The sequence below is a fragment of the Bubalus bubalis genome, chromosome 22 (genome assembly GCF_019923935.1).
Source record: "Bubalus bubalis isolate 160015118507 breed Murrah chromosome 22, NDDB_SH_1, whole genome shotgun sequence".
NCBI lineage: Eukaryota > Metazoa > Chordata > Mammalia > Artiodactyla > Bovidae > Bubalus > Bubalus bubalis.
Window position 1 is genome coordinate 14,942,722 of NC_059178.1, and position 72,089 is coordinate 15,014,810.

At 45.6% G+C, this 72,089-nt stretch overlaps 1 long non-coding RNA gene across 1 annotated transcript; it reads left to right on the top strand.

The window, feature by feature from the left end:
• The first annotated feature begins 22,283 nt into the window (after nt 1–22,283).
• On the top strand, nt 22,284–57,512 carry LOC123331159. Its single transcript, XR_006547656.2, has 3 exons — nt 22,284–22,398; nt 50,309–50,477; nt 57,203–57,512. It is a non-coding gene; the product is annotated as an uncharacterized LOC123331159 (long non-coding RNA).
• Nucleotides 57,513–72,089: the final 14,577 nt, after the last annotated feature.

Consider the following 72,089-nt stretch of genomic DNA (forward strand, 5'->3'; position numbering starts at 1 on the left):
GGATCGAACCCAGGTCTCCTGCACTGCAGGTGGATTTACCATCTGAGCTACAGGGATATCTGAACAGGACCTGACAAGTACTACCAAAATCATCTGCTGCTTATAATAAGAGCTCCATTTGTTTAAAGTCAAAAGGAAGAGGTTTAATCACAGTTCACACTTCTTCAGAGGCTCCCACAAGACTTCAGAAACTCTACAAGATTGAAATATGCTCTAAAGTATAACCATTAAATAATTTCTGTTCCTGTCTTTATCATTTGGTCTTTTATCAGATGTTTGTACCTTTTGTCTTTGGTACACAGTAGGATAGCACTTCTTTGCCAACTGAACTTGGGCATGATCATATGCATTTGACCAATGAAATGTAAGAGCAAGTAATATGTGTCACTTCTGGACAGTAGACTTAAATACCAGTATGTGATTCACTGCATTTCCCAGGTGGTGCTAGTGGTAAAGAACTGCCTGCCAATGCAGGAGATGTAAGAGACTGGGATTTGATCCCTGGGTGAAGAAATCCCTTGGAGAAGGATTCTAGCCTGGAGAGTCCCATGGACAGAGGAGCCTGGTAGGCTTTAGTCCATAGGGTTGCAAAGAGCTGGACATGACTGAAGCAACTTAGCCTAGCACATGTGATTCACTAGCTCTCTTTCCCCTGATTCTGCAATCCCACATATGCTGAAATGATGACTTCATAAATCCTGCATGACCAGTAAGCATAGAACCCTCTTATTGATGCCTGATGGACATATAGCCAAGAAATATAACAGGAAATAAACTATGTATTTGAAGTGCTGTTTCTTACTGTAGTATCACCAAGCTTATCCTAATATAGTCCCTGCCTAGAAACAACATGTACAGAGCTCACCTCATGTACAATTTAGGACTAAGATGCTTATAGATAGAGTGGGAATTATTCAGGATAAAAGTACATTTAGAAAAGTCAACCAATTTCAGTAAAATGAAAATCACATTATGCTATGAAAGCTAACTAAGTTATTTGATCTGCTATATGGATCATTTGAGCCACTATTTCCTTCTATTACCTTAAGTGTATCTACCTTCATCCTTACCTTACCCCTAGGGAAGAAATGCCTTGGGAAAGGACATGGCACATTTAAAAAGTTACATGCCAATCTTGCCCCTGAGAAGAAGAGAAGAAAGCTTTGTTACCATTATATTGCATTTTGTTGATATATTTCTCCTTTAGTCCACCTAAGTACCCCTGAAGGCCCTTTGTGCAGATGAGGAAATGCAGGCTTAGAGGTGACAGAGCTTGCCCACAACAACACAGCCAGTTGTCTTTTGTATCACGATGCCTGCATCGCCATATCACCAAGCCCCAGAGTTCTATTTTATTAGAGATCAATGATTTTATTTATTAATTTTTGGATGTGCCACATGGCATGTGGGATCTTAGCTCCTTGACCAGGGATCAAACCCATGCACCCGAAGTAGAAGCATGGAGTCTTAAGCACTGGGCCATCAAGGAACTTCCCAGAGCCCAAATTTTTAATAGTTGTCTAGTTGTTTTTGTTCCTGTTTTATTGATGTACAATTTGCAATATCACATTGTCTAAGTTTAAGGTGTACAGCATGATTTAATACATATATATATCGTGAAATGATTGATAAGTTTAGTTAACACCCATCACCTCACATAGTTACAAATATTTTTTTATCCTTATGATGAGGACTTTTAAGGTCTACTCTCTTAGCAACTTTCAAATGTATAATACCACATTGTTCACTATAATCTGGCTTAGTTTTTCCTCCTTAAAACAAGATGAATATGATACAGACTTGTCTCCTACCACATTAAGTCTAAGCTCCTCAAATCACATGCCCAGCCCTCAGGGCATAGCTCCTCCAGCCAGGACCACCAGGAAGAGTCCTTGACTTGTTTCCACCTCTGTTAACTCTCTCACTGTGCACTCTTCTTTCTCTATCACCTCTATCTGTTCAATACTAACTCATCAATGAAAGCTGCCACGAGCTCAGAGAGCAACAAGCCAGAAATGCAATAGCTAAGACTTTAACCAATTACTGGGATAATATAAGCAAGAAGCTAAAGTTAGAAAAATATCAACTCCCCTGTTCCATTTTCTCCTGTGGAACAGTGGAATGGTCCAGAATCAGGCGGATCAGCACAGACATATCTCTGTTGAGGGGGGCCCAGATAGAGGCTCTGGCCATCTCACGGACCCTGGGGCTCAGGAAGAGGGAGGGAGGAGGGCCTATGGTCAGGCCTGAAAAATCACTCATAAATTTTCCATAACAATCTGGACTCCTACAAAGCTTCTTGAAATGCTTTGCCTGAAGGTCAAACTTCTGGCCTTAGCCAGTGAGTCAAAGCTGGAAAACCATCTGAAACAAGAACTCGAAGCAGAGGTCAAGACTCTTGCTTACCTAGAACCATAGGTAAGACACAAGCTGGTCAATGGAAGGAAACAATGCCAGACAAAGATCCCAAGACCAGGGAGTCACGTGGGCAGCGTCTCACACGTGTGATGACATGGAAAGCCTGATCTTGAGGCCAATCCCAAGATGCAAATTGTCTGGATGAGGGGTGGGTGTGCTGCATGGATGTAATGGGAGCTTTAGAGGCTAGAGCTGACTGAGTAAGAAGAGGACGGTGTGCAAACGAGCTCTCACGGGCCTCGGGAGCTGTAGCAGGACAGAGGGTTGGCGGACGCAGGAGGGAGCTTCCCTAAGAGCAGTCAAGTCAAGGGAATCTGACCTCCGTGATGAAACCCCTTATACATCCATTAAAGACTAAGAGGCCAATGTGGAGTATGGACCCAACGAGACCAGCCAGTCTGTACCTCCCATTCTTCTTTACCACTCAGCATACCTCCCTTTCTAACAAACGCAGGCCCTTGGACACCATCAGCCTCATCATCTCCTTCTTGCGTGCTAGCTTCCAGTTTCTGCACGCCAGAATCTTTCCTCCCCAGATGGCTTTCCCACCAGCTCTGGATGACAGCTTCCCAACCCTGGTCCTTCTGAAGGTAGAGAACCCAACAGCGTGCTGTGTGGTAAGCCCACAGGCTGCTGGCCCTGGGCAGAGCACCACAGCCAAAGGGATCCAAGCCTCCCTCTTCTGCAGTCTCATCTTCCCACCTTCTCCCCATCCCCCCAAAAAGGGGAAAATCAATTTCAATCAACGTGGAATGTAATATTATCAAATGTCAGCTGCTGAGGTCATGCGCTTTGAAAATTATCTTTGACAGCTTCTGGTCGACTTAATTAAGTGCTCCCCAAAAAGGGGGGAGGGAGGCAAAAATCCTCTGATTGCTAGCTGCTATGTCTTTGTGCTTTAGAGCCTCTATTGACAACTCCAAGCAAGATTGCCTTAGGGGGTTTTATTGATAGATTCTCGCCTGATATTGGAATGATTCTTGCACAGATAAATCACATTTAGATTTGTTGGTAATTGAGGAGAATTGATTGGCGCAGGAGGGAAGCCCCCAAGGGGTGGTCTCCTTGTCCTCATTGTAGGAAGCTCAGGGGAAAGTGGGGAGGGTGTCATCAGAGAGCTGAGAGTCTGGGGGGGACCTGAGCCTCATTGTTTACCTGTCACTTCTGCCTCCTCTGAAACTTGCTCCAGCTTGCTCCTTCCCAAAAGGGAGCACCAGACGTGGGGGGAGGCGCAGGTAAGGTTTGTTCCAGTCGCCTCTTGGAGGTGCTGTTTCAGGGTGTCCTGGGTCAGGGGACCACTGTCTCAGCCTGGATCTCTCTTCATTCCGAGTGTGACTCGGCCTCTCTGCTTAGAACACTTCAGAGACTTCTGGGCAGGGTGAGAGTTCAACTCCACAGCCTGGCCCAGGCTGGCCCTGCCTGTCTCAACCTTCTCTGCTGCCCCTCCTCTGACCTCTCCCCTTCTCTAGCAAACTTCTCACCTCCTGGGGCTAAGTTTCCTTGGGGATCAGATTGTGAGGGTTCCTTGGTCAGAACTTTCCCCAAATCCAGAGGGTTAAGCAGATTGGAGCTGAGAGAACCTCCATTAGGGAGGTGTCCAAACCTGTTGTGGATAGTGGAACCCTCCTGCCGAAGTGCCTCTCATGTGGCGCCCGACACACAACAGAGAGACAAGGAGGGCTGTTCTGAGATCAACGGGCCTGTCTCTGCCCATACCTCCCACCTGTGATGGCCCCTGGGGCTGCCAGTGAACGCAGTGTGAAAACCGCTGACCCCGTCCAACTTGATGTTTACATGCAGCTGATTCCAGATCATCCAAGGCCTCACAGCCAAGAGTAAGATTAGAGTTAGGGCTAGTATCTCAGACGCCTGACTTCCAGACTGGCTCACACTAACCATCTGCTTTTGCCTGTGCCCTGATGCCATTCTCTTTGCCCATTCTCTATACTGAAGTGGTCAGCCATTCCCTCCTCCAGTGGATCATGTTTTGCCAGAACTCTCCACCATGACCCGTCCGTCTTGGGTGGCCCTGCATTGAGTGGCTCATAGATTCATTGAGTTACCCAAGCCCCTTTGCCATGACAAGGCTGTGATCCATGAAAGGGCATCATGTACAGATACAAGAACTGGACCATAAAGAAGGCAGCGTGCTGAAGAATTGATGCTTTCAAACTGTGGCGCTGGAGAAGACTCTTGAGAGTCCCATGGACAGCAAGGAGATCAAAGCCGTCAGTCTTAAAGGAAATCAACCCTGAATCCTCATTGGAAAGACTGATGCTGAAGCTGAAGCTCCAATATTTTGACCACCTGATGTGAAGAACTGACTCATTGGAAAAGACCCTGATGCTGGGAAAGATTGAAGGCAGGAGGAGAAGGGGACAACAGAGGATGAGATGGCTGGATGGCGTCACCAGTTCAGTGGTCATGAAGATGGGTGAACTCTGGGAGGTGCTGGGAGCCAGGGAAGCCTGGTGTGCTGCAGTCTATGGGGTTGTAAAGACTCGGACACAACTTGGTGGCTGAACAACAACAACAAGAACAACCTTCTCCTTTTGAAATAAAGAAAACTAAGGTTCAAGGGCATCGTGTGATATGTCCAAGGTCATACAGAAAGATTTGGTATGAAGCAAAAGTCAAACTCTGGTGCTCAAATCCTAGCTGAAGATTCAAAGAAGAGCTAACATTCCAATGAACCCTGTTTCTCTGGTCAGGGGCAGCCCCCACCCTCAGGCTTGTGCTTTCAAAGACAGGAACTTCCTTCTCCCGTAGATTCTGCCCATCACCCCCCCAGTCAGGACTCGCTAGGGGCTTTGGCTCTTCATGCACCCCGGTCCTCATCTTCCCGCTTCCCGTATCTTAGATTCCGCCTGCTCACCAGTTCCTGCCAGGTTTTGACTAGGATTGTAGCAAACAATGAAAGCGCTTAAGAAAACTCGGCCCAGAAACAAAAGCATTTGCCCCTGGGAAAATCTCCTAACTCCCAAGGTCCCAGCAGAGGAAACATGGGGGAAATGCGAGCCCAGGAGGAGATTGGCACTGCCCCCCAGCAGTGGGCACCTGGAGGTGCAGATAGGAGAGGTTCCAGGTCCACGTGGCTCTCCAACACTGAACCGGGGTTGCAGACTCTTTTTAATAAATAAGTAAATAACCTGATGGAGCCAGGCAGTGCCTGTCCAAAACTGGACTTGAGGCCCCCAGTTGATTGGCCACCCTCACACCTCTGAGCTCGGAGACAATGGCCCACTGTCAGTCCCGGACACCAGGATGTATGGACTGGGAGGGGACCGCAATCATCCCTGAAGAAACAGTGACACAGGCGGCCTCAGGAGCTGTCCTCAGGACGACCCCAGAGCCACTGCAGTGATCAGGCAGATGTACAGAGACTTTGTCTGCTTGTGTGTTCTGCATGCTAAGTCGGTTCAGTCATGTCCAACTCTGTGCGACCCCATGGACTGTAGCCCGCCAGGCTCCTCTGTCCATGGGGATTCTCCAGGTAAGAATACTGGAGTGGGTTGCCATGCCCTCCTCCAGGGGATCTTCCCAATCCAGGGATCTATCCACATCTTTTATGTCTCCTGCATTTGCAGGTGGGTTCCGGAGAAGGCAATGGCAACTCACTCCAGTACTCTTGCCTGGAAAATCCCATGGATGGAGGAGCCTGTCAGGCTGCAGTCCATGGGGTCGCTAAGAGTCGGACACGACTGAGCGACTTCACTTTCACTTTCACTTTCTTTATCACCAGGGCCACCTGGGAAGCCCATCTTCCTCTTCTTGCTGCTGCTACTGCTGCTGCTAAGTCACTTCAGATGTGTCCGACTCTGTGCGACCCCATAGACGGCAGCCCACCAGGCTCCCCCGTCCCCGGGGTTCTCCAGGCAAGAATACTGGAGTGGGTTGCCATTTCCTTCTCCAAGGCATGAAAGTGAAAAGTGAAAGTGAAGTTGCTCAGTCGTGTCTGACTCTTAGCAACCCCATGGACTGTAGCCCACCAGGCTCCTCCGTCCATGGGATTTTCCAGGCAAGAGTACTGGAGTGGGGTGCCATTGCCTTCTCTGCTTCCTCTTCTTATGAAAGCGCTAATCCCATCAACAGGGCCCCACTCTCATGACCTCATCTAAAGCCAATTACCTCCCAAAGGTTCCAACTCCAAATACCATCACATCAGAAGTTGGGGCTCTGACAGAGGAATGTGGGGGGAGGATGAAGACATTCATCACATAACCAGTGTCTCAGGGATGTGGCCAAAAGTAGAGGAGATAACAGCTGGAGTTTGATACCAAAGGACCCAGAGCTCAGAAACATTCACTCAAACCAGAGCTCTTGGGCCTTCCTCAGTCTCATCTCCTTCCCTACCCCACCCATTAATCTCAACCCCCGCCCCTGCTCCCCCCGCACCCCATCCCAGGTCCTTTGTTATTCGCAGAGTTTGTTTTCAGAAGAGATAAAGTAAGAGGTGCCAGAGTTGATCCTGCAGGGGGTTTTGTGTTCAGTTTCCCTGCCCTGACTCCAAGCTCTTCCAGGGCAGCTGCTTAGGGCTATGGAGATGATGCCCAGCATCCTACTGGGAGGAGGAAATGCAAATGGGGGCTGAAATCAGCACCAAGCTCCAATCAGCTCCAAGCAAAGGTGCCTTTTCCAGTGGGCAGCTCCAGAGGGTTCTTTTATCACAAAAGCTCCCCACGAGTTAGCCTTGGTCCTGATTTGCCACAAACCTCCTTCACACCCTCTGAAGAAGGCCCCTCCTCCAGTGGGCAGCCCTGGCCTCCTGGATCGTACCCATCCCCTGCCTGCTGGCCCTCCACCTGGAGCTGTTCCCTGCTCTTCACCACTCTGCTCTTGCATGGCTCCCCGAGCTAGACAGTTGGTAAAAATGCACATGTGAAGATGTCTTAATATTAAATATAATTAGATATTATACCACATGCAGGGCTGTATGATTAGTGAAATATATGATCATTAGTTATTAGATTAATGTGTCTACTTGTGTAACTGAAAGCCATTTGCAAGCTGAAATGAAATAGCTCAATTTGCTGTAATTGACTGATCTCCCAGAGAGAGAGTCGTACATTTGCTTATGTACAAGGCGATTTCTTCAGATGTCGCCGCAGATGCAAGACAAAGAGCGAGCTCTCTCTGAGCCCTAAACTTCAAGGCTAGCTCTGCCGCTGACTGGTGGGGCAGCCGTGGCCAGGTCACCCACAGGTACATCGGAGGCTCCCACTGAATAACAGTGCCGAACTCGGTTTCAGTTTCTTTCTGCTGAAGGGTTACCTTAGTCTAACTTCTCCAATTGCCCCCAAGGGAATATTGGCATCCTGCTGGTCAAAGACAAATTGAGCTGCCTGGTAGACACTTTACCCGGGCACCCTTCCCGTTTTTCTTCCTCTTTGCGTGTATACTGGTCTCCAGGACAACCAGGCTGCAACCAACTAATAAAAATGATCACAAAGCACTCTGCAAATAGAAGATACAACTGGAATGCTTATTATTGTGGTTATGGTCTAATAATAACCAGATGCTAACAAGGGCGGCACAAGATTAAATTAAAAGTAGACAAGCTGTTAGGCAGACAGAGCTGGTTCAAGGGCATACCCCTGCTCCCCCAGCGTTGCTTCCCCACCCTGACAGGCAGGAACTTCCTGGCTTTGTAGATGAGGTAAGGCTTTATCTTCCAACAGGAAAGGAGGCAGCTGAGTGTTAGTGAATGTACCATCAGTTGGGGAGTCCGCTGGCAGAAAAGGGAGGAGTAATAAATGGTAAATGAATGATTATATGAACATTAGTCTTTCAAAACTTCCGCCATATCTCATCTGATCCTCAACTTCTTTTTGAATACGTGATTTAGGTGGCAGTTCACCCCATTGTACAGATAAGAAAACTGAGTCAGAGGAAAGCCTAACTGCAGGATCTTGGGCAAACTGTTCTCCTCTCTGGATGACAGTTTTCTCAGGGAGAAGGTGATATATTCAGACTTCTGGTTTTTATCATCACAGCCAGAAGAGCTAGTATCCTAATATCTCGTCTAAAGATGTTTTCCCTTTTGTAAAGTGTTTAGTAATCAGTGCCTTGAAAAACTCCTTAGGAGACTTTAACTGGAGGTTTCACTTGCAATTTTATTTATGAATTGTACAATCAATCAAATTAACAAGTATTTATTGAATATCTAATAGAGCGGAGTACAACACTGCAGAAGAGCAAGAAACGGAAGTTTAGGATGCAGTCCCTGTCTGCAGGGAGCTTCCGCCTCACGAGGGGCTTCATGAAAACTCAAAAGAGAATGTGCCAGCTGCCCAGCAGAGGGTAAGGGCTTTTGATGCCCTGGAGTCTCTTCAAGTGAGAGGAAATCACTACAGGCAAAAGAAGTCAGAAAAAATTCGGAGAAAGCCAGGCAGGTGGGCAGCTTGATAGACTTGAAATATTATGAGCTTAAGACTTGTGCTCTGGGCCGCCCCGCTTCCCTCCTGCCTCATTTTCTCCATGGCACTTCACACCATCTGCCATCCTGTCCATTTTATTTACCCATTGTGTTTTTCTCCCAACAAGAAATGTAAGCTCCCCTAGGCTGAGATTCGGGGCTGTTTTGCTCACTGCAGGATCCTCAGAGCCTGTGGTACGTGGTCGATGCTCCATAAATGGTTGTTGAGTGACTAACTGAATGGAATCTCCCCAGTGCTGTCTTTGCATTCCCACTACCCAGCCCTTCATCCTGTTTCACCCAGACAACTTCAACAGTCTCCTAACAGTTTCTCTTCCCATAAATCCCAAACCATTCACTTGCCCTTGACTTGTATTTTTATTTGGTAATATTTTTTTCATGTTCTGCTCTGCAAGTTCATACCAAGTTCCCTGAGAGTATGGCTTAGTCTTCTCATTCAGGTAATATCCCTTATGCACAATTGGTGATGCCACAGAGAAGTGAGGTGTACAGGGTGGTGCGAATTATGGAAAGAAAGGGCAAGATGATCCAGGCTGAGATATCATCATGGGCAGAGACCATCAAAAGCTGAACCCTCAGGGGACTGCAGAGTGACAGTGGAAGGTGGCACGTGGAGGTGAGAGCTGGGCCTGGCCAGGGAGACAGGTGTGCCAGATTATGAAACACTCACTGGCCTTAGCCAGCCCAAGGCTATGTCTTTGGCTTTTTTCCATTTTTTGCTTTTTCACTGAGAGCAGGGTGCAGTTTGATCAGTTTCACCCAGCCTTTGGAAGGTGAAGGGGAGACATGAAGATGATCTGAGTGCGCAAGGGAGGAGAACGCTCACTGAAGGGTGGAGGAGGGCCACAGGGCTTTTATGGTTTGTTGTTTTGATAGGAAAGGACTGATTCATATCACCCAAGGGGAGGAAACAGTGCTGACAACCGCTACTTTCCCCCTTCCCTACCCCTCTGCAAAACTTGCCCTTGACCCCTAAGTGAAATGAAATGAATGCATCTTAGTCCCTTACTCACTTGGAAGCTTTGGGCCTGTCTGCCTAGATAAGGAGAGACCTTTGTTTTTGGACCTACATTGTTGTTGGACCTAGGTAAGATCCAAACCTTTGTTTTTCTGGTTCAAATGTGCTTTTAGCCTCAGTACTCAAGAATAATCTGAGGGAAAAAAAATCTAGACATGCTCTTCTGCAGGTTATATTTGAAGACTAACTCTATCAATGACGATGTCTGGGATAACAGAGAATCCAATTACTTGTTTTTCAGAGAGGAAAGTTTTTCCCAGAAGTGCCAGTCAGATACCCTACCTTGGCCAAACTCAAGGGCTTAGTCAGACTGGGGGTTGCAGCCATCCTAGCCATATATGTGTGTGTGTGTATATATACATATTATATATATTATAGTGCTATAATATATATATATGTTATATGTAAATTATATATGTAGTGGATACATATATGTTATATATATATATATTTATTCTAGCCAAACATACACATACACACACACATATATATATATGTTAATCATTCTGTAAAGTATCTTCTAGCTAATTATCAAGATTGTAAGCAGCAGCCATTTGAACCATCTTCCCTCACAGGAATTCAGCACTGGAATAGCGGTAGAAGCAGCCCAGTGCCTTAGGTAATGTGTCAGAGCTGAGCTGCCCGATTTCCCACCCGACTGCCCACTGACATGGGGTGGATCTTGGGCAGGTTAATTAACTTCTCTGCACCTCAATTTCCCCATCTGAGAATGGGGATTAAACTGTGTCTTTTCTGAAGGGTTTCTGTGAGAATCAAATGAGTTAAACTGCATAAAGCATTAGAATACAACATGGGTAGATTTGCTTAATTTTACCTAATATTGCCCTTTACTGAATCCCTATAATAAACTAGGAACTTTAGATGATTGTCTCCAATTCTTAAGATAACCCTGCAAAGTAGATATCCTTATGTCCATTTTACAAATGAGAAAGCAGAGGATCAGAGAAATCATGTGATGTATCAAAGACCATGAGGACAGAAAGCAGCAGAGCGGGGGTTTCAGCCTGAGTCCAAAGCCCGCCTCATTCTAAGAAGCTACATTCTCTCTTGTAGCCAAAAATATGGCAAAGTTCAGCCACGGGCTTTACTCTGCAGAACTTCCCTCTGGCTTTCCTGCAGCCCACAGCCTCAGGTGGGGAATGTCAGCAGCCTGAGAAGTCACATCTGCCTCTGATGGACCATGAGAGCCAGGCCTCTGCAGCATGGGACTCGTCACCAGCCCCCTCACAGGAGACCCAGGCACAACCTTCTCTCCAGTTTTTGTCCTGTACCTCGTGGGGTGTGGAACCAAGGATGGCCCCTCACCATCCTCACCAATCTTCCGGTATGCCATAGACAGCATTGCTGCATCTGCCAGCATCCTCTTTTTTGTGAACATGGATTGTGAGTATTACGTTGACCTCCTAGATCTCAGAATCTGAAGTGGTCTCAGGCTGCATGTATCTGGATCTCTATGCACACACAAGAGCCATGCCTACTTCCAAAAGAGATTTCAGGGGAGTGGTCAGATTCTTAGGAACTCTCAGTACACACACACACACACCCACACACACACACCTCATCTCCCAAATTCCAATCATCAAAGTTCAGCTCAAACTCACCTCTTCCAGCAAATGACCTTTTCCCATTCCAGAGAAGGGCCCTGCAAGTGTCCCCCTGTCCCCCCACAAGGGCAGTCAATGCCTGGCTCCTTTGTCACAGACTGACAACCTCTGTCCTCTCCCATGCTCCATCGAGAAGTGAATGTTTGTAAAGCACTACATTTTCCCTAAGTCCTCTCTATTTGCAAAGTAAGTAGAAGGAGATGAGATGTCAAAAACAAAACAAAAACCTTCAATAATAGATACCAATTAAAAAGCAAAATGAAAGCAAGATATAATATGCTTGAGCCCCAGGTTGGAACTTTCACCAAGCAGGCCCAGCAAACGTCTCCAAGTTAAGCCATATGGTGGCACTTCCAGGTGCAGGGACAACCTTTCCTCCTGGTGAAACCAACTACAGCTCCCTGAGAGCAGGGCGCAGTGCCTAGCTGCCCCGGGGTTACAGCTCCCTGAGAGCGGGGCGCAGGGCCTAGCTGCCCCGGGGTTACAGCTCCCTGAGAGCGGGGCGCAGGGCCTAGCTGCCCCGGGGTAGGGGGCCTCCCAGTGTCAACTGCTCCCAACATGTGCTGACAGTTCATACTCTTCTGAAAACTCACACCCAACACTTTGAGCAATTAGTACAACAGCCTTTGGAGGTCAACCCAGCAAATTTATAAGAATAAGTAACATATATGACAGAGGATGGGATGATGGGATGGCATCACCAATTCAATGGACAGGAACTTGGGCAAACTCCGGGACATAGTGAGGGACAGAGGGGCCTGGCATGCTGCAGTCCATGGAATAAGTTACATATATATTTATAAGAGTAAATTATATATATATTTCCTGCACCCTCTATATGCTGAGCATAGCACCAGGCACTTCTTTAATCCTCATGGCTACAGGGATATTATTCCCATGTCACAGATGAAAATTAGGAAACTGAAGCATAAAATGCTGTTGCTGTTTAGTTGCTAAGTCACGTCCAGCTCTTTTGTGACCCCGTGGACTGTGGCCCACCAGGCTTCTCTGTTCATGGGATTTCCCAGGCAAGAATACTGGAGTGGGTTGCCATTTCCTTCTCCAGGTATCTTTCCAACCCAAGGATCAAATCTGCATCTCCTGCTTGGCAGGCCGATTCTTTACCACTGAGCCACCTGGAAAGCCCATAGAATATAAAATGTGTAAGTAATAAGCTCAAGGCTAAACTGCTGTAAGTGGTAGAGCAGGGAATAAACCCAAATAGCCTGACCTGGTTTAAATTGAAGAAAGTAGAGAAAACCACTAGACCATTCAGGTATGACCTAAACCAAACCCCTTACAATTATGCAGTGGAAGTGACAAATAGATTCAAGGGATTAGATCTGATAGACAGAGTGCCTAAAGAATTATGGACGGAGGTTCGTGACATTGTACAGGAAGCAGTGATGAAGACCATCCCCAAGGGAAAAAAAAGCAAAATGGTTGTCTGACAAGGCCTTACAAATAGTTGTGAAAAGAAGAGAAGTGAAAGGCAAAGGAGAAAAGGAAAGATATACCCATTTGAATGCAGAGTTCCAAAGAATAGCAAGGGGAGACAAGAAAGCCTTCCTCAGTGATCAATGCAAAGAAATAGAGGAAAAGAATAGAATGGGAAAGACTAGAGATCTCGTCAAGAAAATTAGAGATACCAAGGGAACATTTCATGAAAAGATGGGCACAATAAAGGACAGAAATGGTATGGACCTAACAGAAGCAGAAGATATTAGGAAGAGGAGGCAAGAATACACAGAGGAACTATACAAAATGCAAAAAAAGATCTTCATGACCTAGATAACCAAGATGGTGTGACCATTCCCCTAGAGCCAGACATCCTGGAATGTGAAGTCAAGTGGGCCTTAGGGAGCATCACTATGAACAAACCTAGAGGAGGTGAAAAAATTCCAGTTGAGCTATTTCAAATCCTAAAAGATGATGCTGTGAAAGTGCTGCATTCAATATGCCAGCAAATTTGGAAAACTCAACAGTGGCCACAGGACTGGAAAAGGTCAGTTTCATTCCAATCCCAAAGAAAAGCAATGTCAAAGAATGTTCAAACTATCACACAATTGCATTCATCTCACACACTAGCAAAGTAATGCTCAAAATTCTCCAAGCCAGGCTTCAACAGTATGTGAACCATGAACTTCCAGATGTTCAAGCTGGATTTAGAAAAGGCAGAGGAACCAGGGATCAAACTGCCAACATCCACTGGATCATCAAAAAAGCAAGAGAGTTCCAGAAAAACATCTATTTCTGCTATATTGACTATGCCAAAGCCTTTGACTGTGTGGATCACAACAAACTCTGGAAAATTCTTCAAGAGATGGGAATACCAGACCACCTGACCTGCCTCTTGAGAAATCTGTATGCAGGTCAGGAAGCAACAGTTAGAACTGGACATGGAACAATAAACTAGTTCCAAATTGGGAAAGGAGTACGTCAAGGCTGTATACTGTCACTGTGCTTGTTTAACTTATATGCAGAGTACATCATGAGAAACGCTGGGCTGGAAGAAGCACAAGCTGGAATCAAGATTGCCAGGAGAAATATCAATAACCTCAGGTATGCAGATGACACCACCCTTATGGCAGAAAGTGAAGAAAAACTAAAGAGCCTCTTGATGAAAGTGAAAGAGGAAAGTGAAAGAGTTGGCTTAAAGCTCAACATTCAGAAAACTAAGATCATAGCATCTGGTCCCATCACTGCATGGCAAATAGATGGGGAAACAGTGACAGACTTTATTTTTCTGGGCTCCAAAATCATTGCAGATGGTGACTGCAGCCATGAAATTAAAAGACACTTACTCCTTGGAAGAAAAGTTATGACCAGCCTAGACAGCATATTAAAAAGCAGAGACATTAGTTTGCCAACAAAGGTCCATCTAGCAAAGCTATGGCTTTTCCAGTAGTCATGTATGGATGTGAGAGTTGGAATATAAAGAAAGCTGAAAGCTGAAGAATTGATGCTTTTGAACTGTGGTGTTGGAGAAGACTCTTGAGAGTCCCTTGGACTGCAAGGAGATCCAACCAGTCCATTCTAAAGGAGATCAGTCCTGAATATTCATTGGAAGGACTGATGCTGAAGCTGAAACTCCAATACTTTGGCCACCTGATGCGAAGAACTGACTCATTTGAAAAGACTCTGATGCTGGGAATGATTGAAGGTGGGAGGAGAAGGGGACGACAGAAGATGAGATGGTTGGATGGCATCACCGACTCAATGGACATGAGTTTGAGTAAGCTCTGGGGGTTGGTGATGGACAGGGAAGCCTGGTGTGCTGCAGTCCATGAGGTCACAAAGAGTCAGGCATGACTGAGCCTGACTGAGCGACTGAACTGAACTAAACTGAGCCTGACCTAGGACCCCAGACAGCTCTAAGGGTGGGAAAGAGATCTCACCCTGGACTCCAGGATCCCTCTGGAGTCTGGTTTACATCGTCTTCTTCTGCAACCAGACGCATTTCAGTGTTTTGAAAAACCTGGATGTGTCCTTGTTCTGCAAAGGTGGCCTTTGATCCTTTCTTACCTCTCTCCCTCGCACGTATCCAGTTGCCTGTCAGTCTGCCTGTTGCCATTGCGCATTCTATGCTCATCCTGCTGACAAGCTCCCCTTGACATCGACGGGAACAAACGCAGCATCCCAATAAACACTGCAGTGCGGCACCCTCCCCCAGTGAAGCGAGGCCCCGGGCCTACACAAGGCTGCCTGGGAAGTTAGAGCTGGGCCAGGCATGGGCTGGTGGTCCCCGCCTGCCCTTAAGTCTTAAAAACTTCACAGAGAGTATAATTTCTGGTGGTTTTTCATTTTGCCAGAGATAAAGATATCTCTGTGAGTCCATGCATCCAACCATTTATATACATGTTGGCCACGGCAACTAAGAAACCCATTCAAATTGCATGGAAATGAACAGAGCTGAACAATAAGCTAAAACATGCCTAGAGCAAGTTGAGCAATAAACAGGTTTTTAATTTTTTCCCCTTCCATCTCTTGAGTGTCTGCCTCTGATGGATGGTGTGACAGAGGAAGGCAGCTCCATAAATTCCGAATTCTGAATACTAAATCAGCGACTAGCAGCCGGGTGCTGGGAGCCAGTCGCCCCTGTTCCTGGGGCGGCAGTTTTATGAGGACTCTGTGACTCAGCCCTGCTCCTCCTGAGATCAGGCTGCTGATGGGATTCACGAACAGGGAGTGGGACCACATACCATCACACTGACCCACAAAGGCAGCATTTGAATCCCTGGGTCTGGGGAAATGGGATTCAGAAAAGCAAGAGGGAACTTCCCTGGTGGTCCAGTGGTTAAGAATCTACCTTCCAAATGCAGGAGATGAGGGTTCAATCTCTGATCAGGGAACTAAGGTGTCACGTGCCATGGGGCAATTAAGCCCACGTGCTACAACTAGAGAGCCCATGGGCTGCAGCTAGAGAAGCCTGCATGCCATAAGTCAGACCTGACACAGTCAAATAAAATAAATAAATATGAAATTAAAAAGCAAGAGATTCTGCTCAAGGTCACACAGGTGCAGAGATGAGTTTGAGGTACCAACGTGATCCTTTGGCGCTCATCCATCCTGAAAGTAGCAGCTGTTTCCCTACTTTGTGAGAAAACTCAGTCTCAGACCCATTAACTAGCTTGGATAAAGTCACACCGCCACACAGCAGAGGTGGGATTGGAACTCTAATTGGTTTGCACCCAGAATTTACATTTTTTGCACCAGAATGGAGCCTCCCAAACTTTTTTACATCATGGCACATACACAAAAATAGTACTGGATGCGATGCAGAACAGAATAAACAGGAGGGGATTCAGAAATTTTTATATATGGCTTAGTGGAAATTTTTTATTACTTTTTGTTTATGTTATATAATTACAATAAGAAAAATAAGTATTGGGAAAGATATTAAGAATTGAATATGCATAAAATTTCAAATAATATATTTTCATATTTGTAATGAGAAACCTGAGCTAGCTTCTGAACATAATGTCTTCATATCAAGTTTTATGTTCGAAATGCCTACACACAACTCCTGATCAATACTTTTTAATGATGGTCTCTTCAAATTCTCAATAACTGCAACTCACCAGAAACTTTGTTCACACAATTAGGTAATAAAATTTTTAAATCATTCTTTTACAGATAGTTAAAACATTTACAACAGTTGAAATTATATTTTTAGAATCTAACAGCTTTTCCTTTTCTTTCATTGACAACTTGTACTGTTGGAATTTCTTGTGATACTACATTTGAACTTCTAAGTGAGCTGAGCTTTGGGGCATCAAAAGTTTCGATAGAAGGTGAACCCTGATTGGAGAGATGCAAATGAAGTCCCCCAGCAGTTGGCTTGGGACCATCCTGAAAGGGCTGCAAATGGAAGAGAGAGCCTCATGAACGTAAAGTTGAGATTCAGGACTCCATTGTCCCTGTCCCTCCAAGAGCCCCACCCAGCATCCCTTGCACCTCTTGAGCTACACTCCCTGCTCCTTGGGTGCCTGGAACACAAATTCCCCAGCAGCTTCCATGCACACTGTGGATAACTATTTGCAGGAGACATGTAGGAAGCAAAGTACCTCTTTGCTGCCCTCAGCAATCCTGGAAGCCAGTGCATGCATGGTGCACAGGTGCTGAGCTTTCTGTAGGTGAGGACCACAGGACGGCCCTAGGGAAACTCTTCCTTTCGGGCTGTACTCAGAGAAGACCCCCTCCAGGCTGCTTGCAGCTAACTGCTGATGGTTCCATGGGCTCTGAGGATCCCAGAAGCCCCCAGGGCTAAAAGCATCACTATCTCTCCCCCTATTTATAAACCTATTCATAGGGCTATTTGGGGTGTTTTGCTCTAAATTACACTCCCTACCATCATTGTTGAATATGATGAACAATAATTTGAAGTAATAACTAGGATTTCTCCTCCCAATATATTTTTACCTCACCTTTCTTTGCCACTTAGACAGCTTTCCAGAAACTTCGTCCAGCAAGAAGAGTGGGGATGGTCAGGAACATGGTGCCATTGCCCAGCTTAGAATTTCAGGGCATCCCTTTGAATGCCTTTAAGCAGAAATAGAGATGTGAAAGCAAAACATTTTGTGAGAGAGCATTTGTGGTAGTTAAAATGGGGCTTAGAGGTCTCAAACAAGATAGAGAAGAATACAAAGTGAGTATGGTATTCTCTTACCCACCTGACCCCCAGCCTGGATTCAAAGGTGGGGATGATCAACCAGCAAGACAGAAGAATCGAAGGAGATAGGGCTGAAGTTTAAATGAGTCCCTGATGTGGTGCCCAGAAGCACTGCTCCTTGGACATGTGGAGTAAAGCAGGGGCAGCAGAATGATCAAAACACTGATGTCACACCTCAGATGGACGCGGGAAGACCTGAGAGCGGGGGAGAACGTTGTTTGCTTCCGGAGTGTAGCCCAGAGATCCGGTGTCCTCATCCACCGTGGTGCCTGAGCAGAAGACCAGCAATGGAGGAGACTGAGTGCTAAGTGATCAGATCAGTCTTGAGAGCCTGCTCATCCCAGTGTACTGTGGGGAAAGCCTCTAGCATTCCCAGGCTTTCCCCAAAGAGATGCAGATGTGGCCAGAGAGCATCTATAAAAGAGGCAAAGAGGCTTTGCAGTTGGGACAGAGAGAAAACCAACAGTGATGCCGTAGAAGGGAACAAGGTCAAGTGCTACAGATGCATTGGGGCAGAGGTCAATATGGCACAGAGTCTACAAGGTACCCCTCCTCATGGTCCCCAGAAACATGCATTACCCCAGGAAGACAAAAGCAAAACAGAGGTTAAATCCCAAACTAATCGTATTTAAATGAGAAGTGACTGGTTATCTTCAACTAGTAAATTTGTTTTTCATCTTTGGAAGGAACGAGAGGTAGAGAACTAAGGCTGAGTTCAGTTATAAAGAAACAGAGAGAGTTACAGTTTCACACATCTAAGATTATGACGGTATAAATAATTCATACCTATTGCAGAATTTATAAATGAATTCATAACCATTCACTTTGGAGTATAACCAAGATGTATAACAGGCAAATCCTCCATTTATGAAAGAAACCTTGACAGAATCTCAATGGGCAAAAGAGGTGGGTATTCACTTTATAAAATGATTCTCCACTTTAAAGGAACTGTTAACCTCTAATGTCCTTTAGTTGGCCAGACATCTTAATGCAGTTAAAATAGAATCTGACTTTGTAAAACTCATTTTCCTAGACAATCATCAGCCTTGTGTTGAAGAAATCCCATGGTATGCTTTAATCCAAACCTCAGCTTGGCATACTCATGCTTGGACTCTGAAGAAGGAAGAAAGGGTTGGCCTCAGTGACAAGATATAACTGAAGGCCATGTGCATGCTGGACTCCAGGTCGAATGACTGGAGCTCTAGTCTCTGCTGTGCCATCAACCAGCTCTGGACCCCTCCACAGGACCCTCTCCTCTCTGGGCGTCTTTAAAAGGTACAAGGATCGGATTCCAATGGCACTGTGGCTTCTCCTAGCACTGACTGTATGGCTTTGTATTTACGAATGCTTTGGGCTGCAGATTGACCTGTGCATGCTCTTGTAAGCAAGAATATAGAGCTTAGAAGCATGATACATACTATGACCGTGTATGAGACTATGATTACATATTGTATATGTGTGTGTTTATTGCTCAATCATGTCTGACTCTGCAAACCATGGACTGTAGCCCACCAAGCTCCTCTGTACATGGGATATCCCAGGCAAGAATACTGGAACGGGTAGTCATTTCCTTCTCCAGAGGATCTTCCCAACCCAGGATCGACCCCAGGGTCAAACCCAGGTTTCCTGCATTGCAGGCAGATTCTTTACCATTTGAGCCACCAGGGAAGCCCATGATTACATATTCAGTTCAGTTCAGTTCAGTCACTCAGTCATGTCCAACTCTGTGATGCCATGAGTCGCAGCACACCACACCTCCCTGTCCATCATCAACTCCCAGAGTTTACTCAAACTCATGTCCATAGAGTTGGTGATGCCATCCAGCCATCTCATCCCCTGTTGTCCCCTTCTCCTCCTGCCCCAATCCCTCCCAGCATCAGGGTCTTTTCCAATGAGTCAACTCTTCACATGAGGTGGCCAAAGTACTGGAGTTTCAGCTTTAGCATCATTCCTTCCAAAGAACACCCAGGGCTGATCTCCTTTAGAATGGACTGGTTGGATCTCCTTGCAGTCCAAGGGACTCTCAAGAGTCTTCTCCAACACCACAGTTCAAAAGCATCAATTCTTCGGTGCTCAGCTTTCTTCACAGTCCAACTCTCACATCCATACATGACCACAGGAAAAACCATAGCCTTGACTAGATGGACCTTTGTGGGCAAAGTAATGTCTCTGCTTTTCAATATGCTATCTAGGTTGGTCATAACTTTCCTTCCAAGGAGCAAGCGTCTTTTAATTTCGTGGCTGCAATCACCATCTGCAGTGATTTTGGAGCCCAGAAAAGTAAAGTCTGACACTGTTTCCACTGTTTACCCATCTATTTCCCATGAAGTGATGGGACCAGATGCCATGATCTTCGTTTTCTGAATGTTGAGCTTTAAGCCACCTTTTTCACTCTCCACTTTCACTTTCACTTTCATCAAGAGGCTTTTGAGTTCCTCTTCACTTTCTGCCATAAGGGTGGTGTCATCTGCATATCTGAGGTTATTGATATTTCTCCCAGCAATCTTGATTCCAGCTTGTGCTTCCTCCAGCCCAGCGTTTCTCATGATGTACTCTGCATATAAGTTAAATAAGCAGGGTGACAATGTACAGCCTTGATGTACTCCTTTCCCAATTTGGAACCAGTCTGTTGTTCCAACTCCAGTTCTAACTGTTGCTTCCTGACCTGCATACAGATTTCTCAGGAGGCAGGTCAGGTGGTCTGGTATTCCCATCTCTTGAAGAATTTTCCACAGTTTGTTGTGATCCATACAGTCAAAGGCTTTGGCATAGTCAATAAAGCAGAAATAGATGTTTTTCTGGGATTACATATTAAGTAGCATCTCATCATGTATGGATTGAGTGCCCACTGTATACCAGCCCCTACTAGATACTGTTAAGGAAAGAAAGGAATGCCCCCTTGCCAACCCTGGGAAAAGTGGACTTCTCAGAGGAATAAAGAAGAAGAACAAAAAGACACAGCAAAGTTGACTGCCCATGGGTCTAAGGGAGGCAGGTCTCCTGTGACCTGCAGTGGTCAGGAGGAGAAAGATGATCTGGGTTTTGCAACTTAGGCAGAATTGCTAGAGAAAAAAGATATTCTAGGTGATGCAGAAGTGGGGACAATGCTTTTCAACCTTTGACACAGCCTATGGAAACCACAGTCGTGTGACAAGCACAGTAAGTGATGCGGTTGAGAAACTAGTGATGAATGATGGGCAGTGACAAATTGGGGAAAGGGAATGGAGTGGGTGGTGGAAATTTTCGATTCTCAAACATATGTAAGGCTTTTGCTCTTTCTTTCTCTGTTTTCTCCTTTCTCATCCAACCATGGTGCGGTGATTATTTCCACAATGCAGCTGAGTGGCAAATTCCTCAAATCATGTTTTCAAAGGACGAAATTCAAGCTTGGGTCTTATCAGTACTCTTCCACTTACTTAGACAAATCATACTCCTCGTGTTTTGGTTTTATGCATAATTTGTACCTCGCTGTTTCCAAAAAAGTATTTGAGGAGCTGAAAAATCACAATTAAGAACATTAAAACAAAATATCAAATCAGGCACCATAGAAGAATAGAGGAAATAAGAAAAGCCAAACCAAAATTAACTTTGGCCACTTAACAACATTTAGCTGTGAGCTTCCTAGAAGCCAAAGAGAAGAGGGAAAGTCATTCTATAGTATAGTTGATAAAAGTAAATATATTAAATACTTAGAATAGACATAATCTGCCTAATGCTCAGAAACTGCGACAGAATTTTGAGGATGTGATGGAAGAATTTCAACAAACTCCCCTCAGTAAGTGGAATATATAGTGAAGTAATTCAAATAATATTTGTCAGGTACTCACTCTTATGTGGGTATTTTACTAAGCACTGGATGGAATGAAGAAAATTAAAACACACTAAGAACTTGTCCACCTCAAGCTTTTAACCTAATAAAGGATCTGCAACATGTAATCAAATAAGTGTTTATTAACAACAAATATTTACTTCAGGTCCTTTTTGTGCTTTTTCATATAAATAGACAGATGCATGCATGCCTGTGAGTTGCTGCAGTTGTGTCCAACTCTTTGTGACCCTATGGACTGTAACACACCAGGCTACTCTGTCCATAGGATTCTCCAGGCAAGAACACTTAAGTGGGCTGCCATTTCCTTCTCCAGGGGCTCTTTCGAACCCATGTCTCCTGAATTGGCAGGCAGATTCTTTACCACTGTGCCACCTGGTGACCCTATAAAACAACATAACAGCCTGTAATTTTACTAGCAAAACAAGTTTATTGCAACAAAAAATTGCAATTTGGGACATGCAACTATGGTGCTGCTGCTGCTGCTAAGTCGCTTCAGTCGTGTCCGACTCTGTGCGACCCCATAGACGGCAGCCTACCAGGTTCCCCCATCCCTGGGATTCTCCAGGCAAGAACACTGGTGAGTAAGGAGCAAATCAGATAAAGCAAAGGAGAGGAAACTTACAGAGGAGAAAAGAAAGTTGGGAGGGACTGTTACAAACAAAAAGTTCATTGGAGGAAACTGGGAGTTCAAAGTGTAGTGGCTTTTCATTGGCTGCGTTGTACCAGTCTCTCATTGGCTGAGCTGTTGCCAGGCAAGAAGAAATCTTTCTTTCTCTTGCTGGGGTAGTGAAGTCACTTCCTGCTAAAGATGCAAGGTAGTCTCTTCCTGTCGGGATCTGTACTGATGTCAAGTGGCATGTGCAGGAGAAGTCCCCCGTCTGGCCTCTTGGCTCCAAATTGGTGAGGTTTCCCTTTATTAATTTTCACAGCATAGAGATACTTGTTTTCCCTATATGCATTTTTTGAGCACCAAATTTGCACCAAGTTCTCCAGGAAGCCCTTTCACAGTGAGACATATTGTCGTGTCTTATTCTATCCGCTTCACAGGTGGGGAAACGAGACTCCGAGGACAGGGATATCTATCTTGGCATCACATGTCTTGTCAGTGGGAGAGTTAGGTGTGGGATTCCTGGATCCTGGCCATTTTGTGAGTGTGTTTATGTATATGAATGTTTAAAAATAAGAGTGTATTTAGTTGAATAAGCTGAGGCCTATGCATCCCCCTTTGGGGAAACTTAAAATGACAGTCACCTCTGAGACAAGCCAAGGTTGCGACACTCAGAGGAACTCTTTGCAAGTGTTGGCAGATAGACTCGCAAGCAGTAAATAGCAGGCGTTGATGTGGTACAAATCACTCTAGACAAATTTAACTGCTTTTTTTGTAATCTATAGAAATGCCAGATGAAGAGATAAAAAGGAAAGCAGTGAATATAATAGCTCTCAATTTTAGGAAAGTGCTTAGGAATAGTGACTCGGGTGAGGTTCTGAGGAAAAAATAAATAATAACAATTCAAATGGGCCTCACAGGCAGTCCTGGGCTCTGCAGTTGGGAAGCCAGGAACCTCACTGGTCTCAGAGGGTGTGGGAGAGGGAGCTGGGGGTCAGGCGCCGGGAGGAGGCTGCACTGACCTGAGCCTGAGTCAAAGTCTGACAAACCCTCACGACCCAAAGTGTGGTCCTGGGAAGAGCAGCCGCTGTGAGCCCAGAGGTGGACAGAAATGCAGACTCTCAGGCCACCCCTGCCAGGCTGCAGGAGCATCCAACACTGCAGATATGCTGCTCTAAACACCGTGAGGTCAGAGGGCACCCCCAAGCGTCTAGTCAGGTGCATCTCCCTCATCACCCCGCTCCTCAGCAATGCCCCCCAAACACTCTGCCCCCAAAATTCACCCTCCTGCCTCCCAACATCAAACTACTGCCTCACTCCCCTGGTGACAGCTTGTTTCCCTGGAGAGTCTCAGCCAGACTAAGGCATAGACCCCATGGGGATGTTTGTCTTTTTAAAATGAGAGAGTTGGACCATAAAGAAAAGCTGAGTGCTGAAGAATTGCTGCTTTCAAACTGTGTTGTTGGAGAAGACTCGACTGCAAGGAGATCAAACCAGTCAATCCTAAAGGAAATCAGTCCTGGATATTCACTGGAAGGACTGATGTTGAAGCTGAAACTCCAATACTTTGGCCACCTGATGAGAAGAACTGACTCATTGGAAAAGACCCTGATGCTGGGGAAGATTGAGGGCAGGAGGAGAAGGGGACGACAGAGGATGAGATGGTTGGATGGCATCACCAACTCAATGGACATGAGTTTGAGCAAGCTCTGGGAGTTGGTGATGGACAGGGAAGCCTGGTGTGCTGCAGTCTGTGGGGTCACAAAGAGTCGGATATGACTGAGCAACTGAACTGACTGACTGACTGGTGCGATTTCAGGCCCCATAATATGAGATGGGGTGAGGTGGACATACTTATAGGCAAAGTCAAGGATAGAAACTTGAAGTGAGTTGCCCCCCAACAGCATGCCAGGTACTTGGGCATACTTTGTCTCATTTATTTCTCACAGTCCTGGAGGTTTAGTTATTCCCCTTTTAGGGTGAGAATGACATTCAGAAAAGTTAACTTGTCTGAGATTACATGACCAGGAGGGACAGAATCAAGCCTGCTTACCTGCTCTCTTACAAAGTCAAGACCTTCCCCCAGCACCCTGCCACCCCACCCACTCTGCCTACCTGTGTGGATCACCTTTCCCAGCCCTTATCACACCCACATCTAAATGCCCACATCTGAATGACTGCAGTTGAGGGTGACAGTGAGGAATTCGTCCATTGAGCCTCAAAACCTTATCTACACCAACTTCTATGATGGCTCAGAGGTTTGAGGAACAGAGTTAGGGATAGAAACACAGAAAAAAAAGTTTATAAAACATCAGGCACCAAATATATTATTTAAAATATATAGTATTCAAAAATACTTGAAGTAAGCATAGCGGAAAACTCATATATATTAGTCCCTTAACAATACTAATTAATAAGAATGTCATATAATAAGAGAAAAAGATAATTTCACAGAGACCCAGGTAAAGACAGTTGCTGCCACCAAACACAAACTCAGCTTTGGGTTCTCTGATAGTTGAGGCAAACAAGCATGATGACATTTTCTAACAAAAGCGAGTGTGATCAGGAAAGATTCACTTTCTTCTTAGCACTTACAGGAAGGCATCTCATGAAACTGACAGAGGCCCCTGCCTGGGAAGAAGTGGGGGAAAAAATTATCTGTGACCTGGACTGTTTGGGTAAGTTGCCTTCAAATGAGATTCAACTTGGAACGGTATAGCATTAACACAGGAAGGAAAAAATAATCATAAAGACAGAGATGGATTCATAAGTGGGGGGGACCTCAAAAGTGGAGACCTGCTGAGAGAGACACAGCCGCAGAGCAGAGCACAAATTGGATGAGTTTGCAATGGAAGTGGCAGTGAAATAAATAGGACAGGCGAGATGATTTGGGCATGTGTGTGTGTGCAGGGCCCACAGCACAAAGCCAGGAAGAAATGGTCTCTGATGGTAAGATGGAGCCGGAGAGATTGCAGCCATCTGTGGGCATCTCATTACCCAGCAGAGGTAGGCAAAGTGGAGAGAGTTCAGGGAAGGGCACCAGGTGTGATTAGATAGCAAGAGAGACTAATTTACGAGGAAAGATTAAAAACTAAAGCAGAATTGCTAGGCTCAGGGAAGGCTGGCTCCTGCGTGGAGGGATGAGGGAGGCACGAGGGAAGGTAGCAGAGGGGGAAGGAGGCCTGACCTGGACCAGGCCCACCAAAGGATGAATGGGCCAGGGGTAAGGGGAACAAGGTGGAAACACCCACCTAAGGAGACCAGAGGTGCTCAAAATTAGAAACTAAGGCAGGGCTACAGAGCCATGAGTTCTATACAAAGAGCAATCAACACATTCTCTCCAGTCTACTCATTGTTGTGATCAACGGGGCTTATTTTTGAGGAATGGATGGGATAGGGGCTTAGTTCATTCATTCAACACTGTTGGGCATCTACTGTGGAAAATGTAGGAATGATACTAGGAATGATACTAAGCATTGAGGAGACACATGTAAGACACAATCCCAGATCTCTGGGTGCTTGACAGTGTAAATCATTCAACTCTTTTTAAGTCAGTGTAATAAGAACTTCTATTCAGAAAAATATAAGCAGAGAACCCTGGAAACCAGATAGAGAAGCCAAAGGAATGCTTCTCAAAAGAGGCTGCAATTGAATTAACTTTGGGAAAATGATAGGTATTAGCTGAGGAAGTGGATAGATGGATGGATGGATGAGTTATCAGGCAGAAGAGACAGTAAGTGCAAAGATGTGGAGGTCTGAAATAGCATAACATGTTCAAGGAACATGAAAGATTCAAATTTGGCTTGAAAAAACGAGGTAGGAATGTAAAGAGAAGGTTAGTGTATTAGGCAAGGGGCAGATCATGAAAGACCTTGTATGCATGAAGCTCATACATTGGAACCTCAAATTGGAAGCTCTGAGGAGTCAGCAATTGGAGGCTTTTTAAGAAGTAGTATGGCAAAATCAAGTGTGATTTTGTAACGATTACTCTGATGGCAGTGGAAACAAGTACCCACTGGGAAGGATAGTCAGGAGACAAAGAAATCAATTCAAGGACTATTTCTATAATCCAGGTAGGAATCTACAAGAGGCTGAACTAAGGCAGTAATGGCAGAGACATAGAGGCTGCTGCTGCTGCTGCTGCTGCTAAGTCGCATCAGTTGTGTCCGACTCTGTGTGACCCCATAGACGGCAGCCCACCAGGCCCCGCCATCCCTGGGATTCTCCAGATAAGAACACTGGAGTAGGTTGTCATTTCCTTCTCCGATGCATGAAAGTGAAAAGTGAAAGTGAAGTCGCTCAGTCGTGTCCAACTCTTAGCGACCCCATGGACTGCAGCCTACCAGGCTCCTCTGTCCATGGGATTCTCCAGGCGAGAGTACTGGAGTGGGGTGCCATCGCCTTCTCCATAGAGGCTGCAGACCTTTCTAAATAAATGCCTGGCAAGGAAGGTGGGCAGGAAGGTAGAAACAAGTAAATAAGGTCCTGGCATGGGCTCCTGACTGGATAGTGGCATTCATCCCTAAGGTTAGACAGTGGTCACCCAGGTTTCAGGGAGAAAGAGTTCTGTTCAGATAAGTTGGGCTTGAGAAATTTGGAGTATATCCTGTAGGCTGGTGGGCAACAGGTTGATACTCAGTCCAGACTCAAGAGATGCAGGAGTTATCAACACATCTGTGATACCCAGGGCCCCAGTGTGAAGGAGAACCCCCAAAAAAAGGTTACACAGAGAGACTGGAGAGCAGAGTACCAAGAACAAGTATTTGGAGGTACAAACAGCTAAGTGGTCAGTGAAGGAAAGAAGGCTGCTGAGAAGGGTGAGAAGGAGGAGCCTGAGAGGCTGTTGAAAAACAAGAAGACTGGAATCATACAAATCAAGCAAGGAAGAGTTCAAGAAGGGATGATGAACAGTATGAGATGTAATAAAATTCAAGCAAGTAACGGCTAAAGTATCCACTGGATTCAACATTATGGAGGAGGAACATTCCCAAGATTCACAGTATGTGATCAGCTCAGTATGTGAGGGCAGGTAGGTGGATATGGACTACTGCTTCACTGAGAGGTCCCCCTCAAGTGGACCTCTCTCTGGGCTTCTGTTTCCACCAGATGATGCGGATCTGGGGGGCATGGGGCTGCTTTTTCCATGAACTGGCTGAGGAGAAGTGAGAGGGTGTTGAACAACTCTTGAAAATGCTGAATTCAACATTATGGAAGGCAACGGTGACCAGCAAGAAGAGTGATGGATGAATCAGATGGGGCTAAGCTAGACTGCAATAGATTGACAGGGATGCAAGAAGAGATGAGGACAAGAAAGAGTGCAGCAAACACTTGGAAATGTTGGTCGTGAAGGGCAAGAGTAAGCCAGGACAACTCTTAGACGGGGGTGTGTGATTGACAGGGGTGTGTGGTTGACAGGGTGTATGGCTGGCTTAATTTAATTGGTTCTTAAATGAGAATGACCTGAAGATGTTTTGGTGTTTTCAGAATATGAAGGCAAATGTAGACAATTTCAAGGGAATGGGATGGAGGACTGGAATCAGCTCTGAAAATGGGCTAATGGCACCTAAGAATTCAGCATGGGTTCAGTTCTGGATCATTCCAGGCCCAAGATGAGCAGTCCTTGCTATGTTCACACTGGGCTCTGACCAACTGATTGCAGTCACAGAGGGAGCCGATTAAACCATTAGCCATTTTGGTAAATAACATGGGAGATAAGAGAAAATATAGTCTCATATACTCTTCCAAGAAATTATCCTCTACTGCTGCTGCTACTGCTAAGTCGCTTCAGTCGTGTCCGACTCTGTGCGACCCCAGAGACGGCAGCTCACCAGGCTCCCCCGTCCCTGGGACTCTCCAGGCAAGAACACTGGAGTGGGTTGCCATTTCCTTCTCCAATGCATAAAAGTGGAAAGTGAAAGTGAAGTCGCTCAGTCATGTCCGACTCTTAGCGACCCTATGGACTGCAGCCTACCAGGCTCCTCCATCCATGGGATTTTCCAGGCAAGGGTACTGCAGTGGGATGTCATTATCTTCTCCGAATTATCCTCTAGTTAGGCATAAAGATACATTGCCTGTAAAAGGTTACTAAGCATTATAATGGAAGATTCTTTCCTTATCCAGAGTAACCTTGAAAACAGAACTTGAGGCGAAAGCTTACTTTCTGTGGTTTTATTGGGACCTGCAATCCCAGGGAAGTAAGAGGAAGGGTGTTGTTTCAGAAATACATTTACTTTCTGTCCATGGTTCCTGAAGCAGAGCTCCTAAGACCCTGGTAATTTCATAAGTGAGAGAAATCGTGTTGGTTTTTGAAACAAGGGCTTTGAATCAGATGAGGTTGGGCACATTCAGGGTTGTATAGCCGTAGACAAGGGCTTTAAATCAGGATCAGGGAGGAACGGGGTTTCAGAAGCTGAAACCATTAGGATCTACTGGGCATAGAATGAGATAGGTGTTGTCAGTGGGAAGAGTAGACTGGATAAATAGGGCAAGAAAGTACAGGTGACCTAAATGCCAAGGAGGCATGGTGACGTGGCCACGGAGGGGCTATGTGGCAATGCGGCTATGTGGGGTGAAGCAGGATATTGCAGCGTGCTCTGTAAGATGGGAAGTGGGGAGTAGGGTAAGGGAGCTTGGCCGGCTTTCAGTGGAGCTGCAGTACGTGCGCCCCTGTGAGCCATGACCCACCTCCCTCCGCAAGTGTGCACTTGTGAGCCTGACCCACCTCCCACCTGGGGCGGGACCGGAGAGAAAACAGCCTCCGCCCCCAGAGGGTCAGGGCAGCCCTGGACCTAGAGCAGCTTCCGGGGCTCTGTCCTCCAGACCCCTCTTGTCTGGCCCCTAGTAGACCCTTTTCTCACCCTTTCCCACTCTCTGCTAACCCAGTTGTTGTTTAATCGCTAAGTTGTGTCCAACTCTCCGTGACCCCATGGACTATAGCCCGTCATGCTCTTCTGTCCCTGGGATTTCCCAGGCAAGCATACCAGAGTGGGTTGCCCCAAATCCTTCCAGGAGAGAAGCATTGAATATTTGTCCAGTGCCTGCTAGGAGAGACACTCATCTTCCTCTCTGAATTCCAGAGTAACCTGGCCAAGTGGGCAGTGATAGCTTCCAGCTATCAAGGAGGACTTGCCTTGGCCTTGATGGGGCCATTCTCAGAGGCTGGCGCTGGGTGAGGCTCCAAGGGCCAGCTCAGCTCCAGGCCCACAGCCTGGCTGTGCCCACAGAGCACCTCCAACCTCCAGATTCCCAGGTGCCCCACCCACATCTAGTCCCGTTCAGTTATCCCTTTCTCAGGCAGGATGCCACCATCAGCCTGATGGTATGAGCCAGCTATTCAGAATCATTCCTTCATTCACTCATAAAGTATTTTTTGAGAGACCGCAAAGATTCAGACACAACTGAGCAACTCAGCACACACACGTGTCAGGCAACATTCCAGGCTTGAGACAAATGCATTCCTGGCCTCATGGAGCTGGCATGAGGGCTGGCACTTATCAGTTGATAAATAAATATATATGCATTATATATATATTTATTTATAAATATATATTTATTTATATATATTTATACATAAATAACTATATAACACAGTGTCTGATAAATAAATGATAATATATATAATGATAAATAAATAATATATAATAATAAATATATAATATTTATTATAAAATAATGAATAAATATATAATATAGTGTCTTCCAAATTACAAAAAAAAAACAACACTGAACAGTGTAAGGAGAGAGAGACCGGGTAGACATTTGAGTAGAGCCCAAATCAAGTACAAGAGTGGCCCTGAGATGATGGAGGAAAGCAGCCAGGTGAAGAGTGAGTTTGGTAGGGATGAACTTTGTGTCTGTCTCCTCACATCCTTCATATCCATATCCTTCATTCATTCTACTTCTCTCTGTTCATCTGCCACCACCTTAGTTCAAACCACCATGGTTTCCTCTCCAATTCTGCAGAAACTTTCAATCCATTGTCCAAACTTCAAACTCCTGCAAAATGTACATCTGGCTACATGGCATTAAGAACTTTAGTACCTTCCCACTGTTGTTAGACTAAAAAACAGCATCCTTCCTGTGGCCTCCATGGTTCTGCACAGTCTGACTGCCCCCACCCTCCTCTTGTAACACAGTCTTCACGGCCCCCAGCCCCATTCTCCCTAAACCCCATCCACTCCAGTCTTCCTGCACACACTCCCCAACCTATCGCTCTTTTAGAACACCTTCTCCAACATTCAGCTTGGACAGCTCCCTTTGTTACTGCGGGCTTACAACCATATTTCTCTTTCCAGTAGCATATATTTATGCATTTTTATCATGATTATTTAATTCTATGAGCTAGGACTGTATCTGTTTTTAATTACCATGGTAACTCCAATATCAAATACAGTGCTTGCATAGACTAGGCCATCAATTCATACTTATTGAATGAATGAATGAATGGCAGTTGTTCTTGAAGCAAGGGAAACAGCCTGTCTCCTTATGGCAAGATAGAACAAGCCTGGGGATCTGGAAATGGCAAGTATTATAAGTAAATGAGCTCCAGGTCCCAGGCCAGAGCCAAGATGGCAGAGCTACCCACAACCCCAGACTTCACAGAGAGAAAGGGGGCACTCTTATGAGAGCAATTCAGACTGGCACCAGCAGCCAACTTCATTTAAAGAGGCATAACACTTTAATTATCACAGCACTCCAAAGGGCTAATACAGCTGAAAACTAATTGCTGGTAAAGGCTTCCTGGGTGAGGTCAGTGAGCTCAAGAAAAGTACCAGGACACAATGAGACTTTGAATTAGTATGCCAGGAGCATCCAAAACATATTCATTGTGTTCATAGAAATGCCTAAGTATATTAGACATGTTGGGACTTATTATTCATATTAGTTATAATATGGAAATCAAATTTTATTTCTAAATTGCAATCAAATGATATTTTCTATTAAAACTGTAATAGCGAGCCAAATTAAGCAATGCTACGGGTTACATATTAGTAATCCAGTTTTGTTATAACTCACATTTTTTTTTATTTTGTTATGAATCATCATGGGAATGAAATAAAACAAGATATTTTCCAAACTGAACTGAAAAGGCTTTTCTTTGGCATAACAGTAACTGCTTAAGAGTTCAAATTAGTAACACTGTCTTTGTGAAATAGACAAAGACATGCATGGTGATGAAGCTTCACACTCGTGGAAATAATTCACCTTTTTCTATCACATTGTCCTGCAGAACCAAGGGCCAGAGGGACACAAAAAGTCAATTAATTAATCTCCCGTATGAAGACAAAATTGTATGAAATCCCTCCTTAAAGGCTGACACTCTATTAAGAGCCAAATTTGATTTCTTTGCTCAAAGTGCAGTAGCCTTTCCTTAAATGTGTCTGGATCCCGCACTGCCTCTTGTACACAGTGGATGAAGTTAAGTCGCTCAGTTGTGTCTGACTCTTTGCGACCCCATTGACTGTAGCCTACCAGGCTCCTCTGTCCATGGGATTTTCTAGGCAATAGTACTGGAGTGGACTGCCATTTCCTTCTCCAGGGGATCTTCCCAACCCAGGGCTTGAACCCGGGTCTCCTGCATTGTAGACAGACGCTTTACCATCTGAGCCACCAGGGAAGTCTATGTACCTACTCGTACATAGTAGGTCTCCATAAAAGCTTGAGATGTTAACAAGTAAATCAATCACAATTTAACCATTTAGAAACATCTATTGATGTTATATAAACATATAAATCACCCATAACAACGTTTGGTACATGGAAGCTGCTTATAAATACAAGGTCTCTTTTCCCTAACAGGCACAGTTCAAGATAGCAGTCACCTTCCATGGTCCATCTAAAAATCACTCTATTGATAATAGGGAGCAACTATTGAGTGATTACCATGTACCAGGCATTGTGCCAAGCCCTTTACGCACATTATCACATTGATCATTCACAACAGTCCTAGAGGTGAAGGCTACTCTTAGCTCCATTCTACAGATGAGGAAACTGAGGCACTGACAGGAAAGTAACTTGCCCAAGGTTACAAAACTTCTCTTTCTTTTAAGGTTTTTTGATGTGGACCATTTTTAAAACCTTTATTGAATTTGTTACAATATTGCTTCAGTTCTGTGTCTTGGTTTCTTAGCCACAAAGCATGCGGGATCCTAGCTCCCCAACCAGGACTTGAACCTGTACCTCTTGCATTGGAAGGCCAAGTCCTAACCACTGGGTCCCCAGGGAAGTCCCCACAAAGCTTCTGATAGTAGAACCAGACTTCAAGTTTGAGACTAGAGCTAGTGCTCTAACCACTGGTCTTGGCTGCCTCTCACATCCAGGAAAGTTCCATAAACCTTATCTTTCCCTCATAAACCTTATCTTTCCCTCAGAGCTCTGGCCAACACTATTCCAGACCCTCAGGTGAAGAGAGTGGTTGGTTTTGCTTTAGACTCCCCTGGCTCACATCCTCTGCATCCTCAAAAGCTGTGGAGAGAAAGCCCCAAGTACCCTAAAAATTCCCTTCCTGCTCCTGTGAACTGTGCCTTCTCAGGCCCCGTGGTCCAAGAGTGTAAAATGGTCCCGATCAGACTAAGTACGTGGTATCACCCAGGACTTCCCTGCCCAGGAATATGAAGCATAAAGCTGGCCACTAAGTTCTGCCAGACCTTCCAGGTCCCCTCTGCCTCCAGCATCTGGGTCCATCCATGCCAGCTGTGCTGGGCTGAACTGTGTCTGCACCTCTCAAATTCTGTCTACCCAGGACCTCAGAATGTGCCCTTATTTGGAAATAGTATCTTTGCAGATATAATCTGTTTAGGATGAGGTCATACTGGACTAGGGTGGGCCCTAAACCCAGTGAGTGGTGTCCTCACAGGAGAGAGAGGCCTGGAGACACACAGGAAAAAAGGCCATGTGAGGACGGAGGCAGGGACTGGAGTGATGCAGCTACCAGCCCAGGAAAGCCAACGATTACTAGGAGCCTCCAGAATTTGAAGCAGGCATGGAAGGACCTACACAGGAGGCTTCAGAAAGAGCACAGTCCTGCAAACACCTTGACTTTGAACTCTGGACTCCAGAATTGCGAGAGAATAAACACTGTTGTTTCAAGCTGTGCATGGTGCAGTATCTTATTATGGTGGTGCTAGGAAGCTAATTCCTGGTTTTCCCACTTGCTCAACCCAGAGGCAGATGTCCCTTCACCTTTAGCCCTGAGCATCAAGCATCTCCACGAGATCAGCAGGCAGGTGAGGCCAGTGTAGAACCTGGACCCAAGCCAGGCCCCAGACTTTGATCCCAGTCTGCAAAGAGGTAAGTCCAGAAATCGAGAGAAAACATTTAGAAGCCTACAGCAATTTGACAGAGTAGTTTTATGTCTGTTGACTTCAGTAATAAAAAAATTGGGACTTGTACTTTGTACATCTGTTTTTTATTTCATTTTACTGGTAATTCATTTTTACTGCGTTTTACAAAATATCCTTCTATGACATACTGAAAACTAAAGGGAAAAAAAAAACCCCTGATCATTCAGCAGCGAGAGTCTGAGAAACCTTGGAGGGGACCAAAGGCCTTTCTGGAAACAGATCCTTGAAAGGCAGGACCCATCATAAGAGCATTTCAGGCTTCTTCTTTGTATAATAACAAAGTCACCATGTTTTCTGGTGCTGATCCTGCTGCCCCCTCTGGGAGCTGCTGCCACCTCCGACTTTTCCCAAGGAGCCCCGGGGCATCTCCAGCCACCACTCAAGGTTTGCCTTCCCTCGTCCAGGGCCCAGGCCTCAGTGCATTTCCTGAGATGCCTCCCTGCCCCCTGACCCCATGCGTACTTTATCCAGCCCCAAAGCAGTTGAGTGCTGCCTGGTGCTTGTCTTACAGAAATGTTGGTCACTAGCTCTTGGTTTTGCTCCATCTTTACTTCCCTGCAGGCCCTGGTCCCTCTGGGAATCAGGCTGCGGGTTTGGGGGCCTGTCAGAGCACAACTTAGAAATAAAGCATTGAGCAGAATCACTCTTTCTGCAGAGCTGGACCCACATACATGCTGCCCCTGAAGGGCTTCACCCTCAGCAGATTCCTCGTTGCCCTTTGCAGGTAGCCTAAGGCAGGCCCCTCCCCTCACTGCAAGCATATACTGACACACCTGAGCTCACCTTATGCTCCCAGTTCAGGCTGGCCTGGCCACCCCCACAGGCATGAACACTAAGCTTTGGTGACAATTAGATGACTGATGTATATCTAGCACATTCCACATGCCAGCAATGTTTAACTGCTGTGTCATTTCAACTCATTCACCCCTCACATCCCATGTGGTAGATGCTGCTGTTACCCCACTTTACAGATGAGAAAACTGAGGCACGAAGTGCTTGAGTAACTCATTTGAGGTTATCAGCAAGCAAGTGGCATAACTGTGATTTAGAGGTGGGTCCTCTGTCTCCAGGGCCCACCCCAAGGCCCCGAGGGTGTGTTTCCTCTCAGCTCCCAGCCTACAGGTGTAATCAGACACCAGTGAAGAGCACCATGTTCTCCGTTCTAATACACCACACCCTCCTCGACCGCAGAGTTCACACCAGGCCACTGTCACCAAGGGCCCCAGCCCCCTCTTTGTCTTGTAGGAAAGCGTTCAATGTCTTGTAAAAAGCCAGAGTCTACAAGGCCTTTACGAGGCATAAGTTCGCTTCTACCTTTCTAGACTTGCACCCGTTCGCCTTCCCCAGCTCAGGTTGCCTCTCCTTGGCCCTGCTGGCCAATCCCCTCTCCTTGCAGGCCGGCCCAGAGCACCTCCCTCAGCTAGCAAGTGACGTCAGGAGTATCAGGACTGTCAGGGAGAAGAATGGCCAGCCTCCTCTGGCTGATGCCTTAAATATTTTCTTTAGGCTGTTTGTTCATGTACTTGAGATAGAAAATGGTGATAATAAAAATCATGCATCTTCACTGGGGAAAATGTCAAGGTATATAAAAGCACAGAGAGGAAATAATTAAAGCCTCTTCCCATTCCTCCTTCCTTCACCTTTCCTATCTCCAGCCCCAGCAGTAATCAGGATTACCAGCTTCAGCCTTAGACCTGTGTTTGGTTATAGAAGTTGCTTTCTATGCAGGTACAAACACCACCAAAAAGAGAAACCCTTTGCATCACTTTGGGTCATTTACCCCATCCTCTCCCACTCCCCACACACCCCAACCCGCACTTCCTGAGACAAGAATTGAAGAAAATGAAGACAAGCACCTGGGGGCTGTGCGCCTGGCTGGGGACAAGTCAGGCTTAGCTCAAGGGGGTGGGTGATAGAACAAGGAGGCAAGAGGCCCACAGGTGACGTTTGCAAACCTATTACTTCTTCAGAGGTCCGGACCTAGGAGAAAAAACCAGAGAGAGGGATAGTCTCCGGAAGTCCAGATATGGTCAGTGCTGGGAGGAGACATATGCTGCAGCAGGGGCAGGAATCTGGCTGAGAAGCAAGCACGGAGCAGATGGCAGGCCAACACACAGCCTTCTCCACGCGGCTTTCCTTGAGGACCCGTGGCAAGTACAGATGCACTCAAAACCTCCCTCTCCCTCTCTCTCTCTCCCTTGTCCCTTCCTTTCCCTTCCCTTCTCTTCTCTCCTCCCCTCCTCTCTCTGTCCCTGTCTTTCTCTGTCTGTGTCTCTGTCTCCAACACTGTGACTTCCCAGGTGGTGCTAGTGGTAAAGAACCCGCCTGCCAATGCAGAAGACACAAGAGATGTGGGTTCGATCCTTGGGTTGGAAAGAACCCCTGGAGGAGGGTATCCAACCCACTCCAGTATTCTTGTCTGGAGAATCTCATGGGCAGGAGAGCCTGGCGGGCTACAGTCCATGAGGTTGCAAAAGGTCAGACATGACTAAAGCAACTGAGTGTGCACACAACCCAGTCTTCAAATCAGATGTGATTAGATCGCTGAATCATTCTGCCTTTGGAACTGTCTGCCTTTGCACATTCTTGGGTTAGCAGATCTGATTCGGGCAGCACAAGATTGGTGCAAAGTGCTCGGCTAACCCTCTCCCCATTAGCCCACTGAGAGAATAACTACATATAATAACCACCCTCCCTTTCTCTCCCCCAAAACCAAGAAAAGAATCAACCTCGTCATTTCTTTCCCCCTGGGATCCACTGTGCTTCCCTTCAGAATCGGAAGTAAATTATCTCCAAAGAAGGGTTCATTAAGAATAAATAATAATTTGTACTTTTAGCACACCTTTTGTCTAAGTATCTCAAAGTGCTTTACTTAATTAATTAATTAAGAGAATTAATTAATTCAGAAAACACTCCTGGAGGGAGGGAAAGCATACTTAATGACACCTGTTTTCCAGGTGAGTAAACTGAGGCTCAAAACAATGGATTTGAGATCACAACAGGAGAAGCGAAGTGGGAGTGGTGGTGGGTGGACTGTGCTTCAACTTGTGAGACTCGGGGAAACAAAAGGACAGAGGGGGGCAGGCCTGGAGGAAGGAAGCAGGAGGCTGGTGAGAGAAGCTGAGACGGCCACTCTAGAGCTCAGGTGCCACGAAGCCGAGGTGAAGAACTGAGGCTGGAGGGAGAGGTCAAGTCACACCAGGTGTGAAGACTGGGGTCAGATACCCTGCATTAGAACCCAGGCTGGTGGACTTCCTTGGTTCGTCCAGTGCTTAAAGAATCTGCCTGCCAAGGGACATAGGTTCGATCCTTGGTTCAGAAAGATTCCAAGTTCCACGGTGCAGCTCACACTCTAGAGCCCATGAGCCACAGCTACTGAAGCCCGCACACCTAAAGCCTGTGCTCCACGAGAGAAGCCATGCGATGAGAAGCCCGAGCACCGCAACTAGAGAGTAGCCTCCATTCTCTGCAAACTAGAGAAAGACCCAGCACAGCCCAAACATAACAAAACAAGAAGAGCCGGGACTGGTGAGCTCTGCAGAGAAGCTCCCAGGCCCCGGCAGGCCAGGCACCCACACTGAGTCACAAGGTTTGATTGGCTCCCCCGGGAGGTGGGCAGTTGGTACAGTTAAACGCTCTGAGCCTCCAGCACCTCCTTAGATGCTCCTGACAGGGTCTAACGTAATCAGAGTCCGTGCTCTTTGTCTGCAGATGGGGTGAGCAGGCGCCCCTGTGAGACAGGTGAGTGCAAGGCAGCCCTCTCTGAACACCCTCTCCCCCAGCCTAGCCATGGGGTACCCCCTCAGCTCCTCATTAACACCCTGATCACCCCAGACGTGGCCCTGGGACTCAAGTCCTAGCATGACCTCTCTGACCTTCATCCAAAACAGGGGACAGAGCAGCAGAAACTTCCCCGCAGGACCCTCTCCATGTCCCCGCTGTGTAGGTCCAACCCGTCCCCCCTGCCCATCTAGTCCTCAGCCCCCAGCAAGGCTAATCAGGCCACTTAAGCACGCGTACCTACACAGACATGTGCACACAGGCCCCGCGAACACGCTGATGCTACAAATTAACAACCCAAGCTTGTCTTTACATTGTGTTTTTATTATAATGCTCCTCAATGATGTTTTTAAATGAATTTTGAATAGTCCCCGTAATTTGGTTTGTTCTACATTGCATTGCAAGTGCGAGGGCCCCGCAGGAATTGCTGCAAGGAGTACAGTATCATGTGAGCGTGGCTTCTGTTTGCCTTTCTGCTTCCTCATAATTAAGCTTTATTGAGTTGTAAATGAATAACAATTAAAAAAAAAAAACAAAAAACCTGTCTATTGATCCAGGTGCGACAGGCAGATAAATAACAAAAGTTTCTCCACTTCCTGACCTCGCCAAGTGGCCCCAGACTGTGCCTGCTTGCTCACCCTTCCATTCTGGTCATGAGAAATAGGTCTCCCACAGCTGCAGATTTCTTCGATACCAGGAAGCAAAGTGCCAATGTCTGCACTGGGAAGGGATTCCTAACCAAGTCTTGTCAAGGGCCAAGTCAGCTAAGATTCTAGAGACTCCTGACTTATGTCTTCCTGATGCCTAAAATGCTGTTACTTGGGAAGTCTACCACTTTAGTGAAGGCACTGTGCCCTATCCACAGACAGTTAACTTCAGGAATTGATCACACATAGAGTCTCAAACTTGACAGCCTAATAGGACTGAGGGGATCAGGTTCTCTCAGGGAACTGTCCAGCTGGGAGGTCTCTGCAGAAGTGGAACTTTGCTAATGTGGAACAGCAATGCTGAAGGGACGTCTGAGAGCTCAGAGCAGCATCTGGGTGGATCCATCTGGAGGTGGCCAGGTGGGGGCACCGACCCCAGGTAGTCTGGGCACCAGAAGGGCAAAGAGAGGAGCAGACACACTGAGAGGCTGCAAAGGGAGGGGCCCAAGGTACACCTCACCCTGCTTTGTCTTTCTTGCCAGAGGTTCCGAGAAAGCTAACCAGCTTGAATAGTTGGGGAACCCTGTTAGAGTTTTCAGTTATCCTAGGACTACAAATGAGTTATCTTAATTCTCAGATGGAAACTAGATTTTCAGACTGGACCCAACTCAACAATCATTTTGTTTTATAGGCAACTGTAGACCTTAGGAGATTCTACAAGTGAAATTATGTGAAAGAAAGAGCTTTCATTTATGGGGCGGGAAGCCTAGGACCACACAGATCCCCTCACAGATGTTCCCTTAGAGCAGAAGAGGGGTCTGCATGGAGTCAAGGACTCAACCTACATGCTCCTCTGTCCCTGGGATTCTCCAGGCAAGAATACTGGAAAGGGGTTCCATTTCCTTCTCCAGGGGATCCTCCTGACCCAGAGATCAAATCCATGTCTCCTACATTGTGGGCAGATTCTTTACCCACCGAGCCATTGGGGAACCCCCTACATCACAGAGTATTCTGGACAAAGTCGCAGCTGGGAAGTGAAGGTTTCTTCTATCCCATACAGCCGTGGGCAGGTTCCATCCCGTGTGTGTGTATGAGTGTGTGTGTGTGTGTGTTAGTTGCTCAGTAGTATCTTTCTGCGACCCCGTGGACTATAGCCTGCCAGGCTCCTCTGTCCATGGAATTCTCCAGGCAAGAATACTGGAGTGGGTGGGTGGCCATTCCCTTCTCCAGGGGATCTTCCTGACCCAGGGATCAAACCCAGGTGTTCTGCACTGCAAGCAGATTCTTTACCATCTAACCACCAGGGAAGCCCTCCATCCGGCAGCCGTCCTCCAGACAAAAGCCTGCTGAGACCTGGGCTCTGTTTGCATGTGTCCTGGGAGCTTTGAGAGGCTCTCCCCACATGCCAGTGTTTTCAGATGAACATTCTGGGGACCCCTAGTTTCTGAAAAGAAAAGACTCCTGGCAGAGGAGCTGGAGGAGTGCTAAGCACAGTTCATACAAGTAGAATTCAAGGGACCTCATCCTGAATATATGGGACAAAACTAAAGTGCTAGACTTCTAGTTTCTGGTTCCACATATGAGGAGCTTGGAAGTTGCCACTCTGCCCTAGCAAGTAAAAAGCTAGACAGATTGGAAAATCGACAGCTCTTCTTAGATTTTTAAGAGACAAGAGGGTACAGGCAAACCTGCCCCCAAGAGTGGAGATAGAGACATGCAAATGCAGAGAGTCTTAGCTTCCTGGAGCAGAGACTGGAAACCATGAGAGAAACCAGTGCTGGGGTCGGAAAACCTGAGCCAAAACTGATGAATCGCTAGAGGTTCAGTGCGGACAAATCTGAGTGTTAAGAACTTCAGATGGACCCACTCATAGTGGGGTCCCCACAATTTTGGGAGTTTTACCTCCAGGATCTTCACCAGATTCACACGGTATGTCTCAGAGAAATATCCTCTGACTTTTACAGCAGGGGGAAGGGAAAAGGAACCACATTTTATTATTTAAAAGGAACCATTAAATAAGCAAAAACAGTCTGTTCTTCCTAACAAGACTTTCCCTCAGAGGAAATTAGTTAACCAGAGCCTAACCTGATGGGATATTAAAGCTTTACTGATCTGGGGGAGGGGAGATACATACCTAGAGTTAGTTCTAGCCGTTTCCTGCCCTGGGCGTGGGGGGTGGGGGCGGGGAAGGAGGGATATAGGTAGAGGGGAGCAGGATAGGGGGTTGCAGAATCTGAGAAACATCTGTGAAGTTCACAGTCAAGAGGCACAGGTTCACTAAAGGACTGGACCTAATCACAGGGCTACAGAATGCTTCCCGTCCCTGCACACCTCACCACAATGTTACTAAGGACTTATTTATAGTAGTTCTTTTCACCTGGTTCATTCTGAATGGCTATCAAGAAAAAATTACAAAGCATACCAAAAGGCAAAAAACAAAATTTAAAGAGACAGATCCATCATAGATCCAGACATGGCAAGGATATTGAAATTATCAGACCTAGAATTTAAAGCAGCTATGATGTATATCCAGTCCATTCTAAAGGAGATCAGCCCTCGGTATTCTTTGGAAGGAATGATGCTAAAGCTGAAACTCCAGTACTTTGGCCACCTCATGCGAAGAGTTGACTCATTGGAAAAGACTCTGATGCTGGGAGGGATTGGGGGCAGGAGGAGAAGGGGATGACAGAGGATGAGATGGCTGGATGGCATCACCGACTCAATGGACATGAGTTTGAGTGAACTCCGGGAGGTGGTGATGGACAGGGAGGCCTGGCGTGCTGCAATTCATGGGGTCGCAAAGAGTCGGACACAACTGAACGACTGAACTGAACTGAACTGAACTGATGATGTATATGCTAAGGATGTAATGGATAAAGTAGACAGCATGCAAGAACAGATGGGCAATGTATGCAGAGAGATGTAAATCCAAAGAAGAAACCAAAAAGAAGTGTTAGATATTTAAGAAAAAAAAAATAGAAACCTCCAAAATTGAAAAACAAAGAGATCACAGATTGAAAAAACAGAACAGAATTCTAAGAACTATGGGATGTCTATAGAATGGAGAGTCCTGAAATAGATCTATGTAAATTTAGTCAATGCAATGGCACAAATACAAAAGGCAAATACAAACCAATACAATGGAGCAAAGATTGCCTTTTCAACAAACAGTGCTGGAACAACTGGACATCTAAATATAAAGAAAATGAATCTAGGCACAGACCTTACACCTTTCACAAAAATTAACTCAAACTGGATCATAGACCTACATGTAAGACACAACAATATAAACTTTTTAGGAGATAGATAACGTAGGAGAAAACCTAGCTGACCTTAGGTGTGGCAATGGCTTTTTAAATACAACGTCAAAGGCATGATCTGTGAAAAAAAAATTGATAAGCTGTACTTCATTAAAGTTAAAAACTGCATTAAAATTGAAAAGATAATTTTAAGAGAATGAGAGGACTAGCCACAGATAGGAAGAAAATATTTGCAAAAGGTAAATCTGGTAAAGAACTATTATCCAAAATATACAAATAACTCTTAAAACTCAACAATAAGAAAATAAGAAACCTGAATAAAATGGATCAGCATTTCTTTTTAGTGTTGATTAATATTTCCCCATCTGAATGTACCACAGTTTATTCATTTACCTGTTAAAGGACATCATGGTTGCTTCCAAGTTTTGGCAGTTATGAATAAGCAATAAACATATGTGTGCAGGTTTTTCTGTGGATGATTGCTGGATCATATGGCAAGAATATGGTTAGTTTTATAAGTAACTGCCAAACTGTCTTCCAAAGTGAACATACTATTTTCATTATCACCAGCAATGAGTGGGTTCGGAAAAGGCAATGGCACCCCACTTCAGTACTCTTGCCTGGAAAATCCCATGGATGGAGGAGCCTGGTGGGCTGCAGTCCATGGGGTCACTAAGAGTTGGACATGACTGAGCGATTTCACTTTCACTTTTCACTTTCATGCATTGGAGAAGGAAATGGCAACCCACTCCAGTGTTCTTGCCTGGAGAATCCCAGGGACGGGGGAGCCTGGTGGGCTACCGTCTATGGGGTCGCACAGAGTCGGACATTACTGAAGTGACTTAGCAGCAGCAGCAGCAAAAAGAAATGACCTATAAAACCATGAAAAGACATGGAGGAACCTTTGTGGTGGTGGTTTAGTCACTAAATTGTGTCCTCCTCTTGCGACCCCAGGAACTGTAGCCTGCCAGGCTCATCTGTCCATGGAATTCTCCAGGCAAGAATACCGGAGTGAGTTGTCATTTCCTTCTCCAGGGAATCGAACCTGGGTCTCCTGCCCTTCAGGCATATTCTTTACCGACTGAGCTATGAGGGAAGATCATATTGCTAAGTGAAAGAAGCCAATCTGAAAAGGTTATGATTGATTCCAACTATATGACATTCTGGAAAAGGAAAACTTAAGACCACAGTCAAAAGATCGGTGGTTGCCAGAGATTGAGGTTGGAGGGAATAAATAGATGCAGCATGGAGAATTTTTAGGGCCCTGAAAGTACTTTGTATGACACTCTAATGATGGGTACATGACATTATGTATTTGTCCAAACCCATAGAATGTACACCAAGAATAAACCTTAAAGGTAAACTATGGACTTTTGGGTGATTAAGATGCATCAATGTAAGTTTATTGGTTGTAACAAACATAACCCTCTGATGGGGGATACTGATGATGAGGTGGGCTATGCATGTGTAGAGTTAGGGTATATGAGAAATCCCTGTACCTTCACTAAGTTTTGCTGCAAATCTAAAACTCCTTTAAAAAACTAGTCTTTAAAAAAGTGCTAAACTAAATTATACTGCTAGCAGCCACCTACAATGCCAATAGTAACATGAGGGAAAAGATACTTAAGGTAGAGAGGAATGGTGGTGTGTATTCACAGAATAAGGGTGTGCATAGTTACATACTAGCTCACATTTTCACTTCTATTCCACAGGGCACATATTGTAGCAAAGTCCTTCACACGCGGGAGTTTTACACACGTTTGAAGTCTGATTTCTAGTTCACATTTTCTATGATTTTAGGGTGTGTGTGCTTATGTATATGTTATGTATGTATGTGCAAGATGTGTACACATATTAAGTTTATAGGTGTGCAAAGGTGGGTTGATTCTGTGAACTATTTTTGCAAGTTGTACGCATGTATTAGTATACGCATGTATTAGTATATGCATGTTGTGCAGACATGTACACATGCCTGTGTTATATTTATCTGTGCACATGTGTGAATAATAATATTGCAGCTGTAAAGAGAGCACCAGCTTACAGGTGAGGCTCTGAATGACTAGCTGGGCATAAAGACCTGGGTGTCTAAGCAAGTTCATTGTGGGGAAGTGGGACCTGCAGGCCTGAGCACTGAAGGAAACACCCCAAGAGCATGGCCACAGGGAGGAGGCTGACATCAAGGCCATGGGGGCTCGTAGCCTTGGAGGACTAGGGCAGCTGAGCTCTGGCGGAAGCAGCCCCAGAGGAGCAGAGCTGAGCAGCATCGGGCACAGGTTCACCCCGTGGGAGGAAGGGAGGAAGGAAGGTCAATACATAAAGAGGCTTGAGGTGTGAAGCCCCCGGGGACTCCTTCCCTCTTCACTCTCCAGATTTGCCCTCTGGGAGCTAGGAGGAGGCAGACACGTGGATTTATGTCAGATCTATCTACAAGCAAGGGCTGGGTGGTGTTTCTGAGACCAGTGATGCAACATTCAGTTAATTCCATTCACGAGGAAACTGAGGGCTTGGCTGAAGTCACTCCAGGAATCAGCTGAGCCCAGTGCACAGTATTCAGTAAATAACGATGGATGATGCTTCAGTGAGTGAAGAAATGAATGAAAGGAAAAGAAGGAAGAGACAGGGTTAATTGAGTGGATCATAGAAACCATCCTGAACTTTCTAAGAAGAGGAAACAAGAGAAGGCTAGTAGAGATGAATTCATTACAAATGGGGACTTGGATCTCTCTGTTTCCTGAGGGTGGAGAGGAGGTGTTGAAAGAAGGTACATGCACACAGTACTTCACTTATTATTTTGAACTGTGTGTGTATAAAGGGGAGTTTTACATGAATGTGTATTCAAGTCCATGAATGATACCCTGGATAAAGAAGGATAAGAAAACATTTGCTGTTTTCTTAAGTCAAAGACCTTCTGAGACAACAAGAGAGATTTAACATAATCATGAACAATCCCAACCGATTCATTCATTCTACAAACAGTCAACACTGAGCTGGGAGCAATGGTGGATGGCTCAATACATCAGAGCCAACTTGTACCCTGAAAGAGCCCGCAGAGATAAGGTGTGTCTCCCAACATTAGCATCCAGGAAGAGATGGCAGTGAGCTGAGAAGGGTACACAGGTGGCCTACAAGGAGAGTTAGAAGTCAAGAGGCGATGTTCTGTGTGCATGTGTGTGTCTGGGTGAAGGGCTTCTGTAGTTGAATGTCAGATTTTTGACCCGTTTTGATGGCTGGCTTTAGTGTGTATAATGTGAGGGAAATTGCTGCTATGATTTCCCGCCTCCCTCCATCATTCTGAGCCATGTTATTAGAAAGTCAGAGGTAGGGTGCTCATAACATCTACTGTCCAAAGTGGGACTCCTGAAAGTGGAAGAAGGCAATATTAATACCCATGCCAGCCACCTCACGTGACCCGGGACTGTCCTGTGCAAACTGGGGCTGGTGGTTGTCCTGGTTACGGAGGTGAGCAGCAGGCTGTCCTAGTCCCCTGAAGCCATGGGGTAGACTTCCAGGGTTACTTCATGGTGGGGAATTCACGCCATCCCCTTTTCCAGAGGATGGACCCCGCCCCATCCCACTCTGCAGTGAGGCTGACCTGTGGGGGCAAGATCAAAGGTCAAGGGGGGCAAAGTGGGAACAAAGGCTCTCGGGGCCTCCAACGTTTTGTCTCCCCACAGCCAGGCTCGGCGGTCAGCGAGCCTACTGCCCAGCCTGGCATCTTAGCACTTACTGTGTCCACTTGCGCCAGCCCAGGCAGGCCGCTCTAATGGATTATTTGCATTATCTCCCTCATCACTGCTTAAATATTTATCAGACCATTATGTATTTAGTGGCCAGGCGTGGGGAGTGGAAGGGGCAGGAGACAGAATTGCTTGGCCAGATGCAAGGGTTAATTACAGATTGGATAAATCCCCTTCTGATTTAAAAATTAAATAAATAAACATGGTGAGGAGATTAAAAGGGAACTGTTACTTACATGTAAGGAAGTCCAGAACTGCCTGATCCAGGTTTTGGTGTCTTCTAGCGCCTCATTTTATTACCTCACTATTCCCTTCCCCTACCTGCAAACCTGTGGGCTGCCTGAGCCTTAAACCAGCTTCTAATTAAAAACCATACTTCCGCTCTTGCTCCTCAAGCAACCAGTGTGTGGGAAAATTCAAGCTCGCCTAGAACCAGAGTCAACATCCGCCTCATAAAAGAAGTTCTGAAGGTAACTCCAGGGCTGGCACTGTGAAATATTGTTCATTATAATGAAGCAGCTGAGATAATGCTGTTTTCTAATTTCCCTTTCTCAGTCAGAAATTAAATAAAAAGTCATGTCTAAATTACAATACTGGATTGAGATCAGACGAGGGCCCCATGCAGAGAGCTCATGATCTATCCTTCCCACATTTTACAGCCATTAAAAAAGATTATTGTTGTTTTTTTCCCTTCCCTTTTCTTTGAGGCCATTTACATTTGTTCTGAACTCTCACTGTGTTTTATTCGAATCTCTTAAAAGTGCCAGGGCACATAATAAGTCAATCACAAACTTAAATTAAGAAAAAAACAAAACAGGCACCCAAGCAAACTGGGGCTCTGAACTCCAAGCTCAGTTACCTAGGGGGCCCCTAACTTGGCTCTTCTCCATCCGCTTCCAGTTGGCAAAGTCTTCTCCAGGGAGAGTCAGGGTGGGGAGGGCTCATTCTGTGCAAAAACTGCCTACGCTTCTACAACCCTCTCTTATAGCAGAAATGCCCCTTGGTCAAAATGAAAATGCTGGACTGGCTGGTAAAGTGTATTTAGAAAACGCTAATGAGCCTGTCATATCATAGTTAATTGAGCATTTATTTGATTATTCAACCAGCAGAAAAAAGGAACACTGGCGCATTTTGGCAGTTATGATTCAGGCATTCTCTGTTCTGAGAAGTTGTTGGTATTCCTTGAATGTTGCACAAAAGTTGGTGCCGAAAAAACATTATTTTTCCTGGAATTTATTAAGCAACATCATTATGAATTGTTTTCACTGCATGCAAGTCGCTTCCTATTAATCACTTGGATAATATGACTGGAGCGCCTACTCTGTGCAGGGCATCATGTGGGGATGAACAAGAGATGGTCTCTCCTTGAGTCCCTAGGATCAGAGCCCCTGAGATACTAGTATACTTGGGTGTTCATTTTCTCATCACAAGAGCCCATTGAGATTTTTAAATGTCATGTAAATTCCTGTTAGTTCAGGGCTCCTGGTGGGCAGACTCCAGGGAGGTGGGTTCCTGTGGGACACATCAATCAGATAAGCCTTGGAAGAGGAGAAGGGCTTGATGGGGCTTTGTGAACCAGGTAGGACTTAACAATGTGGACAGAGGATAAGAAAACACTCTGAGGGACTTCCCTGGTGGTCCAGTAGTTTAGAATCTGTGCTTCCACTGCAGGGGGTGTGGGTTTGATACCCAATTGGGGAACCAAGATTCCACATGCCTCGAGGTGCAGCCAAAACAAACAGTTTAGGAAAGATCAAAGTGTGAGCAAAGGTGGGAAGCACGGGGCATTTAAGGGCATGGGGCAGACAGGGTGCCCAGGGATGGTCTCCTGTGGCCACAAGCAACCTGTGTGTGGCTCCTCAGAGGGCCACTCAAGGTGACAGGACTGGAAATAAACACTGTGGTTCCCATGAGACATCTGACCCATGCTGCCCTTCAGAGCTGCAATGAAAATGACCGATGAGATCTTCTCCAGCTGGACTCCTACTCCAGCAACTGAGCGCACACCCTTCTGACACAGAGTCTAATGGGCTGCAGCAGCTCACATGCCATGAGCGCCATGTGCAGCCCCAGAGGAAGCAGTCAGAGAAAAGGGGCAGAGAGGCTGCGAGGTTTAATGGCAGGTGTTGTGGCAATGGGACTTCCAGGTGCACTAGCGATACTGGTAGAGAAGCCTTCTGCCAATGCAGGAGACATCAGAGATGCAGGTCAATCCCTACATCAGGAAGATGCCCTGGAGGAGGCATGGCAACCCACTCCAGTATCCTTGCCTGGAGAATCCCAGGGACAGAGGAGCCTGGTGGGCTACAGTCCATAGGGTCACAAAGAGTCGGACACGACTGAGCGACTTAGCATGCACATACATACATAGTGGCGATGACCCTGGGCTGAACTCACGTATGTCCTCTACTTTTGTCTGTTTGCAATGGTTGTATCCTTTAAGTGTCAGCCAAAGCAGCTGCAGAATGGAAGCTCCCACACCCCGTCTACATTCTGCAAATGAGAATGCCATCATTCTTCTGAATCCTTGATGTGAGTAAGTTCAATTGGACTTGAAACCCACCTGCATCATCACAAAAACTTTCAACACTACATCTGTCAGTGAAAGAAAAGGAAGGCTGTTGAATTCTTTAAACATAATTTCAACCATTATGAATCTTTAATGATTGTAAAAAATGGCTTTAAATTTTTTATCACCCACTTGTGCAAACAAAGTTTCTTATCAAGAGTGACCACCAATGATATGTAGAGATCATCATTAAAAGATCAGGCATGGTGTGTAGCCATTTCAAACACAAACACAATCATGGAAGGAAGCAAACTCAAGTTTCTCATTAAAATGAGGAAAATGTTTTATTCTGAGGCCATACATATTGTATAATATTTCCCAGTATACCATATTTTCTTTTTCATTTTGCATAATATAAAGAAAATGGAATGACTTTTTCTGCTAAATCTCACATAGAATCCCAGATCCCCTGCAATTTACTACAACGTGCCATACAAAGATTCTCATCTTCATGTGTATCCTGACTTTAACAGCTTGGAAAGTCCTGCTCTAAGATATCTTGCTTGATCCTCAAGGACCTTCTTGGACCTTCATGGACACCCAGCAGTCAGCTGTCTCTTTACTACTAGGCAGATCATTGTAACTATAAGCCTTCCCCAGCCCAACAGAAAAGTCTACAAGGGCCAGAGATGGCGCCTTATGACCTTGAGGTGGTTCTCCTTGGAGCTGTTCCATCGATACCCTTCTGCTGTGGGTGCTGCCCAGGACTGAGTCCCCACCAGTAGAAAGACATGGTAGAGGGCAGGGGGGAGGAATGGGCTGGGGGATGGGGGAAGTTCAGCTCTCAAAGAGCAAAGACACACTCATTGGTTTACCCAATCTTGCGCCTCCTCTTTTAGGCTCTCTCTCCTCCACCTCTCGATTTTAAATAACTTCCTGAACTATAAAGGCAAAGAGTTCCAAATGAAAACTGATTGATAGCCTCATATAATTATATAATAAAAACACGCTGATACGCATATACATTATGCGTGGGCTCGTATGTCTATATGCGTCTGCATCTATTCCAGGGGGAGGAATATGCAATAACGTCTTCTGAAACAAATTGTCAAGGTGTCAATAAGGACTCTCATAATGAATGTGTGGGTGTGATCTGGGGTAATTTCATTGCAATTATGTTGCTCGGGCTGATTTCCCAAGGCAGGTCTTAAAGGCACAAGTCCCATTCCCAAGCGGAAAGCGGAGTGTTTTGCTTCCTATGGCATCTTCAAAGCATCACATTTCCAGGCCAAATGCCTTCCCTCGAGCACACCAGACCAATCAGAGGAAATCAGGTTGCCAGGCAGTGTCAAAGCTTCAGTCCACAGTGATAAGTTTAAAAAATTTTTGTGTCTGACACCCAACAATCTCAGCAACTGACTGCTAATGGTTAAAAAGTAAACAACAGCATAACCCAACTAAAGAAGTTAGAAGTCCCAGTGATGGGTACTAAATGTATGAAATACTATTCAAAGCACTAGGGGATAAGGAAGAGCAAAGATGGGCATATGCTAGAGGGAAAAAGGGAATATATGTGGCCCCTGACCCCAAGAAAGTCCAGCCTATACAAAAGGACAGATGCTTGACCAATGCTTGAACAAATGCTGATAATTCAACGTAAATGGAATGTAATAGAGGTTTACCCATGGGAACCCAGGGTGGGAGTAAGGACATAGGAAAGATTTTGTAAGACAACTAACTGTCACTTAAACTGGGCCTTGAAAGTAGAAAAAAAAAGTGCAATCAATATGTACTAGATTGTTTTGCGTAGTGCCCTGCCCTGTGTTGAGTACAAAGGAGACTCTCCGTCAACCACGTTTCATGAAATGAAGTATAGACTCCATTCAGGAACTTTCTCAGCAGGGACAGGGGTCCTCAGTTGCCCATCCCTGAGACCAGGCTATCAAACTTGCTATCAGGAGAGCCATTTGTGGTCCAGGAAATAGCGTGAATGCTGGCCCTGGGGAACAGGGTTATGTCTGGGCCATCTACAACAGCTACAACCAAAGAGCTCCAGGAGACAGACTAGAAGAGGAAGAGAAAGCGGGGAGGGTTGAATATGGAGTGCGCTTCCACAGGAAATGGAACAAGGGAGAAATCATCTTCTCTGCCTCCCGACAACATCTAAATCTAGACCAGTAAGCTCACACCCGGAGAAGGCAATGGCACCCCACTCCAGTACTCTTGCCTGGAAAATCCCATGGATGGAGGAGCCTGGTAGGCTGCAGCCCATGGGGTTACTAAGAGTTGGACACGACTGAGCGACTTCACTTTCACTTTTCACTTTCATGCATTGGAGAAGGCAATGGCAACCCCCTCCAGTGTCTTGCCTGGAGAATCCCAGGGATGGGGGAGCCCGGTGGGCTGCCGTCTATGGGGTTGCACAGAGTCAAACACGACTGAAGTGACTTAGCAGCAGTAGCAGCAAGCTCACACCAGAAACCTGGGAGTTTCTGTTGATGTCCCCTCACCCCTCACCCCTGCAGCACCCCTCGTTACCTTCCCTCACTTCACGTGCTCTGTCCCTCAGTCCTGTCAACTTGGCTTTTGTAACATCTCGTGACTTTCTGGGCCTCTACAATAGTGTCCTGACTGGCCTCTAGCCGCTTCCATCCATCCTTTTCCTGCTACCAGCCTGACTTCTCAAACATCTTTAAAACTTCTCTCTTAAACCTTCCAAAGTCCCCCCCTCCCCTTTGCCTTCCAGATAAAGCTTAAGCTCTCAGGCAGTTCCAAAGAGACACCAGTGCCCTCATCCGTCCTTGCCCTTCCATTTCTACCCCCTCCTTTAACTACCAAAGCCCACAGTCATGCTTCTTCTCAATTTCAGACCTTGACATATGCTGTTGGTTCTCTCTGAAATGCTCCCCTCTCCTTGCTCTCTTACAGGGTAAACTCATAGACAACTTTGAAAGCCTTGCTCAAGTTTTCCCTCTGGGATTCACCAATGATTCACCATCTGAATTAGATCCCCCACCTCTGTGCTCCAGAGAACTTCATGTGTGCTGCCAGAAGAAACAATAAACTGTCTCTTTACAGTCCATCATGCTCCTGTGCTGTGAGTAACCTGGTGATAGGGACCATGACCATTACCTCTGTAAAGCCAGTACCCAACCCATGGCAGTTTCTGGCACATAGCATGTGCTCCATCAATGTTGGGAGTGCAAGGAAAGATGGATGCTTAGATGGATGGATGAATGGATAGATGGATGGATGAATGGATAGATGGATGGGTAGATGGATGGATGGATGGGTGGATGGATAGATGGATAGATGGATGGATGGATGGATAGATGGATGGATGAATGGATAGATGGATAGATGGATGGATGAATGGATGGAAGCTTGGATGAATGGATGGGTGGATGGGTGGATAGATGGATAGATGGATGGATGAATGGATAGATGGATGGTTGAATGGATAGATAGGTAGGTGGATGGGCGGATAGGTATTTGAATGAGTTGACAGTGCTTAAGTAGTCTGAGAAATAATAAAAGAAGTCTCCTTCTTCCTGTCTATACTCCCACTGAGTCTCTAAAACAGAATATCATATCCCCCTAAAACTCCCAGGACCTGATAAGTGAGCAGGAATATGATGGAAGCTGCAGTATTATATTGGGAAACCAGTATGTTCATTGCAGTAGCTTAGACCCTGAGGGTAGGTCCTCCAGGGACAGTGGAATATTCCAAATCAAAGGAAAGGAAGCGAGTCACTTTATTCCAGCAAGCATCAAACCAATTTTAAGGATTTTTTTTAAGAGAAGTCAAAAAAAAAAAGAGAGAGTCAAGTCAGATTTTTTTTCCCAGGATTTTTAATGGAGTTTTTTGGAGATTATCAAATCAAGTAAAAGGGAAGGAACTGTATAAATTCCATTTCTTTCTTCTTTTTCTTTATTCTAGACACTGAATAAGAGAGGATCAGATGAGTCATTCACCATCATACTAATATATGCATCCTTATACCTAATCTATGTGCACAGCTCTGTATACATTCTTAGAATAAAACTCTAGAAGCAGAATTAAAGACTTTTAAAGCATGGACATTTTTTCAGCCTCTTTTAAAAAAATTGCCAGCTTCCTCTCCAGGAAGGCTGTATCCATGTGCAGTCCCTGCTATAGCAAATGACTAGCTGTTTCATCACGTTCCTACCAACACTGAAGAATTCATTTTTAAATATTCCCAGCTTGATAAGCAAAAATTAGAATCACATTGTCCTAATTTGTATCTCCTCGATAACTAGTAAAGTTGACCTTTTTCATAAGTATAGGCTGTTCAGTGAATTTGCTGTTAATTTTCATTGCTGACTTCCCTATTGGGTCTCTTGTCCTGCGTTATTGATTTTTAGAGGCTGATTTTAATATATTAACATCATTCATCTTTTATCCTTATGTTGCAAATACTTTTTATATCTCTTAAGAAATATTATTCACTCCACCCCAAGACTGAAAGCAAACTACTGATCCTTCATTAAAAATTTAGTTCACAGTCCTGTGCTACCTGCTTCTGCATATGCAGAAATGAGGAAGGCAGGTCACTTGTTCTCAGGAAGCTTGCAGTCTGGTTAACCTCGTGAAGACAACTAGTCACAAACATATCCATGAAGCACTAATAATACAAGTCTTCAGGAGGAGAGAGGGCTTGTGCTGGACATGGAGGACTAGATCAGTTCTTGACAGATAGAAAGAGGGGAAGGGGCAGGGTCTCCCAGGCAGAGGGAGGGAGGAGAAAAGGCACAGAGGAGGGAAAGCCTAAGGCATGTCTGAGGAAGTCTGGAGAGTCAGGTGTGAGTGGAGCCGAGAACTCTGCGGGTGACCTGTGGGGGGTAAGGTCAGTGCTGAGCATCTGAAATGCCTAGGCTTTCCCACGATGCTATTTCCCTGTCCTGGCTAGGCCAAGCAGGAGCCTTTGTCTCTGAGCCATTCAGACCTGTGAGTGCATGCTGTGTACATTCCCCTCTTTTACGATGGCTGTTATTTGTCAGAATTGATTAGCCTTTCTGTGTGGGAGCCATCTGCTGTCTGTCAGGCTCCTTGTCTCACCAGCGTGTTGATTTCAATAAATATTATGGCACTTGGAGTCGGCTAAGTGGTTTGATGCTGTGAATCCCACACATCAAATCGGAAGAGGACTGAGAGCCATTTAACACCATTCCTCCACTGCCTTCACTCTTGGTCAACAGCGTCTAAAGGGAACCACGCTGTGTTATCTTGGGCTGCCCAATACATTCTGCACCATCTCCATTCTTCTGTGCATGTGACTGAGCAGATGGTCCTGGCCTGACCACCACAAAACCCCGTTCCCCTGGATACAGGGACTGGTCCCAGAGCAGCCCTGTGGTGGGAGAAGCTGTCTCCACTGGGGTGGGCAAACTGGAGTGGGTCATCTTTGCTGGCATGTGGAAATAGCTGGAGAGAGACAGGAAAAAATGAGACGCAGGCAATACTCTAGAGGTACTGAGGCCTTGGTTCATGCCTACATCTCTTCCTTCAACTCTAGGAGCTGTGTCAGTTTCTACCCAGCTATAGGTGTTCTACATTTCTTTTTGCTTAAGCTAATTGGAATTGAGTGTCTGTCACTCACAATACAGGGATTCCTGAATATACAGAGTTATTATGTTGCCCAAATCAGGTATATGGGAGTCATCCTTTAATCTTCTTTTCCTTTTACCTCCAAACCTACTCAATCACTAAATCCTCTTGATTCTATCTCTAAAATGCCTTATCAGTTATTTCACTGTCCTCCCTAATTTTCTCTCACCTGGATCATAAATACTCCTTGCTGCTCTCCCTGGGATCATGTTCCCTCCAAATCCATTTCCACAGTGCTACTAAGTTGGTCTTTCTAGAACCCAACTCCACTTCCAAAACTTCAGAAAATATCCATTGCCCATGAGACAAATCCAAACCTCTAAGCACAGGATACAAGCCTGTCTGTGTCTGGTCCACCCTCCTTCTCCAGTCCCAACTCTTAACATAGCCCACCTCCCAGTTCTTCCATGTCTCCAAGTCTTTGTACATGTTCTTCCTGCTGGCTCCAAGACCTTCCCAGTCTTGTTCGTCTAGCTTCTGCTCTGGCCTTCCATTTGCACTTCATTTACAAAATACTCACAGCCCTACCCCAGACACCCTGAGCATAGCCTTCCTCTGGGAATATGCGGTACCTGGTGTTGGGGCTAATGACCAGGAGATGGCATAGCAGCATGGTTAAAAACATGAGCTCCAAGTCAGCAGGCCTCAGTTTGAGATCTGGTTCTCACCTTTACCAGCTGGGAGGACTTGAACAAGGCACCTAACCTAAGGCTCATTTTTCTCAATGGGGAAAATAAATGAGGGTAGCTGTAAAGATTAAATGAGAAAACTAGGCAAAGTTCTTAGGTAGAACATAGCAGATATTCAATAAATGACAGGTGTCATCACTGTATTATCAATGGTGTCATATCAACGTCACATTATCAGCATATGAACCTATTTACTCCCTTCACCTATCTCCTCACCCCAATCCTCATGATGAACTCCTTGGGAGCAGGACTGGGTGTTACACTTACTTTGTTCTGTATCCATGACCCCTGTGTCAACACAGCACAGACATACAATAAATATTTATTTAATAACTATCAATCTCTTTTCACCCACTGTTTTACTGGGGAATACGATGGGGGCGGGGAAAGAGGGCACTCCTATAACTCTCCCATTACCACTTGAACTCTCCATGGTTCAAAACTGATTAAGGACAGAATCTCCATAGGAAATAATTCAGAAGTGACAGTCAGTGAATCAACCACCCTTATGCGGGAACCAATGTGTTCCCTGATATACAAACACAACTGGTTATCTATCTAAAACCCTTTTCCCCATTCTTTTTTGCTAAACACTCTCTGAGTTTGATCAATGACAATATTCAAGGAAGGTGATCCTATTCCTAATTCACGTTGTTGTTGCTGCTATGTAGTCGCTAAATTGGGTCTGACTCTTTTGCAACCCCATGGACCGTAGCCCGGCTGTAGCCCACCAGGCTCCTCTGTCCATGGGATTTTCCAGGGAAAAATACTGGAGTGGGATGCCATTCCTTCTCCAGGGGATTTTCCCGACCCAGGAATTGAACCCATGTATCCTGCATTGGCAGGCAGATCCTTTACCACTGAGCCACCACGGAAGTGCTTAATCAATAAGTATGTCTTTAAAAATCTAAATCCATCAGGACAATGCCACTCTGCTTGCTTGAACTTGGTTTGTGGATGGACATATGACCCAGAATGTGCCAAGAAGGGAGAAGTCCTCTGTGGAGTTTTTGAGCAAATTTTCCTTGTTTTTAAGAAGAGACACAAGGAAGAGATAGTCCCTTTTCTGCTACCCCACATCATTTTATCTGCAAAAGATGTGTGAGTAGTGACACTGCCATCTGGCAACCATGAAAGAAGCCCACTAGGGTGGCAAAGCAGAAGAATGGAAAGAACCTGGGTTCTTAATGACATTGTCCAGCCATAGCATTCGCCAGTTCTGGAGCATTCTACTTCAGAACTTCTTGCTTAATGAGATAATAAATTTCTCTCACTGTCTAAATCAGCTATCTGTTATTTGGAGCCAAAATCATCCTATCAGAATTCACCCAACTTTACAGCATTCTCCCAGCGTGTCCCTGCTCATTCTCTTCCTGGAGGCCACACAATACTCTCACTTCTCTGTGCCCTTTTTACAGGTACTGCTTTCTCAAAGTTGATAATTCATCTTTCCCTCCTTTTATAACTGCATTTTATTCTCCAGTATCCTGGAACTTATCATGGTGCCTAGACTGGAATATAATAAACACTTAATAAATGATGAACAGATGGATAAATTTATGGGTGATGCACAGCTTACAAACCACTGACAGGCTTACAAACTTGCCAAGGAAATCAGAATAATATGAACAAACTATAGAATGACAAAGAATCACATTGTGTGATGCACAAGATTCCTAACAATTATAGAAATGCATATATTATTACATGATATTAAAAAACATAACCAAAATAAGCAAAACAATTATTGAGTGGACTACAATGATTACTCTCAGTAGCATTTTCAGTTGGTTCAATCTGTTTAGAGAGCAATAGGACAATATCTAGCAAAGGCTAACAACACTCTTTGACACCATAATTTCACTTTAGGGGATATATTCTAAGGAAAAACCAAAATATGTATAAATATATATGTGTGTGTGTATATATATATATATATATGAAAACATTTACAGAAATAGTATTTAAAATAGAAAGAAACAAAATATAACAACCTAAGCTATAATGGGACAGCAAAGCTAAGCAGACTATGGCATTTTAACTAAGAGTGAAAACTGAAAATGTCCACATATATTTAAATGCATACATAAAGTGTTGATAAATGAAAAATATAAAATAGCAACAACATGCTGATTTAAATTATATAAAATTTTACCTTAAAATATCTCTATATTGCCCACATTTTCATGGAATTCAACCCCTAGGCTCTTATATTCATGTATCTTACCTAGGTATTTTATAGTACATACATCTCCTGCTTTTCACAACCTATCAGCATGATATTGTCAATATACTGAATCAACCTGATGTCTTGTAAGATGAAGAGATGATTCAATATCTCTGTAGACTAAATTGTGACATAGAGATGGAGTGCTGGAGCAATAAAGTATACTACACTCCTTGCCAGGTGAAAGCAAACCGTGTATTGGAACTGAATTTTTAAAAAGCACCACCCTATAAGTAGCTGCAGAGTAAGTGTCAAGGCCTGGGTTATTTTCTCTAGTAAGGCATCCATATCTGGAAGTGCTATGGTTGGAAGCCACTTCATCACTTTTATAATGATCTACGGCCATTCACCAAGATATAGCTACTTTCTGCATCAGACAGATAAATGATTTAAATGAGGTTGTCATAGGCATGACACAACTGTACATTTTGAGTCTCTGACAGATTTAACAATTTCCCCCAGGGTTAGAGTATTGCTTTTGATTTACTACTTTAAGTCTTCTATTTAGAACTTTCTAAAAAGGAAACCATTAAGTGAACAATATATTAATTCTGCCTCATACTAGATAAATCTATTTCAACTATACAGTCAGGAACTGAGAAAATAATATAAAATGACCTGAGGGTCCACTTGATGTCAACTATGATGCCGAAAGTTTCATTAATCACCTAAGTCCTATAAAATCCCCCATTGATCTTTGGATCACAGTGGCAAACTGTATCCTCAGGAATTAGCTCAGAGCCAATGAAAGATCTAAAAAGGTACTGATGTCTCCCTTCCCACCAAGTCACTGTTACCTTGGTAAAAGGCTCTAGATCTCTTTGAAGACAGCCAAGAGCAAGATCTGCAGTATATACTTGTGATGTAATTACTGGGTCCTTCCTCAAATTTGCCTGGGCTCTGAGTCTCTGGCCCAAGTTTAAGAACTGAGTGAGGAACAATAATCTCCATACTTGGTGACTCAAAAGAGAGCTCTGTTCTCTAAATCTGGTGTTTGCTACTTGTTTGTTTTGATTATATGGACCAAGAAGCTTTTAAAAGACTGTCCGTGTATTTCAGTGCAAAAGCCTTTATAATCAGTCAAAGTTAGTTATGAGTCGAGGATATTCTGATTACCATACTAGCCTGCTGCCTGTATGAAACCATGCAGTATTAGACACTGTTAGCTGCTTACCCAGTTGTCACTCTCTACTTTTTCCTTGTTAGCAGAAACAAAATTTATTGCAGTAATGTGCCCAATGAAAAGTTCTCATGTTCTCAAATTCTCTTGCCATTAGTTTGCAGGTATGTGACTTAGATTCTGACTAATCAGACAGATCTGCCTGAAAATTGGATTCAGAAGTGAGCAAAATGAAGAGGAGCCTAAGTACAGTGGACCCGACATCTGGCAAACACACGGTAGAAAGAGCCAGCTCTGCGATGGTGAGAGTGCAGAGCATCTGGTGTCCAGTCCTGAGAATTCCCAGTGCCAAGGAGCAGTGGTGCCTCGCTAAAGCCTCCCCACAGCCCCAGGCTCTGCATCCTGCATGGGTACCTAATATCCTTTTATAAAATCCCTTTTCTGTTTAAGCCAGCCAGCATGGATTATGTTGCAATTAAGAACATTAAATAATACATGTACCAACTTGCCTCTGGAGGTTTTTAAAGTGTCACTCCTTGGTCTCTTCCCCTGGGGATATTAGTATCCCCAATGAAATCAAGGATCCCGTTTCAGCTATAGCACTCACTCAGCATAAAGCATTAGAGCCCCTGCAGCTCCCTTCGAAGGTGCTGGCTCTTCCCTTTGTGGTATTTCCCATTGCCTTGGTAAAGGAAGCATCTTCTAGTCCTTGTTGGGGTATACAGCTAATGGATGGGTGAGTAGGTTACATGTGATAAATCTATTATCAATCTTCTTATCTACCTAGTTTTTGATTCTTTACATTGTATGAAATTTTTTGGATATCTTATTTTCATATAGGCTATTACTGAGTACAGATTTCAGTAAGCCATTTAAGAAAAGAATTAGAAATCCCAGATATATGAGGTAGCATGTTGAATCAAACATCTTTGATAAGTGTACCTATATGTTTATTATGTTCCCCCAGAATGGAAAGTCAGTTTAGATGCTGGGTCACCAAAATAAATGAAAATTATTCCTTAGAGTCACTAACATCGATTCTCAAAGTGTTCGCCAAGAAGCTCTGTGGGGTTCTCCAAGCCCCTCTAGGAGTCAAGCACATAAAGCGCTGGGAACCATATTCCACTGCAGTCAGAACAACTTTAAATTCAACTTAGGGGCTTCTAGGTAAGCTTTCATTTGAGGAAGGGGTCAAAAGCTTTTTTACAAAAAGTTTGGCAAATCACTAAAATATCAATAGATCATCTTTGAGGTCCACCTGGAAGGCTCCATGTTTCTCTAATTACCATGGGCTAGTTTGCTGACCCTCATTGGAATCCTAAGGGGAACCTCCAGTAATGGCTGCCTGTTTTAAGGATGTTTTCCCTCAGATACACAGGGGCCTGTCAGGAAGCCACACCCTTGCCTTCCTAGAGTGCAGCATGACATAGATGTCTCTTGACAAGGGCACAAGCTAGAAAACCCCAATGGCAAGTAGACGGGGTGGGATGGCTCCTGCCAGGCCATGCAGCACATGCCATGGCCCCTGGGCACCGGGCACGAGGCTGCCAAGAAAGAGGGAGAAAGGAGGAAGGAGGAGGAGGGGAGGCAGAAGAGGAATTACTCATCTGTGGAGGGTCAGTTGTGCCAAAGAACATCCACCATGTGCTTTGTTCCTGTGCTAGGTTCGATGGGCAATTTGGCAGGGGAGAAGACAGCGTCTGTCCTTGCTTTCATGTTTTAGTCCATAGTTACCGAGTAGCTCTGGTGCACTGGAACTATCCTCATGAAAACAAATCCACCCCGCAACGCACTCACTACGCCTGGTACCAGAGCCTCACAGAAGCAAAACCCTTCCACACGAAACAGCGAGAGAACACCAAAAGACCTAACAATGTGGGTGTGAACAGGTTATAAATGGCCCTCACATTTGAAGGAAAAGGAGGCCAATGACTGAAATGGTCAAAAGTTATATACAAAAAAAAAAAAAGGTTGGAGTTTAGATCACGAAAGGTAAAAACAGATGAGAGTTTTCCAAGCAAGAGTGAAATGAACCATACACTGTCCACATATAAGGGCCCCTCCTCTGTATGTTTGTTTATATTGGCTTCCTCAGCTTGGCTGGTACAGCCGCATTGGCGAAAGTGCAGGTGAGATCAAGGAGTCTTCCAGCCCCAAAGGTCTGTGATCTAGAAACCCTCAGGGAACTGCCCCTACATCTGGAAGCCAGTTCGTTTCCATATGAAGACAGGAACCCTCTGACCCCTGGCTCATGACTGTGTCTCCAAGACTGTAAGTATGAATGTGTGCAGCCCTCAGACCAGGGGACTTCAGAGAGTGTCGATGTCCTAACACAAACCCAGTCCAACCCTTTGAGCCCTAGTAATGTTGGATCAGCAGCATCTTTTCTAACCACAGGCTACATTAGCTCCTGGCACACAGTAGACACTATTTCTGAATGATAAGTTTGCAGAGGACACAGACCACTTAGATGCTGCAACTACAAAGTGAATTTCAGACCAGGCTGAAAGCATCACATTCTGTTAAACATTTGTGAAGGAAGCAGTGGTATTTGAGAGCAAAGCTGTAGACTCAGATTGTTTGGGGTCAAACTCAATGCCACCAGTTCCCTTATGACCTTGAGCTTTGTCTCACCAACTGTAAGATAAGAATGGAGATCATTATTGTGACTGAGAATTAAATGAAAACGTATTTAGCACAGTGTCCAACAAATACTAATGACAATATTGAAAGATTGATTGATGGTACTTGCAAATCACAGATATTCAGGGGAAACGTCAGCTTTGCCTGCTTTTGCCTCAAATGTTGTTTGCTGCTGTCGTTTTAGTCTCTAAGTCATGTCCAACTCTTTTGCGACCCCATGGACTGTGGCTTGCCAGGCTCCTCTCTCCATGGGATTTTCCAGGCAAGAATACCAGAGGAGGTTGCCATTTTCTTCTCCAGGGGATCTTCCTATCCCAGGGATCGAACCCATATATCCTAAATTGGCAGGAGGATTCTTTATCACTGACCCATCAGGGAAGAACTTTGCCTCAAATAGCTAATGAAAATGATCCCAAGGGAACACCATGCAAACAATCAGACTAGCCCAGAAACCTGAAGAAACACTTCCACTAAAGATCATCATGTCTCTGCAACAGGCTTTCTTTCACCTCTTGACTCCTCCCTCCTGTGCCTCTAGGCCTCTCTTCTGTGACAACTTCCTCCAAGGCCCAGATCACCCTAAAATATTTAATAGAAATTCTCAAAGTTGAAAGACACCATAGAAGTTGTCCAAACCATACCTCTTGATGTTAGATTTATAACACCATTGGCAGGTAAAGGCTTACCATTCATTTTTTTCCCTCCAGGTGTCTGAGTTTTAAGGTCTCCGTGGAATGAATCTCTGCTGGAGGAATCTCAGACCCTGATGGAGACGATGATCACCCCTACTCAGTGAGCACGCAATCTGTGCCCCGTCCTGGGCACGTCACAAGTATTATCCTATTTAATCCTCCCATTAACTCAAAGAGTCAAGTACTCTGATCATCCCCGCCCTTCCCCCCGCCACGTTTTTCACAAGGAAACTGAGGCTCAGAGAGGATAAGTACTTTGAGTGAGGCCATACAGTTAGTAAGTAAGGAGATGTAATCTGAACCCAGGTTGCCTGACTCTGTTTTTAGGGCTTGATGCATTTAGATTTAATAAAGCTGTGATTGATGGCTTATAGAGTTTTGTGTGATTAAGATAGGCAGGAATGTTCACGAGGACTGGCAATGGGTGTCAAAAATTCTGGGCCAGGAAGAAAATCCTTTTTGAGAAGATGGCACCTTTGTGCATGTAGCTGGATGAGAGAGAGAGAGCCAGGGAAGAGTGGTAGGGAGAGCCTGCACCTCCCTGACTCTGTGTCAGTGCAGAGAATAATATCTACCTCTCAGGTGGCTGTGTGGTTTCTCAATACATAGCAGTTACCATGATTAAAATTCCCCAAATTGAGATAAGGGGACTGTTCTGTTGTGAGCTTCTAAGAAAACGTATACATTGCTAATTCATGGCCTCCCAAGTACTGGTGAGATGGATCGGGTATGAAATCCTAGAATCCGCCTGGGCAAGAGCAGCTCTCCACCTGGACTGCAGGGAGGACCTAAAAGTCTAGAACATTCTGTGACCAGTCTCACCTTGATCTGCAGCAGCACAGGCCATCTGTCTGCCCCTCGTGTTGAACCTTTCAGCGGAGGGGAGGCTCTTTTCCCCTCCCTCCCCAACATCATGAGTGACAAAGGTGTCCTCAGATCCCTCCGCACAGACGAGCACTTGCGCCACTTTCTCAGAGGCCACTCCAGCCAGTGGTTGCTGTAGAGGTCACAGGTTTCCCAATCCTAAAAAGAGGTGGCCAGGGGTCTAGAAGGGTGGGGGTGGGCAAGTCTGGGACCATTTCCTTTTTCCCTTTATCTAGAGGAAGAATAAAGTGGGACAAAGCAGAACCACTGCAAATACATGAAAAAATAGAAGGAAATAGAAGGAAAAAATAGAAATAATAATACTCTTTCTACATCTACAGAAGATGGCATATTCTATACCGTCCTTCTTCCTGAGTGTACCCACATCTATTCTTCCACTGATGGATAGACTTGCCAAGAATATTATTCCCATTTGACAGGTGGGAAAAGTGGGACAGGAAGTAAGACCATTAGGTGAGCTGAAGCCAGAACCAAGACTTCGGTGTCCTTACCCAACACCCTCCCCTGAGTCCCGCTGACTCTGTGTCTCCAGCCACCTACAAGAGCGGAGACCACACCTCCATTCCCCACACAAGGGTGCACCAGATCTGATCCTGGGAAAGACATCAGTTAGCTTGGTCTCTGAAGACCGACTCTTCTTCCACCGAGCAGCCCTTCCCTTTTATCCAGGGGATACTATCCGTTCCTAAGAAAAACCTGGAGCCAATTGTCTTCCCATAGGAATCAGTCTCAAAGGGCCACAAACACAGCTCTGAGAAATCAAAGCCCGGAGACCCAAGAGGTCCCAGGACTCCGTGTCCAAGAAGGTTCTGTGCAACCTGGATTTGAATGGGATGTCTAAACGCAGACTTCACTGGGTCTGTGATAAACTCAGGGATCGTGTCAATTTTCTAAAATCACTGGGGAGTGGGGAAATGGGTTAATAATCCCTAGGGAGTCCCACCCATAAAAGTTGTGAGTCTTTAACTAAATCCTCTTCTATGAGGATCTAATGCAACATCATTACTCTGGCCTGTGCCAAACATTTCCCCTGCAAATGGGCCCGTCCTGCTTCATCTGCCTTCAATCTGCCATGGACTCAGGCTCTGCCTTCTTAAGTGGGCTCAACTGTATTACAGGCTTCTATGGTGCTGTGGGGCTGCAGCGAAGCTCCATTTTATGTTCTTAAATATTCATAAGGAGCTTTGCAACATTAATATCTTAGATGGCTTACAAGAACACTTAAATACTGGCTCTTCACTCCCCTCCCTTCTCCCCAAAAGTCTCAGCCTGTTCTAATTTGTGTAATGCATTGGGCCATTTTAATAATTGTCCAGGGATTTATTTGGTGGTTCTGCTGCCCCGTCGCACAGGGTGTAATTATGACCCCGGCTTCTCTTATGTGCTAATCCTGCTTGTTTCACTCACAGAGAAGCCAAGATTGGAGAGGGCAAATGCAGTACAGGCTAATGCACAGGAATTAAGTTATGGGCCTCAGCCATTTCCCTCCACCTTCCCACCCGTCGTCCTCCAGCATCGCCACTGCTGAATGTGGAATAAGCCGCTGTCACGGTGTCTGCAGGATGCTTTTAATTAAAGAGTGTGTTTCATCAAAAGGACCAGATTCAAGAATGGGAGACTAAGGCCATCAATGAGTACCCAAATAATAAACTTTTGGCACACCACTCAGTAACAAGAGTCTCAGAGTTGTGTCTTGTCCTATGGTGGCATGAAACTGTTGTCATGGTTTTGCATAAAAGCTAAATGGAATAGAAGCTGCCAGTTTTAACTCAGGAAAGGGGAGACACTGGCTATCTAGAACTCACTGGAATGTTCTGATATGATTCAAACACTAGAGACTTAGGTAAGTTGCTGTGTTCATCGCTCAGTTGTGTCCAACTCTGTGACCCCATGGGCCATAGCCTGCCAGTTTCCTCTATCCATGGCCTTCTCCAAGAATACTGGAGTGGGTATTCCCGTCTCCAGGGGATCTTCGCAACAGAGAGATCGAACTTGGGTCTCCTGCATTGCAGGCAGATTCTTTACTGTCTAAGCCACCAGGAAAATAAGCCCCTTAGGAATGAATATGCATACACATGCAAATTAATAAAAAGCTGATTAAGAATGTTTACTCTCTAGGAATGAGTCTACTGTCACCTACTACCACCTTTTCTAGGTAACAATTCAAGTTCAAAAGCCTGAAGCTGGCAACGTTATGTGCTGGCCTGGAGCCATGGACCAAGCCTAAGCCTCATCTTCTTATCCCTCCCTGCTCCCACCCCCACCCTCAGAAGGTCCCCACATGGCCTTTCCCTGGTAGGCAGTCCAGCAGCAGAGGCCATCAAGTCAACCCCATCCGATGTCCTAGGAAGATGAAGGCTTCCAGATTCCAGGAGTGCTTCCTGCAAAAAGCACTAGGAGAAGGCTTCCTGGCAGAGGTGAAATTTGAAATGCACCAGGCTTGGCTAGTGAGGAGCATTCCAAAAACAAGAGTACATATGGACAATGGTAGCAAATAAAAGGCAATTCCCACTCTAGACAATTAATTGGCTTGCTTGTTGCAGAAGATACTTACCAGGATGTTTTAAGAGATGAGGCTGGAAAGGCAGACTGAGGCCAGAACTTCATACTTACATGATGAGGTTGCCTGCTTTAGAAATCCAAACTCTGAAGGTACCTGGTACGTTTTCCCCAAAGAGATGAAATAGTCAAGAAACTAGTCTCTCTGCTTTTGTTTCCACCACCTGTCCTCTGTCTTCTTTCCAGGAGACATAACTGGAAGAGCATGGGACAGTCACTCCACTCCATCTTAAACTGCTCCTCTCCCCACATCCATGAATAAGCAGCTCTCTCTACCCGAGAGATTATCATGCATCCCTTTTGCTCACTCACATTCTCACCTTGAGGCTCCTAAGAGCACAACAAGACACCTCTATTTAGAGGACAGGGCAGGGATCTCTTCTCCCCGCTGCAGAGGATGACCCTGTCACAGGTGTATCTGTCCCTCACTGGGCTTGCTGACAACGAAATCTTCCAGAACTCTGGCTCTTCACCACCATGACTCAGAACGGGATGAGGTCAGATCCTACTCAAGGAGTCCAGTGAAAGCCACGTGGTGTTGAGAAGCCAGAGTCCTAACTCTGCCATTACCTCCATGATTATAGAAAAACAGCTTCCCAGGTGGGCCTCAGTTTCCCCAACGACATAGTAAAGGGGCGGGTCTTGACCATCTCCAAGGTACCATTGGCTCTAAAACTTAAGGCACCTCTTTCTGCAGCAGAAGCACTTTGCTGGAACGTGGTGTCACCTGGTAGACAAATTCCCCACATGGATTACAAAGATGGCTTTATAACCAAGGCCCCATTAACATGCAATTAATAACAGCATTCATCTCCATCTAATTCACAGAAGATTCTAAAATAGAAAAGAAGACCAACTGCTCCCACAACTGGCTCCCGCAGGCTCCTTGCTATCCCAGCGCCAGGATCACGGACTTTCCTTGTCAGAACATGATTTACAGCACTCGGAACAGTTACATAAATTTCCATAAGCATCCACAAATGCCCCAAACATCAAAATCCACGAGCAGGAGAGAGGGGAAGGGAGGGAGGGGACGCTAGGGACTGTGGGCGACGGGGCAGCTCTGTGCCTGGGCAGCATGGTGGCTCTCCCAACTTAGGGCATTAAAGCTAAACACTACTAATTGTGAGTGGTTTGTCCTCTGCTGAGCACCTGAGTGCTAATTACATGCCTGGTTAACTCAGTAATGTACACACTGCTGCGCACCCAGCTCTCTCCCTCCCTCCACTTCATGAGATTAATGAGGGGAAGATGGAGGTTGTTACAAACCTGTTTGTGGGGCTCTTGACACCTCCTGGGATGACAACCAAAAATGATCTGAACCACTTAGCACATGCCATTTTTCCCACCACCGTGCAGGGTGCCCAATCGTCACTTAGCACAAGGGCCCCTCCCACAGCAGCTGAGCCCTGGGGCACAGTCAACGGGTTGGTAAATGTAGGAGGGGGATGGGGCAAAGGTGCCCCCTCAGTGGAACTTTTACATAAATCCCTCCACGGTGTCCTGACGTCACATCTTCATTAGCAACTGTTCCCAAATGGCTCTCCTGGGCTGTTGGTTGTCTCAGGCTCATTGAAAGCTCTCTTGTCTCCCCACATATCCTTCCAGATGGGTCTGTCTTGTAGGGATTGAACTAGGCCTGCCTTCCAGGGTCACAATTGCCCTGAGGACAGGAGCCTGAAATTTCAAGGTCTCTTGAGCCCTAAACAAGGCAGAGACTCAACAAGACAGGGATGGAAGGCGCAGAAAGTTTTGCAAAGTGGAACAAAGGGGAATCTGGGAGTCTTCTAGACATCCAGACAACTGAACCCTGCCACCTTTGAACCCATCATCCATAGAAAAGGAGAGATGGCCTTCCTGATGCCTTGAAAGCCATGGGCTGCGCTTCTGCACTATTTTCTTACCTGGGTGTTTGTAGCCTCACTTCATCCTTTTGAAAAGCTTGTAGAGGGATGAGACGCTGACTGTGTCATTGAGCCCAGGCCTGGGCTTCTAGAAACATCCCTGGCTCCTGCCTCACTCCCCTCAATTCTGGCCTCCTTAGGTATGATCTGCTCACCCCAGGCCTGGCTGGAAACCCCTGGAATGGAATGAACCCCAGCAGCAGGTGTTCTCTGCCTGTGTTCAGTTCAACAAGCATGTATTGAGAGCCTCCCATGCGCTTTCAAGGGGCTTCCAGTCAAGCAGGGAGTGAAACAGTCACAACATCCACCGATCATGTGCATCCCTGCCTTATACATGAAGCACGAGGGACGCACAGAACCCATCGTTAACTGTGGAAGAGAGGGATGCCCAGGAACGCATCTCTAGCAGAAAGATCTCAGGAAAGACCAGGAGTTTGCTGGACAGACAGGGCAGAAATGGGGCAGCAGAAAGAACAGGAAAGAACATGTATAAACGCACAGAGATTTGAAAGGGCCAAGACAACTTAAGGTGACTCTCTTTTCCCAAGTCTCCCCTCCTTCCCTCTCCTTTCTCTCCCCTACCTCCCTTCTTCTCCCTCCCCATTTCCTTCATTGGTTTTCAGAGGAGTGTTGCCAGAGGCTCATGGCCAATGCAAACCCTCAGGGGACCCTCAAGGTTGAACAACAGCCCCTGTTCTCACCATGGCAGAAAAGGGCTCTCAGCCAGTCTGGGCTCCTCCACATCCTCTTCCGGTACTTCTGCCTCCTTCCTGGGACTGCGTATCACCTAATTAACCACAGGTAAACCAGTGACCTGTGGGGGCAGATTTACCTCTTAAAAGAAAGAGAATGTGATGGTTAATAAAATGAATGTGTCTCTCATGGTGGAGGTTCAGGCATCAAGAATAGACCCTCCTGAGCTGTTTTAGAGCAGGGGTCCCCAAGCCCCAGGATCTAATGCCTGATGATCTGAGATGGAACTGATGTAGTAACAATAAAAGTAAAATGCACAATAAATGTAATGGCTTGAATCATCCTGAAACCATCTCTGATCCCATTTGGTGGAAATATAGTCTTCCACAAAACCAGTCATTGGTGCCAAAAAGGCTAGGGACTGCTGCAGGATGGAGCACCTCCTTGACCGCTCTTCAAAGGATAACAGGGAGGCTGGACCAGCTCAGGTATAGTGAGCTCTAGAGCATCATTACATCACAAAACCTCAAGGCCTTTGAAAAAACAAACTCCTCCCAAGATGAAAGATGGATGCTTTGGGATCTAGTGTCTCTTGCCAATGATCAGAAGACAGGTCTGGGTTCCTGATCAAAGCCAGGAGCCAGGGGATTCTGCTCGGCCTCCCAGATCAGAAGGGGACTGAAGGCTGTGCCGAGCCGCCCTTTGCAGCTCACCTTGCCTTTGCTTCACATTGTTTCTGGGTGGGTAGTCCCATCCCAGCACCTCTACCCTCCATCCCCCCAAACCTTGGTCCCTCTCAGTTTAAAGTAGGGACCTAGGAGTACCCCTGGAAAATGCCCTCCACCTCCATCTGTGGAAGCACCAGGGGATTTGGGGGATGCCCCTGGAGCAGACCAGCAGGGAGGTCACATGTCCTCAGGTTGCTCCTTCCCGGGGCTGCCCAGCCCCTGCCATGCCAGGTGATGGACAGGGCTGGCCCCGCCCACCTCCGCTTCCCAGAAAAGCGGAAGCTCTACGCGCAGGTTCACAGGGTTCCGCCACAGCCACACATTGACAACTGCAGAGTTTCGCCAACCACACCGTCTTTTAAAAATAAAAAAACAAACAAGTCATCCCAGAGACTGCCTGATTACATCACGGGTTATCACCCAGCCAAGCTTTTACACGGGCCCACGAGAGAACTCGGCCCGCTGGCCGGCCCCACGGCCACCCGGCCATAGATCACGTCTGCAAGCCCATGGAGTTCATTATCTCCCTAATGCTGCTGCTTCTGTGGATCATTAGAAAGAAACTTGACCTGACCTGTGAACTCTGAAATTGATTGTTGCCTTGAAATGGTCAACAGCCCATTTTCTAATCGATGCACGGAATAATTTTATACATATTTAAATTATATATTAACTTTAATGCTTGTTAAATTTATCTACCACTTTCCTCCTGTGCTTCTTTTTCATGTGCTGCAACTCCGAAGGGTATATTTACTATTGGGTGGAAGGAAAAGAAGGGGGGAGGGGGGTCTAGGCCAAGACCAAGTGAAGAAGGAAACAGAAGTCCCAGGGCTGAGCCAGAGGGCGTGGAGGACTAGTTCTAAAGGAAAGTATGTGCGAATCTGGGAATATGTGTGTGTGTGAGTGTAGGTATGAGAGAGTGAGGTGTTATGTGTACAAAAGTATGTGTATCTGGAAATATATATATGTATATATGTGCATGTGGGTGTGTTGAAGAATATGTGTATGTAGATATGAGAGTCATGTGTGTGTCTATGTATGTATGTAAGAGTACGTGTTTATCTGGGAAAATATATGTGGACGTGTATGTATTTTCTCTCCCATGCACTCTCCCTCAACTTATCAAGTGGTCCAAATGCCCAGCCTGAGCCCCAGTGCTGAGATTAAAATTTCTCCCATTGATGTGCATTAAGGAGCTATGGATGCAGGAGTTTTGTCTGAAAAGGGCAGACTCAGACCATTACAATTATCCTGAATGTGGCTTGAAATTTCTGGTACTGAAAGGGGTCCCCAAAGTGCTAAACTATCTGGAAAGAAGGCCAAAACTACTAATGGTCTGCCAAGCAGATGTTCTTAATCTGGTGTTCATCAGCCGAGACCTCTGTGGATCAATGAGTCCCTTGAAAGTGAAGAAAGTGCACATGTGCGTGTGTGCCCAGGGACAGCCTTTGTCACCGTCACCGGCTTTCAGAAGGTTTATGACTGCAGATCAGATGATGCTGATTATGTTTGCAGAGAGAGGCAAGGACTGCTTCTGGGCTCCCCCTCGCATCTAGCACTTTCAGATGCAGCCCCGACACCCCTGCCCTTCCTTCCATATGGGCCAAAACCCACCATGGGTCTCTAACCCTGAGCCAGGAACACATGATGGAGAGCCACTTGTAGCCAGAACAGAGCAACAAGCAACTGTCTCCCAGTTCAGAGTCCAAATCAGCGTGCCTGCTCCACCTTCCCGACCCGACCTCCCAGAGTTTGGACACACCCAAGAATTAAACTCAGCTTGCCCCTGTGGCTAGGGTGTAAACAGATACAAGCAAACCTTCTAGAAACAATCCGCAAAATATTCATGCCTGTTGTCTCAGTTATTTTACTTCTAAGAATCTATCCTAAAGAAATAGTCAAACTGCAAACAAAGGTTTCTGCATGGAGATGTTCCTTGGAGTATTAATACTCAAGCAAACAACTGGAAACAGCCTACTGTCCAGCAGGACAGGAAGAGCTAAAAAATGCAATGAATCCATGTGAAGGACTGCTCTCCTGCCATTAAAAAGCATGTTTACATTTATGAGCCATGTTAACAAAATTAACTATTAATAATTTAAGTTGCCCATTGTTTATGTTCTCAAAAGTAGGTTTAGTAGAAGTTTTGGTGACATGGAAAATGCCTACAGTACAATTATGCAGTAAAAGTATGATATGGTAAAATTTCAGTTTTTTAATGCATAAACAATAGAAAAAACTACAAAAAAGTAATAAGGGTTTTTCAGAGGCAGAGTGATTTTTCTGACCTTTACATATATTTCTGTACTTCCTAAGTTTCTGTTATGTGTTGATGTAGTTTTTTAAAAAAAGGAAAAAAAAACTAAATTAAAAAAGAAATTCTGCTTTCCAATCTGTCCACCACAAGCCATCTCTAACTCCAGACCCCAAACTCAAGGACTCTGCATTTCTGTTCCCTTTACAACTAAACTATAATGCCACCAAGTTTTGTAGTCCCCGTTAGGGGTCCTTGAAATAAAATCAAAACAGTACTTACCCCCGCTGTGCCTTCACATTTCCACGTTCTTCCTTAACTCTCAGGATCGTTCCTCAGGCAATCTTTTATTTCCCCTTCCTCTGCTTAATTCCTCACTTACAAATCAATGTCCAACTTAGATGAGAAAATATAGCCTGGGTTGTTTCTTCCAGGTGGAAACAAGAGAAGGGGGTTGGGCAGGGAAGCAAAAAAAAAAAGGAAGTGGCGAGAAAGACCAGCTTTCCCCACCTAGGTTGCTACCTACTTTCCCGGGGAGATCAAGGTCATCTAATACGTACTGCCTTGACTTTCTTCCCTCTGCCTCAGAGACTCCCCGCATCATTATCATCCATCCTTTCATCCTCCCCCCACCCCCCACCGTCTCCAAGGAAGATGTATTCTTTTACTTGGCCAAGGTGCAACCTCTCCACCTGGACTATTGATCCCATCCCTTCCCATCCCTCCCAGCCCATCACTAGATCAATCATCCCCAAGCTCTCTAGGATCTGCGATCTCCCCTCCCTAGGGGCTCGCTCCCCTTCTGCAGAGTCAGATTGTGTGGCTCTGAATCCCTGCTCCACTACTTAAGAGCTGAGCAGTCTGCTTCCCCTCTCTGCGCCTCAATTTCCATGTCTGAAAGACTGGAATAATAACAGTTACTGGAATAAAATGAGGTACTGCCTTTAAAACACTTAAAGTAGGGATGTCACATAGCCAGTGTTAACTGCTTCCATTATTTGTGTGGTCTTTAAGCCTGCTCAGGGAGAAAGAAATGGCAACCCATTCCAGTATTCTAGCCTGGCAGGCTACTGTCCGTGGGGCCACAAGAGTTGGACACAACTTAGCGACTAAACCAACACCACCACCAAAGCCTGCGCAACCGGCTCCCATTTGGGAAAATGCCTTCCCCAGCACCCTTCTCCCCTTCTCCTCCATTCCAATGTTCTGAATCACTCCTTCTTATCAAGGGAAAATTTCTTGCTGTCTGGAATTTCTCAGGTTCTACCAGATCTCAGTACCCATCTTCTGGGTACTGTCTCCCTCACCCACAAAACCAACTTTCACTGGCATTAGCCATGGCATCCCTGAGCCCCTGAGACTTCCTTCAGCCTTCACCCTCCTCCAGCCCCATCGTGACTCAACCCTCCCACCCTGCTCTGGACTTTGGTCTCCTTGGCCTCCACTGGACCGCTTTTGGTTTTCCACCTCCATCTCAAGCCACCTCTTTGCAGCTTCATCTACCAACTCCTCGTCTGTTTGCTCTCAATGGAAGTTCACCCTCAAGGTTCTGAAGCAGGGCCCTCTCTTCCCCCTCAACCCACTTTCCCTGAGTGATCCTGTCAACCCTCACAGCTTCTTCACCCATCATCTACACGTTGATCGCTCCCATGTGAGAAGTTTCTTCAAGCAGAGAAGAGGGTGGAACGGAATAGCTGCCAGAAAGGCAACAGCCAGTATCTTCCAGAGGGCAAAAGGAGACGGGAGAGAATAGAGGGCCCAGGGCCAGCATTACTTACAGATTGAGATAGGGGCCAAAATGGGATGATTCCCGAGGTTTAAAATAGTTCTCCACCTCTCAACGGCTCCTCCAGGCTATCAGTGTTGCCACTTGAGAGTCCGCTCTTCAGCTGAAGGCTCTGACTCTTTTTACTGTAGTGCCCACCTGTGGCTCTTACAGTGCAGTGAAAAGAAAAGTAAAGTGGGTGAAGGAGTCAGGAGACCTGTGCGAACCCCAGCTCTGTCACCAGCTGTGCCTTTCCTCTCATGAGCTCTTCACCGGCAAAAAACAGATAACGTCAATCCTAGAGGGCCATTGGGAATACTGTGGCCAATTTTCCATTTTCTCCTCTTTTCTCCATCTTGGCCTCAGTTTCTCTATCTGTGAAATGGGACTGACAGCCCAGATCATTTATAAGCCCCTTTGAGCAACTCTCCTTTGACAGGATTTGGCCCCAGTCCTCTGCCTTACTTAGGAAGTGACTCCTGATGAGAGTTTACAGGTCAACTAAATAATATTCTTCCCAAACAGATGACTCAGCAGCAGCTGAGCTCACCAGGGATAGAATCAGCTTCATCTCTGCCAGACTGGAAGGTGCAGCTCTAGGTCTGTGGCAATAGGGGCTTGTTAACGTGTCATTCTGGAAACCAACCTCCTGTCCCATTTAGTAGATCTCCACTCCGTCCTTGGTACACAGTAGGCTCCCTTCCCTGCTTCTAACAAGTTTTGTGATAATATTTTTTTAAAAAAGTTTATGGGTATTTGGGAAAGCCCTGAAGATTCCCAACTGGGCAGGACAGGTCGCTGAGCTGGAGTTTGCCCACTGATTTCTTGCCTAAGTTTATTTCCATGGCATAGTTAGTATGTCTGTTGCTCAAGCAATCCCCAAAGGGTGGGGAACCCGTGGACCGAAGGTGCTCCATCACA